Source organism: Heloderma suspectum, chromosome 2, assembly GCF_057233095.1.
Source record: "Heloderma suspectum isolate Gila_16-S chromosome 2, 16-S_ref, whole genome shotgun sequence".
In the NCBI taxonomy this organism is placed as follows: Eukaryota; Metazoa; Chordata; class Lepidosauria; order Squamata; family Helodermatidae; genus Heloderma; species Heloderma suspectum.
Window position 1 is genome coordinate 316477816 of NC_139459.1, and position 60948 is coordinate 316538763.

General features: G+C 42.1%; 1 protein-coding gene across 2 annotated transcripts; it reads left to right on the plus strand.

The window, feature by feature from the left end:
• The first annotated feature begins 9180 nt into the window (after positions 1 to 9180).
• CRBN (cereblon) lies at positions 9181 to 60646 on the plus strand. Of its 2 annotated transcripts, none has more exons than XM_084840324.1 (11): positions 9181 to 9271; positions 19801 to 19913; positions 22965 to 23167; positions 23867 to 24016; positions 37296 to 37458; positions 46846 to 46908; positions 50198 to 50282; positions 53966 to 54081; positions 55246 to 55310; positions 56530 to 56661; positions 57697 to 60646. In XM_084840324.1, exons 1-11 carry the CDS (start codon positions 9205 to 9207, stop codon positions 57875 to 57877), a joined length of 1338 nt encoding a protein of 445 aa, XP_084696450.1. In that variant the 5' UTR covers positions 9181 to 9204; the 3' UTR covers positions 57878 to 60646. The 2 variants fall into 2 exon arrangements, with proteins under 2 accessions (XP_084696450.1, XP_084696451.1); XM_084840325.1 differs by having other exon boundaries at positions 19804 to 19913; positions 57697 to 60642.
• Positions 60647 to 60948: the final 302 nt, after the last annotated feature.

The window sequence follows — 60948 nt, forward strand, 5'->3', positions numbered from 1 at the left end:
CCAGAAGTATGTTCCTTCCAAGCACTGTGTGACCCCCTAAAAACCAGATTTTAAAGGTATGGTACAATTGGCTTATCTTGCGTTGTGTGTCCCTGACGGAGCAAAGCCAATGGCATGAAAATCCGGGTAATACTCCAATGCACTTCTCATTCCGTTGTCATGAAGATCCCACCATAGTCATTTTTTCAGTGAACTTTCTACTATAGCCCAGGAAACCTTTCCTGTTGTCACAGCTCTTCAGTACCCTTTCATATGCTTTCTCCACATGTAACATCTGTGTGTCAGAGTGGAAAACTGAGCCCATAGAGCCCCAGAGCAGTTCTGATTCTGAGGGGGAACAGCTATCCGTGGGAGAGGAGCTCACTCATCTCTCACAAGCACAGCAGCTGGCAGAGATTCCTCCTGCCAGCATTCCTGGGATAGTGACCCTGGCAGTGAGAGAGCACTGGGGGGGGGGCTTGCTGGACGCTCGGCGCAGACGCAGGGAGCAGCGACAGATGGAGGGCGCCGAAAGGAGGCATACTGCTCATTTGGCGCTCAAGCAACGGTTGTGTCCCGAGGACTTAAGGGAAAGAGGGAGGGTCTCTCCATAGCCCATAAGTTCAGAGTCTTCCCATGGTTCCCCTTCAAACAGGGACCAACTGCCTTACCTGGAGCTTAGGCTACTGTGCTATCTTTCCCCAGTGCTGCTCCTTGCTTAGTCACTAGTGATTAGTATCTGAAAGAGTCATAAAGGAATAAAGGAATAAAGCCTCGGAAAGATTCCTCGTCGTCTGTGTCCTGAGTTGGCTATTGGAGGGGACTGCAAGATGCAGCTAGGGCGCTCCTGACACTGTGTTGGAAGACATATAGGGTTGTATTGGTTCTCCAATAGTTTGAAAGAGAACACAAGGTCCCCTGAAGGATCAGGTCTGTAGCTTGGGAGTGCTCCTTGATCCTATGCTGTCCCTGGATCGGCAGGTGGCGATGGTGCCAAGGACTTCATTTGCCCAGTTACACTTGGTGCACCAGCTGCAACCCTTCCTGGATTGATCTTACTTGGCAATGATTATACAGCCTTGGTTACATCATGTTTAGACTACTGCGATGCTTTCTATGTGGGGTTACCCATAAGAGTGTCTGGAAGCTGGTGCCAAATGTAGCAGCTAGGCTACTAATCGGCGCATGGTATCAGGATGACATTACACCTGTCCTAAAAGACCTGCGCTGGTTGCCACTTGCTTTCCAGGTTCAATTCAAAGTATTGGTCTTAATTTTAAAGCCCTAAACAGCTTAGGACCTGGCTATCTAAGCGACTACCTAGATGTCAGGGGTGCCTCTGAGCATAGGCAGTGGCAGAGTAGTTCAGATTCCGAAGAGGAACCGCAAAACATGGGGGAGGAACATTCCCAGACCCTTCCAGACAGGGAGAGACAGACTCCTCAGATTTCAATAGTCCAGCTGGACAGAGAGGGCTTCTCTTCACACACCCCTGTGAGAGACAGCGAACAGGGAGAGGTTGGGATTGGAGAGCCTGAATTCTTAGACGCCAGGCGCAGATGCAGAGCCAAGAGAGAGATGGCAGGGGCAGAGCTTAGGCGATCTGTCCGATGGGCCTGGTGGGAACAGCTACGTGTAGAGACCTCATGAGATAGAGGGAGATCCCCCCGCCCTTAAGTTAAGATAGTCTGCCTGCCTTTTCTCAAACAGTGGGCAACTTTCAACCTTGGTAGCTTCTTCTTGAACTCCCTGAAGGCTTTTCCTCTTGTAGACTGCAAGTTACTTACAATTTGCATCTGTATGACCCATTGAAGTAAAGAATTAAAGAGCTGTGGATAGAAGCCTCTTGTCTGTGTTTTGATTTGGCTTTTGAAGTTCAGCAGGGACAAAAGGGAATGCAGACACTACCAGAGGATTAAGATCTGCAGGAGAGGCCCTTTTGAGGGCACCATTACTCACAGAGGCCCGTTCAGGGATGGCCCTACTATTGCGTGTACTGATACCCCGCATCAGGTGATGGAGGGGGACAAGCAGCAAGTTGTGCTGTCCTCCCTCCCCACCCCACCAGGAGGGTCCGCCCAGCTGCTCTCCTGCTGTAGCATTTGCTGCAGCAAGAGTGGCTGATGGGGCTCTCTGGAGCAGCAACCACCCTCCCTCCCATCATGTGCTGCACCACACATCTCCCGCTTCCCCTTACAGGAGTCACGGGTGTCATGAGAGCTCAGCCGGACTCATGAGAGTTCGGGCAAGTTCTTGTGAGAGATCAGGTGAGCTCTCGTGAGAGTTTGGGCAAGCCCAACGAGACTCTGGATGAGCTCTCGCTAGAGCCCCACAACCAGGAAGGGGCACAAGGCCGCAGAGGGAGGTAGTGGCAGTGGCAGAAGAGATGGGGGGGCAGGCTGGGGCAGCATGTCCTTGTCCCCGGCGGAGAGGTACCTTGGGCCGCCAGGGCTAGGCTCATTTGTCTAGCATGCATGAAAAGGGCTTTCTCCCATGTTGCCCCAAACTATGGAATGTGCTCTGTCAAGAATTACGATTGGCCCATACTCTTTTGTCCTTTAGAAAGGGTGTAAAGACAATCTTTTCAATTTAGCCTTTTCAAAATGCATAATTTTTAATGTTTTAAGGCACAACCCTATACATTAAGCCCCAGCTAGCCATGCCAGTTGTAGGTCTTTTTTTTGTCTAAACATGCATAGGGTTATGCCTTTAATATTTCTACTCTTTTTATTTTCTTGTTTTTTCTTGTTTTATGATTTTCTTGTTTTAAATTGTTGTATACTGCCTTAGCGGGTTTTTAGCAGATAAGGTGGTATCTGTGTGTGTGTGTGTGTGTATATAAGAAGTTAATAATAAGGGTTCTTCCTGTTTTTTTACTGCTGTTTATACAGATCAGGCAACCAACTACTACTAATTTAATTCACAACATATTTATTTTGAAATGAATAATTCACAAATTTATTTTGGCAAAATGCCCATCACTGTGAAAGAAATAGATGCTAAAGCCTCTCTTTGGCAAACATTTTTTCAATGTTACTTTGATCTTTGTTACACACAAAAAATGCTCTGAAATTAATACCTCAGGAATCTGAAGGCCAAAGAAAGATCCAGGATTACAGCTGAAGCCCTGCCAAAACAGTAGAGTATCTGAACTAGATATCCATCCTTTATTTTTAATATTACTAGCAAATATAGTATAAGCAACTTGCAAATTATTCCAATTCTATATTGCCAAAAACTAATTTGATATCACTGCCAGATGCTGTGTTCAAAATATTTTAGTTTACGTTTCCCTGTAAACAAAAATGTTTGCATTGATTTTTTATTTTATTTTTATTTTTTGCCCTTTTAGAAACAGCTTGTCTTGGAATGCACATCTGGGGAGTGGTGGTGAAGGCAGGAATGTAGTAATTTTATGTATTATTTGTTGTCTATAAAGAATATGCCTTGCCTCTAGAAATGTGTTAAGAAGGGAGTAAGCAACATACAATATAGATACAATGCATACTTGAAAAGTAAAAACGTTTCAAAGAATTTTGGCCACCAGGAAACAAATGTGAATAGTCCTGATCAGATCAGGATGATGGTGTTCTACCTGAATAAAGAACTACTCTAGTCTGTCTGTGCAAGGGAGAATGACAGTGCCATATATATGGGAAACACATCATACAAGTTCCCACCCATACTGTAAAGGGACTGGCATGTTTAAGTACAGCAGTAATGGGTAGATAAGACTGTGATCCACTGGGGAATCCCTGGCTAATTTCTGTAAACCATATAGCACCTGGTTGCTGGAATTTTTGTAAAGGATGTTGGACGTGGTGAATGCTGGTCTGATACAACAAGTCAGTTACTGGGTGTGTATTTATTTATTTAGAATATTTATATCCAGCCTTTCTTTGATCATGGTACTAAAGGAGGTGTTTTTATGGCTCCCAAGCAGTCTCCCATCCAGGCACTGATCAGACCCAGACCTGCTTGGCTATAGCAAGGTGCATGGGCATTGCTTGCAAAGGCACACCAGGGCATGTGCCCAAATCTTCTGAGCTGTGCCCCAAATCTTTTGAGCTGCCCCAATGACATCATTTGCCTTAATACAACCCTGCCTTTTCTCTCTGAACATAGTAGATTTGCACTGGCTGGGAGATCTTTTGACTGGGAGCTCATTTTCTCTCTCTTTCCCTACCTTTCTACTCATACATGCCCACTGCTGGGACCTTGTTTGCAATGAACAGTTGAAGAGGTGGCAGGAAGAGCACCGTATGAAATACTGGTAGTTCACACACCAACTGATTTTACTGCCCCCAACTGGAACTTTTGACTTCTGTAGAAACTCAGTGGTTTCAGTACAGCAAATGTCTTTGTCCCCACTACCTTTAATTTCTCCCATATAGCTGGAGACAGCAGATTATACTAACAGGAGGGTTAGGACTTTGTGACATCATGTTCCGGGAAGTGCAAGGGAGGCTGTGAGCAGAGTGCCTCATGGTACTGCCAGCAGGCGTGGGGCTTTTAAATAAATTAAAACATCAAGAAAATGCCTTCAGCCACCTTACTTCATACAGTTAAAGTGTGTGCAACCCTCCCACCCACTCCATCACCCCCAAATCCTCCAAAGTGCTCCCCCACTGCAAGGAACCACCTGGTGTGGGGAGTTTTCACTCCCATCTCCATTTCCAAACTTCACTCTTCTTCTTCCCACCCCTTTCATATCCTGTTCTTTCTTTCTCTTCTTTAGAAAAATCTTGGAGGATTCTCAAGAGGGAAAGTGGTGAGTAAGAAAAGTTCTGAACTGTATTTTTTAACTTTATGCTAACAGAGAAGAGATTTTTTGTTCTACTTACCCAACTCTTTGGGGAAAGTATATTCACATGACATACTCCCAGGTTAGACTTTTATGGCACCATTGCCATGCATCATTCACAGACATTTATGTGAAGACAATTCATGCTACAGGACTTCCATTTGCGCAAGCAGGCCTGCTCCTAATGCTGCATACACCCTGCATGCCCCCAAATCTGGAGGGTCCCCCAACCCTCTGGAGCAGATTTGGGAGGCACCCAGGGGGCTGCAGGGGGGAGGCAACACCTGTTCTGCCAATGGTTTCCCTGCCACTGGTGGAACACCACCATTGGATCCAATCCCATGCCCTTAAGCAAAATTTACTCAGGATCACTTGATACAGATTAGCTATGTCTTAATTGTCTAGAAATCCTGAGTATGTACTCTTGCTTTGTAAATTTAAAACATATTGGTGAACCCATATGTTTCTAGGTAGCGCTTCTAGGAAATGAAAGTGTAGGCCATACAAGACTGAAGTCAGCCCAACCCTTATATTCAGTATCACACATCCCCAAATAACCATTGTCATAAAGAAAATGTTTCCTATGATCCAGGGGATGTTTTCTTTCCTTTTATCTCATTTTAACTTCATATTTTATTTACTTCTGCACTGTATAAATTATAGATTGAAGCAAGTTAAGGTACAGATCGCTCATGATAAGGGATTATGTATACGAGCCCTGAATCTTTCATAACATTGTCCCACATGTCTGTAAGTCTGTATGTGTAACTGCCTTCTCCTCCTCCAGTGTGAGTATGCAAAATATCATCTGAACCCATTGCCCCTTCTTTTTCCACTTTTCCAAGTGCCTAAGATATAAAGTTATATAATAAAAACAATTTAAGACAACCAAAACCAGAATAAAAACTCTGTTTAAAACCCCTAGCAGCACACTTAAATAGTGGACAGTTCAGAAGTAACAACCTCAGCATAAAGTATTATTTATCCTATTAAATCTGAACCAGGAAACTGTGGTTTAATCTTGGCTTATGTTCCAGAACATGAAACCAGGATTTGATCTGACCCATAATTTACCAAGCTGAGATCATTACATCTGAACCAGTCCATTTTTTTTTTCAGAAGCCTGACAGAACAGGCAAGCTTTTAACATTTTCCTAAAACTCAGTGAAAATGCATCAAGCTTTTCTAGGACGGATGTTGAAAGCTGATATGCCACAGCAGAAGAGGAACTACCTGAAGCTTTACAATACCAACCTCCCTAATCATAGAATTTATGACATAAGAAACCCCTTATGACCACATTCGCAAGAGATGCTGATGATACAGTCAGGGCCAGAAATATTGGAACTAGGATAACTGTTTTGGCAGTTGGCCTCTATACACCACCACATTGAAGGTGAAAGGAAATACACCCAGATAGGAGCAAAGTCAGGGCTTTCAGCTGTAATTCAAGGGATTTGACGAAAGTGGGGCACCAACCATTCAGGAAGTACAGCCAGTGGCATACACACACACCCCCCATCGTTGGTGGCTCATAAGTAATGGAACAAACCGACATCATTTCAAACTTAAGGATCGCCTTTAATACCTGGATGAAAATCCTTTGCAGTCAATGACTGCCTGAAGTCTAGAACCCATGGACGTGACCAAATGCTGAGTTTCCTGCCTCAAAATGCTTTGCCAGGCCTTTACTGCAGCTGCCTTCAGCTGCTGCTTGTTTGTGGGTCTTTCTGCCTTCAGTCTTGTCTTCAGTAAGTGAGAAGCATGCTCTATTGGGTTGAGATCAGGTGACTGACTTGGCCATTGAAGAACATCACTTCTTTGCCTTGAGAAACTCTGGGGTAGCTTTTGCTGTATGTTTTCGGTCATTATCCATCTGCAATATGAAGAGGCATCCTATCAGTTTGGCAGCATTCGGCTGAATCTGAGCAGAAAGTATAGCCCTATACACTTCAGAATTCTTCCTGCTGCTTTGATCAGCAGTCAGGTCATCAATAAACACCGGTGACCCGGCTCCATTGGCAGCCATACATGCCCATGCCATAACACTGCCTCCACCATGTTTGACAGATGATGTGGTATGCTTTGGATCATGAGCTGTTCCTTTCCTTCTCCATACTTTTCTCTTCCTGTCATTCCGGTACAAGTTAACCTTGGTTTCATCAGTCCAAAGAATCTTATTCCAGAACCGGGCAGGCTTTTTAAAGTGTTTGCTGGCAAAGGCGAATCTGGCCTTTCGGTTCTTGAGCGTTACCAGTGGTTTGCACCTTGTTGTGAAGCCTTTACATTCATAAAGCTGTTGCTTGACTGTAAATGTTGACAATGACATGCCTACCTCCACAAAAGCGTTCTTGACCTGGCTAGATGGTGTGAAAGGGTTCCTCTTCACCATGAGCAGAATTCTGCCATCATCCCCTTTAGTTGTCTTCTGTGGTCTGCCAGGCCTTTTGCTGTTGCTGAGCTTGCCAGTTAATTCCTTCTTTTTCAGGATGTTCCAAACTGTTGTGTTGGCCACTCCCAATGTTTTTGCTATCTCTCTGATGGGTTTGTTTCCTCAGCCTAATGATGGCCTCCTTCACTCACATGGACACTTATTTGGACCTCATGTTGGGAGTTTGAGTGACCAGCTACCAAATGCAAATGTAACACTCAGAACCACCTCCAGGCCTTTTATCTGCTTGATTGGTCATGGGGTACCCAGGAAACAGGCCACACTTGGCTATGCAGCTGCTTGTCAGCCATTCCTTCCATTACTTATGAGCCACCAACTATGGGTGTGTGTGTATGCCACTGGCTGTACTTCCTTAATAGTTAGTGCCCCACTTTTGTCAAACCCCTTGAATTACAGCTGGAAGTCCTGACTTTGCCCCCATCTGGGTGTGTTTCCCTTCAACTTCAATGGGGTGGTGTACAGAGGCCAACTGCCAAAACAGTTATCCTTCTACCAATATTTCTGGCCCTGACTGTATATTTTAGCTTATTAAACCTTCTATAATTTTACTTTTGGACCATGCAAGGTGATTTACAATAGTTGTCTGATTCATCCTCACTCCATACTCAAATCACCAGTCCCTGGAAATGTGGGTAAATGAATGTAAATAAATATGTAAATGTTTATTTATAAAATATAAATATGTAAATGTGTTACATATGTTCTGAACTATTTGAGTATACGTAGCTAGAATATTAGTACTGAGGAACACTCTATGACAGGTACAGATTTCCACTTCACTATCAGTAGTCTTTAATTTCCAGCGATGGAATTCCCAGTAAACAGACACCTGCTGAGTTATGAACTCCCTAAATAGTCTTGGGCAAGTCATTTGTCTTTCATTCAGCCTCAGTTCTGCATCTTTAAAATGTGAGTATTAGGGTACAGTCCTATGCAAGTTTAGACAGAAAAAAAGTCCTACAACTCCCAGCATTCCCCAGCCTTAAAGTGCAATCTTATTCATGCCTACTCAGAAATAAGTGCCATTTAGTTCAGACGGACTTACTCCATGGCAAGTGTGTGCAGGGTTGCAGCCTCAATGACTACCTAACGGACTTTTTGGAGTGAGGTTGAATACAATAACTATTGCAAATCACTTTGCTTGCTTCAAAGGTGCTATAGGAAGTACTGAAAGCTTATAACACTTAGGATTTCTCCCTTTTTTCCCTCATCAAGAAGGTTCTTGTGCCTTCTGCAATTTAATGACATCTAGTCGGGAGAAGCAGCAAGGAAACCCAGTTGGATTTGTGCCTGAAAATTAGTCCTTAACGGTGCAATCCTATGCATTTTTTTAGACAGAAAAGAAGTCCTACAAGTCCCAGCATTCCCCAGCCAGCATAGGCTGGCTGTGCTACCTGGGGAATGCTGGGAGTTGTAGGACTTTTTTTTTCTGTCGAAACACACACAGGATTGCGCCCTAAAGGTGCAAAAGTCACATGCGGTGCGTAATACAAATTTCTTTTACGAAACGCCGGAAAATGCTGTGCGTGTCTGTTATACAATAAGTATAAGCGTTCGTGGATTAAAACCCACCTCACCAGGTGCAAGATGCGTTACTCTCCGTTCTAGAGAGGTAGATGATATGATATCCAGAAATGCGTATGTGTACGACATGCGAGCCCAAGCAAGGGTGGAGAGAAAGAGAAATGGCAAGCCATGGGCTACAAAAGGCCCAGAAACGCAAGGCGACACCTCTGCGCCAAGCTCAGACGCATAACAGCGGTTTCTCACAACCAACAAGCCTGTCCCCGGAGAAAGCAATCCTGAGGGGAGCTGCAGGGCTCCCTCGGGCCGCTAGAAGCCGCTGCGGGGCAGCAGCGCCGCCGCAGCAGGAGCCGGATTAGACCTCCTCAAAGTGCCGCCTCCTTCCCTCCCTCCCTCCCTCCCTCGCCGGCGGCGCCTTCCCAGGCTCCTCTCCGGGTAAACAGCGATGGCCGCGGATGAAGGAGGCGGAGAACAGGAAAACAACATGGGGAACCACTTACAGCTCATTCCCGGTAATGGCCGCTCCCGCCGGGCGCCTCAGGCAGCGAGGCGTCTCCTCAGCGCAGTGGCGGAGCGAAGGGAAGCGGGTCGGGGTCGGGGGGCAGAAGCAGGAGGCCGGAGGGGTCTCCCTGGGATTCTGGGGGGCACTGGCCGGGCGCGCCTAGTCTGTGGCAGAGGAAGGGAAGCGGGGCGCCGGTGGTCCCAGGAAGGGCGGAGGAGCGAAGAAGGACCCTGGGGGACAAGCCATTGGGGGCGAAGGGCCCGAGGCGCTGGAGGGACTGGGGTGGGTTAGCCGGCGGGGGACGGGGCTTTGTGGGAAGGGAGCAGGAGCGGCAGGAGCCTGAAGGAAAGGCAGAGGGGGAGAGAGAAACTGGAACTGTGGCCACGGCATGGAAAAGAACAGGGCGGGGGATAATGGGGAGGTGGGTCGGGGAGAAAATAGGGGCGTGGTGTGCTGGAGTCCGGTGGAAGGAAGAGGTAGGTGTGAGACACGGAGAATATGTAACACGGGGGGGGGGTGATACTGAGGGGCAAAGCTGGGGTGTGTCTAGATTGTTACAGCTTTTGTGACAAGAGAAGGACAAATGCATTCAAAGGCAGAAACGGTGGGGTGAGGTGACACTAGTTCTTGAGGAATTATGTTTTATTTTTATGTCCCTTTTTTTTTTAAATAACACTGCAGACAGGTAGAAAATCAAATAAGGGTGCAATCCTGTTCATGTGCTGGCTGGGGAATGCTGGGAGTTGTAGGACTTTTTTTCTTTCAAAATATGCATGGGATTGCACCCTAAGTGATATTTTTATCCTTGAAGGGAGTTACAGTGAAGTATCTCTCTGTAGCTTCTCCAATTAAATTTCTGCCTGTCTTCTTGTTGTTCAGTCATGTCCGACTCTTTGTGACCCCATGGACCATAGCACGCCAGGCCTTCCTGTCCTGCACTCTCTCCCGGAGTGTGCTCAAGTCCATATTCATTGCATCAGTGATGCTATCTAGCCATCTCATCCTCTGCCATCCCTTTCTCCTTTTGCCTTCAGTCTTTCCAAGCATCAGGGTCTTTTCCAGGGAGTTTTCTCTTCACATTAGGTGGCCAAAATATTGGAGCTTCAGCTTCAGGATCTGTCCTTCCAATGAGCACTCAGGGTTGATTTCCTTTAGGATTGACTGTTAAAAGCATAAGTGCCCTGTCAGGAAGCCAAGCTCCTTGGTTTCATAGAATAGTTCATTATGGACACAGTCTGCTGTGCCCTGTGAGATGGGAGTGGTGGATGAATAGAAATGAAAGGGTAACTGTGTGGCAGAGGGACAAGGAACTGGGGTATTGAAAGGGAGGAGTAGGGATTTGTGGCATTGGGAGTGGGTGGAAGTCTGGGATATAGAGCCTGGAGTTAAGAAAATAGAGGGCTGAACCACTAGGAAAGAGAAAAGATTTTATGTTACTGAGTAAGAATGGTACTGGAGCTTGGGATAACAGGATCAAGTGGGGAATATGCTCTTTGGGGGCAGGGAGCAAGAACTGAAGTGCTGAAGTCAGGGAGAAAGGGATTGGCATTTGGGACATCTGGGAGATGCATTGAGCAGGGGGTTGTACTCGATGGTCTTGTAGGACCCTTCCAAACCTACTATTCTATGATTCTATGAGATGGAACATTGGAGACTAGAGGGAGAAGGAGGTATATTACTAAGGCCAGAAAGGGGAAAAATTGGGTGTTGTACTAGAGACAAGCACAAGCTGGCAGGGGTGCCTAGGGTAAAAACTAAAATGGGAGTCGGAAGCACAGGCCATTGGCTGACAAGGAACTGAGACAAGAAGAAATGTATTTGTGAGGTAGACTTGTGAGGTAGCAACATTAGAGCTTCCTTTTCAGGATCAGGCCAAAGGCACCTTCAGACCTCTGTCAAACAATGGACAGTCAAATGTCTCTTATGAGTGGGCATAGCACATCGGATGTTAGCATAAGAAAGCAAGAGGGGTTGGAACATTGGGGGGCACAATGGGAAGGAACTTAAAGTCTGGACTAGACAAGCATCCTGTTGCACCATGGCCAGTTCTGTGAAGTCCACAAACAGGTTGTGAAATAGCTTTCCCTCGATGCCCTTTGATCCCCACCAGTTGGTATTCAGAAGTACACTGCCTCTGAACATGGATGATCCACTTAGCTAACATAGACCAAATGTGTAAATAAGCCCAAGCTAATTTACTTGCAAAAAACAGTTGTAACCCATTTTTCCACGCTGGCTGTGGAGGAAGGGAGCCACCCTCCTCTGTGGCCAGCATGGGACCGCAGGCTACTGGCTTCTTAACATGCTACCAAAAGAATTGCCTTCTCCCAGGTGGCTTAGGGTGCAATCTTATGGGTTGTGCTCTGGGTACTCGTAAGTCCCTGAACTTGGACGCTTACGAGTATCCTATGCAAAGAGGGAGGCACCTTGTGCCTCCTGCGCTGTATTTTAACTAGACAGCTGATTTTGCCTGTCTAGTGGAGGCTTTAGGGAAGGGGAGGGAAGGAGGCTGGGGTGGTGATAGGAAAGGTAATAGGAATACCGCCCCAGTCTCTCCCCTCCCCCAGGAACACCCCCTTCTCCCCATATCTGTGTTCTGTTTACCGAGCGTGGAGAGGCAGCCAGTGTGGTTTTCTCCATTCAGGCTACAAGGGGGAGGGGAATGCAGTTTCCTAGCTCTGAGCTTGGAGCCCTGTCTTTGAGTGAACTTCGAGTTCAGTATCCAGGAACCAAGATACTGAAAAATCTTATGTCCCGCAGACACTGTCCAGGGTTGCTGTCTTAGTTTCTGTGTTGGCCACATCCTCTGCAGCCAGCAGTTATTCTACAATGGGAGTATAACATTGCAAAAGAACAGCAAAGGGTTCTGAAAGAAAGAAAGAAAGAAAGAAAGAAAGAAAGAAAGAGAGAGAACCTTGGCTGTCAGTAGCATGTACATGCTCTTTGATATCTTTCTGAATACCGACTACTGTGTTAGCCTTTTTTCCCTGCCTCAGCACATAGTGGTTTTTTTCAGTGAGCTTTCTACTATGGCCCAAGTTGTATTTTCTGTTGTCATGGCAGTTCATCTAAGCCAGAAGCCATAGTATTTTATGATAGAGATGTATATAAACTAATCGTGTGTTGCATGAGAAAGTGATGAATCTAATGCCAATCTGTTTCATTAGGTGACTCTGGAAGGACATTTTCTCTCTCCACTTTCTTCGCACCATGCATTTTATAAATCTTTATCACAGCCTTCCCCAACCTGGCTCCCTCCAAATGTGTTGGACTGCAATTATCATAATTCTCAGCCAGTACTGGCTGGGAATTATGACAGTTGCTATTCAACATATCTGGAAGAGACGAAGTTGGGGAAAACTGCTATATCATGTCCCCTTAGCCATTTTTTTTCTAAAGGAAAACATCCTGAATGCTTTTTACTTTCAATATAGGAAAGGTACTTTATTTTGTTTGCTTTATTTGGCACCTTTTTAGCCTCTAGAATACTATCTTTGAGAGAAGACAGCTCTCAACTGTATACATATACTAAACATTGCCTCACAATTGATTTCTTTAAAAGCATCACAATACCGGGCATCTTATTTTCAATTGCTTTCTCAATAATTCCCTTTTCACCAGTACCACACACTGGCCTGGTTTGGACAGTCATTCTAGGCTTCATGGTTTATGAAGGTAGGAATGAGCATTGGGGTCAAATGCTCCTCCCTCACTTCTTCTACTATTGTGTGCCGGCTTGTAGTAAGCCAGAGTTCCCTGTTCACACCCAAACCAAAAAAAACTCTGGTTTAATGGTGGTTAATAAGCTAGAAAAATAACCCAGAATCACTTTGTGCTTTATGAAGCTTGAAATGATTGTCTGAATCTTCTCTTCAAGTTGTTTTCATTGAGCTATCCAGTGTGACACCAAGATCTTTCCTGCCTACTCACCACAAATTCAAACCTCATTCATTGTATATATGAGGGGTGGGAATGTGTGGCCCTCCAGATATTGGTCAACTGCAACTCTCATCAGCCTGAGCCAGCCAATAATGCAAAGCATTTGAAATGGCACAGATATGTAGGAAAAGTGTTACAATGTGCCTTGCTAAAGTGTCCCAGCTACTCCCAAGAAGTATTTATGACACTAGAGGAAGTGCCATCCCCACAGAAAACACCCATGACAGTTAGGGTTGCTAAGGAACAAATTAGCATTTTGGGTTACTTATTTATTACATTTATATTGTACTTTTCCCTCCCTGGAGTTCTCGGTGGCATGCATAGGGTTCCCAGGTGGCACTGATCAGGCCCAGGCCTGCTTACCTTTAGCATAATTACTGGGTGATGCGTCTGCCTTAGTTGGTTAGTTTGAGCACTGGTAAACTGTTTTTTTCCTCACCACAATAGATGTGCTTGCTAGGGGTCTGTCATTTGACAGTGAATTGATAACAGTGCTGTTCCCATGGTTAAGGTTTCTACTTGTCAAGACCCTTAGGGGAGCCAAAGATTTATGAGGAACAGAAGTTGCGGATATGTTTTATGGCTCAGGAGTTACAGAAGGATAGCAGAATCGCTTGTCTGATGGGATAAATAAGGGGAGCTCAGGAATTTAGCATCAGGAAGAAAAACATTCCGTATAGGAAGTTTGATGGTATGCTAAGATTGTTAAGTGAAGAATATAGTTTTTTAATAACTTATAAAGTGCCTAAAAATTTCTAGGTGCTGTACAGAGATTAAAACATAAGGGTCCTGGATTGGTTCCAGATTTAGTCATACTTAAACACACCCATTGGCTTCAGTCGGACTTAAACTGGTCATGAGTAACTTAAATTCCATTTATTTCAGTGTGTAAGTATGACTAAATCTGGTTCCAGTCCCCTGTCTGCAGGCTCACAATCTAATAAAATATGGTAACAAATGAAAAAAGAAATGGGGAGGGACGGAGGTAAATAGCTGATGTGGTGCAGTGGTTAGAGTGTTGGACTATGACTGGGGAGACCCAGGTTCAAATCCCCACTCAGCTATAATGCTCACTAGGTGACCTGAGTCAGGTACTCTTCGTAACCTAACCAACCTCACATGGTTATGAGGGGGAAATGGGTGGGGTGGATCATTTATGCCATCTTGAGTTCCTTGGAGGAATGGTAGGATATAAATGCATGATGATGAATAATTAAAAACAAGAAAATTCCAGTACTATTTTTTAAGTTACATAATTTTTCTTCTAGTGATCAGCTGGAATGGCTACTGTGGAAATTGTTTTAGAGGAAATGAAATGCCATAGGTTTGGCTATGATGAATTTGTGGATTCTGCTGTCGTCATTTAATATAAACTTTGATTCTGTTTTTTTAAAAAAAGCCAAACATGTTTAAAACATGTCTGTTGGGGTGTTAAGTAGCAGACCATGTGTTGTTGGAATGGGTTGCTTTGGGCTTGGAAGTGCTGAAGTGTCAAGAGAGGCCACCTTAGGGTAATAAATGCTAGTTTGCTTTGGTTAAAAAAAAAAAATGCTGCTGTGTGCATTAACTTTTATTTTCATCTGGTTAATCCTTTAATGTTTGTAGTCATAGAACTGTTTGTTATTTCACCTGGGGCAATGGAAACATGGTGTCTAAGAAAGAATGTGCACACAAATAACTGGACACTCAAGTGACACACAAATTCCTCTCCATGTTCAATGAACATTCAGAGAGGGACACATAAGATAGCTCTGCACTCCTCCTCTTCCCTCCCCTAATGAATATCCAGTGGGTGTTCATCAGAAGAGTCAGCATGCGGTTCTAGCAGTGGTCAGGGGTAGGTAGGCCTTGTGGGCCCCACCTCTTTTCTTTCAGTTTGTGGAAGAAGCCATGTGTACCCCTCTTTAGTGAGCCTTCTTTAGAAGTAGGGATGAGCTAAAATGTTGAATTATTCAAAATGAGAAATGTGGAGAGGGACAGGCATTTGTACACCTATAACTGGAAAAGTAGTTAGGCCTTGCTCAAAAGAAGTGGCATTCATGTCCTGTGCTGGTGGAGGTGCAAACAAAACAGTTTTATATAAGAAATATAAGATAATTTGTGCAACTTAAGATAATTCATGTATCAATAAATGCCCTTGATCTTTTTTTTTCCTCCCACCCTCTTAGGGCACAATCCTATGCATTTTTAGACAGAAAAAAGTCCTTCATCTCCCAGCATTCACCAGCTATACTTTTTTCTGTCTAAACATACATAGGATTGCATCCTTAGTGGCATAAGTGGCAACCTGCACCTTGACGCAATCAGAGAATATCATATGCAATAGGGTGAGGTTTGCTACTGACTTTGGGCAGGGTTCTGTCCTCAGGTTTTGGTCCTGCTGGCTCAGTAAAAAGCTCCAGCCCTGTTTAATGTAGTTGTAGCATGTCATAGTTGGCAGTGGAGGTATAACGGAGCCACTCTGCTAATGCATCTGCTCACTCCTTCAAACTTTATTTTTATTTAAGAGATGTATACCCCACCCTTCAACAAGTTCCAGGACAGCTTAGATTCCCAGAGAGGCTTTCCAATTTGCAATTGCAAAACAAACAATACAACTGCTAATCGTTAGCAGTAAAGTGTGGATTTCCAGTTTTATTCAGAAAAACAATTGTTACAGTCTTCCCCTAAGCAGACCATAAATATGTTAAAGTTCCTCCTTGTGAAATTAGTTATGAAATGTTGAACATAATGTGGTGATCAATTCAGATCAATTCAGCCAGTTCACCCAGCATAAGGGTGGTTTAGTAAGCCATGGTCGCTTGTTAACCACCCAGTGCGTGCTAGCTGGATTGACATAATTACCGCTCGCCAGCATGTCTTATTATGACATCTAAACCTGGTGCGAGTGGTTGGTTAGTGTGGTCAACAAACCACCCAGCAACCCTAAAACAGACTATGGGTTCTGGGTTGTTTGTTAACCACCTACCCTTTCCCATTTCAGACATCACAACAAGCTTCACCAGTAAGAGGTAATTATGTAAATCCGGCCGGCATGCAACCAACATAAGCATGGGGCTTATTAACCACCCTTGTGTTGTGCAAACCAGGTCAATAAAAGCAAGAACAAAATGTTCATCAGTGGGCTTCATATTAGAAATCAAACTGACCCCGGCTTGAGTTGGAACAGAATAATCCCTTATCAAATGTTAAATGTAGTTAGCAGTAGTAGTATTCAGTTGAAATGTTTTACTTGGAATATACTTAAAGGAAGTAAATGAATAAAGTGAGGAGGTAGCCAGATTGGGATGGCTGGAAGCATTGTGACTTGAAAATGCTTTGTCCTGTGTTTGTTGACAGTAAAGTGGAGAAGTAATGAGGAAGGATGAGGGAAGGAAAAAGCATACTGCAGTTAGTCATGAGGAATAGAGTGGTTTACATGGATATTGTTGCAGACATGGCCATTAAATAATGAAACTGAAAGTGAGAAGATTGTGACTACAAGTTGTTTTTCAAATGTTTTCCTGTAATACGTTTTTTGCAAGTTAATCAGTAGGATGTATGTTCTTACAAGTCTCCTTAGTATTAGTCTAGTGTTCTTGAAGGAATGCTCAATCCAAATACAGTTGCATATCTTTAAGAAGAAGGTGGATTCATTTAATAAAAAATGTAGGACTTGGTGGGGCTAAGGACAACTTGGTTTGGTCTGCAGTTTGTAGCTTGACTTTATGCTCTGAATCGTTTGTTTTGATCTATTAAATTATTTTTTGCTACTGGCATCCCTAACATGGTGCACGTTGTTTTGTCTTTCCTATCTGCTGGTAGTGCAACATAATTTGAATAATATGAGTTATTGAGGGAGCAATCCTATGGCCACTAGACAGTGGCTGCATGTCCGTAGGATATGTTGTTTTCCAGGAACCGACTTCCCCCCACTTCCATGCTGCCTTGGAGGCAGCGCAGAACAGCCCTGTCCTCTGCGCTCGCAAGAGGAATGCAGAGCGGCTGGAAAGGGGCGTGGCTGGGGGCGTTCTGGGGTGGGGAGAGTGTAACTGTCTGTACGACACATCCTGTGTGTCATACAGCAGTCTCCTTCCCACTCCCTCCTCCCGCGGCTAGACAGCCTCAATCAGCTGTCTAGCCAAAAAAGCAGGGCAGGAGAAGCATGGAGGGAACGATCCCCTCCGTGCTTCTCCTGCCCTGCTTTGGATAGGCGATCGCCTCCGTGTTTGGAGGCAGCCGCCTATCTAGATAGGATTGCTGCCTGAGTTGGTAAGTGGGAGATTCAGCCTTGGGGAAAATAACTGAACTAGAAGAGTAGTCTCAATTTTCTGACTTAGGCTCACTTTTAAGTCCAACCTGAAACATGAGGCCATTCTAGTTTTTCTAAATATCTGTTCTTCTCTAAACACACACACACCCAAGCAATGAAGAGGATGATATTTCTGGTGCTGCCCTCCTGAGGTTGGTATAAACCCACTCATTGGTCATGAAGCCAACTTGAAGTTTCACGAACAAGCATGTTCTGGTGATTTCTGCATCCACTGGAGTCTGTCCTGAATCTGTAGGTTTACAATCCAATCCACATCTCTGTCAGAGCCTTCATAATTGGCCTTGGCTATAAACTGTGGCTGTCAGAGCTGGCCAATTAAAAATATTACCATCCCCCAGATGTAAAAGGACACCTTTGTTCTTGTAGCACTTGAGTATCACAAGATTTGTGTTATATCACAAAGATGAATAAACATTTAGATGTTTGCCATGCATTTGAGATATTTCAAATGTGTGTGAAATCTTAAGATGATACAGAGCAAGCAAGGTTTGTGTGGTTTAATCCACCTGTATGTAAGAAGACCGAAGTGATGGTCTTTTGGTTTTTTTCCATTATGCCACTGCAGTAAAATGAGTCATCTCTCTTCACAGGCTTAAGGCTCCCTCGGCCAACATGCAGCACAGTTAGGTTGCTGCTTTCTTTTCTCATAAAAATAAGGGAAAGTGAGGAAACAAAACAGTTACTGTAAGGCAGACTTAAGGATGAAACATGTCAAAATTAAATGGCAACATATTTTACAAGGTTGCATCCACTAATAGATCAAGCATGGAGAGAGAAGGGTAAAGTTTAAAACAGATGTAGATAAGATTGCCTCCCCCAAATGGACACTATGCATGAAAATATAATGAAAGCTGACACTGCTTGATAAAGTATTTATGAAAAAGTGAAAACATGATAATGATGAGCCACGCTATGTTCGAACAGTATCAAAACGATTACTGCAGTGTTTTCAGAATCCAAAATTCAATCTTAAGTATTGTTGCAGCTGTAGTGGTGTAGTGAAAAAATACCATTTTGACTGCCTTGCAATTTAAACACCATTTTTACATTGGGTTGGATCTAGATTGGCCACTCCATGGACAGAAGGGCTCCTTTCTCTTTGTGGAATGCACAAGGATCCAGCAGAGGCTCCCTGCTAGAGAAAGGAGGAGGCGATCTTCACAGATTTCCCCTTCAGTCCCTTGCATTGATTGTCGTGTAGTTCTGCAGGGTCCCCAGTCCTCCAGAGCAGCTTTGCAGAAGGCTTTTAATTGGTTGCATACTGTTCATTTATTTTACTGTATTTTTAATTGTGTTTTTAATTTATTTGTATTATGACTGTATTAATATTTGCCTTATTGTTAGCTGCCTTGAGTGCCATTTTTTGGTGGAAAGGCAGGAAACAAATCAAATAAATAAATGAATCACAATTAAATCCTTTGGATAACAATACTGACTAAAGGAGAAGAGATTTTATTCTAAGATCCTGCTCCTGGCCTCCCCATCATCTGCAGTATTGTGCATGGACCCTGCGTATGGAGCTTTTCCTCTTGTGGCACCAATACATTGGAATGCCATGCCAAAGGAAGTGCGCCAGACCCCATAGCTGCTTGCCTTTTGATGAGCAGCCAAGATGTATCTGTTTCAGTGGTCATTGTTGGGCATGGACCAAGAGGAATCAGAATCCCAGTTAATCCAGTATTGACTTGTATATTTTATTCTGATAATTTTAGATATGTTTTAATTTTTGTGTAGGAGTTGGCTTCTTTGAATATTTATACAGAAAGGCGAGATAAAGATGCTGAAAATGAATAATCTCCAAATGGTCTGGGATCTTGGTGAACTGCATGTTTCCATACAGAATAATTAATGAATGAATAAAGTAAATAAAATCCTGTGTAATGAAACCAAATCACTCTTAACCAAAGCCTGGCTAGTAAGAGCAGGCCCAACTAGGAAGATCTTGAATTCCTTCCACAAATGAGAAATTTTAGGTTCCAGAATGCTGCATGTCTCAGAAATGTGACAAACTACACAGAGTGGGCAGTTCTGCACAGAGGTCCTTACTAAGAATACATCCTGAGTCATATGAGGGTAGATCAAAATGTTTTGTTGAAATGATAATTCCTCCTAAAACACATTTTATTAGCATATGGGCAATCATAACCTTTCGCTGCAAAGTACAAGTAAAAAAGTTACTATTGTCTTTTTTTCAAAAAGCTTTTCATAACATTGACTATTTCTGGCAGTGTAACACTTGTGGTTTTATTTTGGTTTTTTTACTTTAAAAAATGTTTTGGACTTGTTAGCAGAGAGTGAGGAAGAGGATGACGTTGAAATGGAAGTTGAAGATCAAGACAGCAAGGAGGCTGAAAAGCCAAACACCATTAATTTTGATACTAGTCTGCCAACATCACATGTGGTATGTATTTCATAGTGATGTTCTTTCCTTGCCATCTTTGTTCCTTTGTTGTCCCATTTTTCTTCTGTGTTGTAAAACTCATGGTGCCAAGTATTTAATAAAATCTCTAAGTGGTTTACATATAAATATTAAAAATCACATTTAAAATACACTATTAAAAACTATGTCAGCTTCAAAATGGTAAAAGCAAGACAAGCAATACAGTAAAATGGAGCAGCATATGATTAATTGCAATAAATTACAAGCCAGACAGAGCCTGGGTGAACAAGTGCGTTTTCAGGAGGCGTTTAAAACAGATCACATTTTTTGTCTCCCAGACTGTGTGTGGCATTTCAGAGAGTGGGCACCGTCACCAAGAAGGCCTACCTTCAAAATATTTCATGGTGACATGCTGTTGGTTGTGGACAGCTTCTCCTGACTCAACTCTTACAGCGAAATAGAGCTGGGTGTCATCAGCATACTGATGACACCTTGCCCCAAATTTCCTAATGATGTCATATAGATATTGAACAAGGGGGGGGGGGAGATTGTCCCCTATAGCACCCCACAATTCATCTGCCAAGGAGCTTGGGCACAGTCACCCAGTGCTATTCTCAGGAACTTTCCCTATAAGTAAGAACTGAATCACCATAAAATGGTGCCCCAGTTCCATTCACCACTCCCCTGATTCAACTGGTCAGTCGCCCACAGCTAGCTCGAAGAAGCCATGATAAAGAAGGGTTGAGAGAGCATGTGGTGGGCTGAATAGTTGCAAGCGTCTTGTCTACATCCTGAAGCTCCAAAAACTGAAACTGATCCCACAAAACAGAACAAGACAATACACTAGACACCGCAACAGACATTGTATCAATAGCAGTGCTCAAGTCAGCATGAAGATGGGCAATTTTGTCCTTGGAAGTGTCTTGCGAACTCTTCACAGCAAGCCTCCAAGAGTTCCTGTACTGGATTCACTGGGGTAGATGAAAGCAGTCCCTGAACAAATTGGAAAAGCTATCTGGACAGCTACTCAAGGATGCAAGTAGCCATCCAGCTGAGCTTTTCCAAGTGGTTCGGAGGGTTTTAATAGCATGTTCAAATAGTTTAGGCTCCCTATATTTAGGGTATAATTTAACCCACTCTATCCATTGATAACAGTAAGAGTACTGTTTTTCTGCCAGTACTCTTATATATTATGACTGGATTTGAATATGCAAGCAGGTAAGAAATATAATCAGTATTTTGTATTTCTCTGCGCTCCACCCTACCCTCATTCAATTTCAACTACTTAGACCCATGTGAGGCCTTTCCTTGCCTTCTCCTGCACATAAGGTGAATGTACCACCACCTTCCCATCTGCCTACACATAGCCTTCCAGGATACCTGGTAGAATGGGCTACTTTCAAAACTCAAATCATGCAAGAGGCATGTGACATACACTGAAAATCTGCATCTGACACTCTTTACACAGAGAGAGACTAGAAAGGCTGGAATCTGGTAGGCTCAAAGCACTGCATATTAAAATAATTTTTTTAAACCCTGCTATATCTGTGCCTAACTGGTCTGGTATTTCTTCATTAAATATTCTGAGTTATAATGAAATAATCACAGATGGTTAGAATTCAAGATTTGAAGGTATCCAGAAAGGGTGTGATTTACCATTTATGTTTGAGCTCTGATTTTTTTTTTACTTCAGGCTAGAAACACGGAACTAAGTCCAGTTATAACAATGAAGAATCTTGTAGCACTTTAAAGGCTAACAAATTTATTCTCGCATAAACTTTCATGTTTACTTCATCAGATTCATGAAGTGTTAACCTCACATTGGTGGATTTGTATACACCTTGTTTTACCCTTAAAGGCAGCCTAGAATTAATTTTAAATAAATAAAAAATAATGTCTTCTGACCACATGGTTTACATTCTCTCCCCCAACCCAACCTGGCATACGTATACAAATCTGCCAATTTGAGCTGAACAGTTCATGCATCTGATGAAGTGGTCAGTGTCCATGAAAACTTATGCCAGATAAATATGTTAGACTGCTGCAGCAAAAACACTTTAAAGACTAACACAGCTACCCCTCTGGAAATTAATTAGTTATGTTCATGTATTTGTGCAATCTTGTGCAGAATCATGAGAACTGTTATAGTATGTATCTATTAAAGCAGGTGTTCTCAAACTTTCTACTCCCAGGGCCCACCTGAGAGAGCTGAAAATGATTGAGGCCCACCAGTCACAAAATGGTAGTGCAGGGTCAGAGAAGCCACAAAATTGTGGTAGTTGGAGGAGGAGTTTGGCATAATCAGCTGACAGTTATGGATAGAATTTGATATTGATACCTAATCCCTTTTTTAGAAATGGCTAAATTATTTTCCGGAGATAGTAGGGAGTTCCATATCTTTCCTCAAATGAACTACAGACATTGGCTCTGGAGGTATCATTACTCAGTCTCTCTGCTTCACACAGAATTTGCTGATCCAGAGTCTCTAAGTAGAAAATACTTTTTTATTTTATATTGTTTTCCTCTCCCACCCAATGAGTTTCAAAGTATTCTCACTCCTCTGCTGTCATTTCTTCTTCCTTTCCCCTTTCACATAACTTGTACCCTATATGCAACTGCCAGTTTCTTTCATCTCTCCTTCTTGCTGCATTTACATTCATTTCCTCCTTATTTTCATCCTCTTTATTCCCTGTTTTAAAAAATAATAATTATTAAAAAGAATAGCCTTGCTCTCTAACCAACTTCCACTGCCACACCTATCTATGCAGTGTGCATGGTGTGGCCATGGTGCAGCGTGGTCCAGCAAAGAGGCACTGGGCAGCCTGAAGCCCCACCTGAAAGTGGATTGAGACCCACTGATGGGTCCTGTCCCACAGTTTGAGAAACTGTGCAAACTCTTCTATTGGCACTACTGCAAAGATGGAAACTACTAGTGGTTATATTTATTTCTTGGTTCTTTGGGTCCAACCCATTCATTCCAGGGCTATTGTCTTAATTTTTGCATTTATAAATTGCGAACGAATTTGAAGCTCTCCCACTGAATTGTGACTTTTGTTTTAAACTTTTGGAAAGTATTTAGGATCAGATATGGAAGAATTTCATGGAAGGACTGTCCATGATGATGACAGTTGTCAAACAATTCCGGTCTTACCCCATGTGATGGTAATGTTGATTCCTGGGCAAACATTGCCTCTTCAGCTCTTTCACCCCCAAGAGGTTAGCATGGTGCGGAACTTAATACAGAAAGACAGAACATTCGCTGTTCTCGCATACAGGTGAATATGTAAATGGTCTTGCAATTCTGTAGAACTGATGTTATATCTGTAGAAACAGTAAATAGAATACTATGGACTATGGCATTGCAGTTTCATATTCATATTGCAAGACTCATTGGCTGCAGTCCAGAGCTTCTTGGAGTGCTATAGCACGCATTCTAAGCCCCACCTGAGTAGAGGTTGCCCCATTAACTTTAGTATCAGAAAGTGATTTAAACAGCAAGTGGGGTTGAATGCATAAATCATTACCAAACACAAGTGAAAGAGGCAATCCCTACTTTTGCAGAGCACTGCCTGAGCAGCTGAACTCATTGCCACATATTTCTATACGAAAAAAGTTGCTGGCTGTACTCACAACATTTTAACATCACCTTTCAAAGCAATAGAAAATCATGGTAAATATAGGTAACATTCTACCCTTTAGTGTGTTTTGATAGCATATTTTAAAGCTGCTCATATTTTCACAATATTGGACTTAGATTGTCATCGTATGAACATTTTTATATTTCTGTTAAAACAGGATATTGAATACTGCTGTACCACAATTACATTTTTCGGATGGTAAAGAGAAAAGGAAATTTGGGGCTGGGGAAAAAATGGAGGAGGATTATGGAGGATTTTTAATGATAGTAGGTACTCCTAAAATGAATGTTAAGGCAGGTAACACAATATTTTCTAATGTGTTTGATTTTTTGTTAGCAATATACTTGAAAGAGAAGCACATTTTGGAACAACAGCTGAAATTTATGCCTACCGAGAAGAACAGGAGTATGGAATTGAAACCGTCAAAGTAAAAGCAGTGGGAAGACAAAGGTTTAAAGTGCTTGAAATAAGAACCCAAGCAGACGGGTAAGAAAATGGGGAGCAATATGTTGTTGAACAGGGGAACCTGCTAATAGATTTTTATAATCATATAAGTATGAAACTCTCAACTTCTGTCTTGCTTAATTTCTCCTTACAAGCTGATGTTACAATAGTATGGTCTTAAGGTCAGTGATTCTGTGTAATTGTTTTGTTCACTGCAACAGCTAACACACACAAGCACCATATTAGTGTTTGGTAGTAATCAGCATAAAAATGCTAACATTTTTTTAAATATAGCTTTTCTCTGCAGCTGATTGTCCCTATCCACTTGGCTTGTGAGCAAGGCAAGATGTGTGTGTTGAAGTAGGGGAGGGGAGAAAGTAGGTTAGTAATTTGAAGCAGATTAGCAAGGGTTTCTGACTCCCAATTGTTTAACACAGCACCAGGCTTGCAGGATCTACTTTGTTTTTGACTAGAGCGCTGAGATCTACCAACCAGAGCCAAGTGCAAAATAGTGGTTCAGGGGGCAGGCATACCCTCTGAATTAAAGAACAGGAGTTTGTTTTCAGTATCAGAACTGAGCTCACAGTCCCTTCAAACAAAAATCCACCCCCAGTTTTCCCTCAAGCCATCTTAACTTTCAGCAACATAATTTTTGTAATGCATCTTGTAATTGTTGCCATTGTTAAACTAGTGGGAGTCAGACACTGTTGCTGATCTACTGCAAATCACCCAAAGATCTGAAGTCTGCCCACCCTTGTGTTAGAGGCTAGACTACATGACTGTTTTTACAGCATGATTTCCTTTATCTGGACTGACATAGGTAATTGATATACTTAAACATTATCCTTAGGTGTATAATACCTTGTCATGTCAGAATCATTCTATAAATTTGTCGATTTCTAAAGATCTTCTCCTGGAAATGTCTTGAGAGATATCAAAAAATACTGTTTTATTTTAATGGTAATTCAGTTAAGCTTTGGTGCCCACACACACAGATGCCTAATAGCTTAGGGAAATAATTTGGCCACACTTCCAAGCTCTCCTACTGATGAGTGGGCACAAGCAGCGAAACTTAAGTGGGGGAATCCTGATGGTAATACTGTAAGGGCCATTGGCATAGGTCAGAAAAGATGGGTGGGCGTTATTTGCTACCTGTCTCATTCCCAAATATCTCTTTCGTATGGCAGAGAAGCAGGTTCAAGCCCCATCCCATGACATAATGTGTACATATGCCCACTTCATTCTATTTTACCCTCTCCAAACCAGAGGTAGATGGGGAAGAGCCAGCGCTTGTGCTACATGTTACCTTGCTTGTGGAAACTTACATGGTATGTTGCCCACTTCTCTGCCATGTGAGGAGGATCTTGGGCTATGTAAACCAGCCCAGTGTATGCTTTGATAAGCTAAATAAAAGCGGACGTCTAGAATTCTATAATACCTTTTGATGAAGCAGTGCATTTATTATTTTTTGCAGCGGTTCTAAAAACCACATTGCCACTTCTACAGTATTACTGATAAGTTTTGCATTACAGATTTTGTTAACAAATTTATTTATGGGAATGTTAGAAAATATTTAGTCTACCTTTGTCTCTCAGCACCACAGAACTAGAAGAGGATGAGTAGTAATAAAATATTTATGTTGAATAGATAATATATGATTCATGTGCTGGGAAAAATATCATTAATAGCCAGCAACAGAATATTGAGTTAATATAGATGTATGGTTAAAAACGGTCTCTAGACTTAATGCAACTCAAGAAAGTATATGCAGTTCTAAGATTAATGACCATCTGTGACCCTTGGCTCTGCTAGCACATACAATAAAGTGGGATATGATAGGGATAGTGGGAGCTGCTTTATTTTTCACTTTGGGGCTGGTTTTTTTTTTTTTTACAATCGCAATGCTGGAAAGAAACAATCAAATTCCTGCCATTAACCAGGATCTTCCTGGTATCAAACCATGCTTGTTGCACAGATCCTTCTAATCTAGTCTGGTCAATGTACCACAGTCGTTAAGAAGGCTGCATAAGGTGCCCTATGCCAAAGGTACCAGCTCAGTTGAAGGAATAGTTCAGTAACCAATCATAAGTTCATGTTGCAAACCAGAGTTAAGGAGATTTCACTGAGGGTGTAATATGCTGCTTGGGGTTTATTGCTCTGCCCCATGGCAACTGTGTTATGGAGCTCTGTCAGGAGTGCTTCTGAGTGCTGGGAGTGGGAGAGTAGTTCAGATTCTGAAGAAGAACCACCAGACATGGGGGAGGTATGTTCCCAGGCAGTTGCAGACATGGCTAGGCAGGCTCCTCAGGTTTCAAAGGTCCAGCTGCAGGAGGAGGTTCCCTCTTCAGTGGACAGGGAGAGGGGGGGTTTGAGGAATCTGAATTAATAGATGCAAGGCGCAGATGCAGAGCCAAGAGGGAGATGGCCGGGGCGGAACTTAAAAAGTCTACCCGATTGGCTCTGTGTGAACAGCAGTTCTTAGCAGCCTCACGAGAGAGAGAGAGAGAGAGAGAGAGAGAGAGAGACCTCCCTCCACCCCTTAAGTTAGACTAGTGAAACCAACTTTCTTTCAAACGTGGGCAACTTTCGTAGCTATCTTTTGAACCCCCTGAAGGCATTTCCTTGTAGACTGAGAGTCACAGAAAATTTGCATCTGTATGACCCTTTGAGGTCATAGAATCATAGAATAGTAGGGTTGGAACGGGCCTACAAGTCCATCGAGTCCAACCCCCTGCTCAGTGCAGGAATCCAAGTCAGAGCATCCCTGACAGATGGCTGTCCAGCCTCGTCTTGAATGCCTCCAGTGTGGAGAGCCCACTACCTCCTTAGGTCTTTGGTTCCATTGTCATATTGCTCTAACAGTCAGGAGGTTTTTCCTGATGTTCAGCCGGAAACTGGCTTCCTGTAACTTGAGCCCATTATTCCGTGTCCTGCACTCTGGGATGATCGAGAAGAGGTCCTAGCCTTCCTCTCTGTGACAACCTTTCAAGGACTTGAAGAGCGCTATCATATCTCCCCTCAGTCTTCTCTTCTCAAGGCTAAACATGCCCAGTTCTTTCCGTCTCTCTTCATAGGGCTTTGTTTCCAGTCCCCTGATCATCTTTGCTGCCCTCCTCTGAACCCTCTCCAGTTTATCTGCATCCTTCTTTAAATGTGGTGCCCAGAACTGGACACAGTACTCCAGATGAGGCCTAACCATTGCTGAGTAGAGGGGAACTAGTACTTCCCAGGATTTGGAAGCTATGCTTCTATTAATGCATCCCAAAAGAGCATTGGCCTTTTTTGCAGCCACATCACATTGTTGGCTCATATTCAGCTTGTGATCAACAACAATTCCAAGATCCTTCTCGCTTGTACTGTTGTTGAGCCACATATCCCCCATCTTGTAACTGTGCATTTGGTTTCTTTTTCCTAGGTACAGAACTTGACATTTATCCCTATTAAATTTCATCCTGTTGTATCAAGATCACTTTGAATTTTGTTTCTGTCTTCCAAAGTATTAGCTGTCCTGCCCAATTTTGTGTCATCTGCAGATTTGATCAGCATTCCTTGCACCTCCTCATTAATAAAATTGTTGAAGAGCACTGGGCCCAGGACTGAGCCCTGCAGTACCCCGCTTGTTACCCCTCCCCAGTTTGAGAAGGTCCCATTGATAAGCACTCTTTGAGTCCGATTCTGTAGCCAACTGTGGATCCACCGGATCGTTGTTTCATCTAGGCCACTTCTAGCTAGTTTGCTCATTAGGATATCATGGGGCATTTTGTTGAAAGCTTTGCCGAAGTCAAGGTATATTATGTCTACAGCATTCCCACAGTCCACAAGGGAGGTTACTTGATCAAAAAATGAGATCAGATTTGTCTGGCAGGAATTGTTCTTGACAAATCCATATTGGCTTCATGTAGTCACTGCATTGTTTTCAAGGTGGTTACAGATGGATTGCTTTATCATCTGCTCCCGAATTTTCCCAGGGATTGATGTCAGACTGACTGGTGTGTAGTTCCCAGGTTCCTCCTTTTTACCCTTTTTGAAGATAGGGACAACATTAGCCCTCCTCCAGTCATCTGGCACTTCACCCGTCCTCCATGATTGCTCAAAGATAATAGACAGTGGTTCTGAGAGTTCATCTGCCAGTTCCTTTATTACTCTAGGATACAGCTCATCTGGCCCTGGAGATTTGAACTCATTCCAAGTAATTACATATTCCTTGACCGTATGCCTATCACTCTCAAGCTGCAATCCTACCCAGTCAGCCTGTACTTCGCCTTTGCCAGGGGAGTCATAGACCCTCTTTTGGGAGAAGACTGAGCCAAAGTAGGAATTGAGCACCTCTGCCTTTTCTTTGTCATCTGTCATCATTTTGCCATCCTTATGTAATAGCTGAACCACCATTTCTTTCCTCTGTCTTTTACTATGCACGTAGCTGAAGAAAGCCTTTTTGTTGCTTTTAGCATCCCTCACTAACCTCAGCTCGTTCTCAGCTTTAGCCTGATGCCGTCCCTGCAATTCTATGCTACATGCCTGCACTCTTCCTTTGTAGCTTGGCCTACTTTCCACTACTTTCCTACTTCCTATATGTGTCCTTTTTTGTTTTCAGGTCATCTCTAAGCTTTTTGTGAAGCCACATTGGCTTCTACTGTTGTCTTCCACCTTTTCTCCTTATTGGGATTGTTTGTAATTGTGCCTTGAGAATTTCCCTTTTTAAAAGCTCCCACCCATCTTGGACTCCTTTTCTCGTTAGAGTCGCTTGCCATGGGACCTCACTTATCATTGTTATGAGTTTATTAAAATCAGCTTTCGTAAAATCCAGGGTACGCATTTGACTACACTCGGATTTTGCTTCTCTTAGAACCAAGAACTCAAGTATAACATGGTCGCTTTCCCCCAGAGTTCCTGTAACTGCTACTTTATCCACTAAGTCATCTCTGTTGGTTAGGATCAAGTCAAGGATAGCCAATCCTCTAGATCTTTCCTCTACTTTCTGTAGGAGGAAGTTATCCGCCACACAAGTCCAGAATTTCCTGGGGGGGGGGGGCATGTTTTGCAGAATTTGTCTCCCATCAAATATCAGGGAAATTGAAGTCCCCCATTACTACTACATCATGCTTCCTTGAAACATTGGCTCTTTGCTTTTCAAAAGTTTCATCCTCGTCTTCTCCTTGATTGGGTGGCTGATAGTAGACTTCGACCACCAGGTTCCTTTTATTCTTTGCTCCATTTATTTTAACCCAGATGCTCTCGATGGGGCTACCAAGCTCATCCTCCTGTATGTATTTTTAACATATAGTGCAACCCCACCTCCCTTTCTATTCCTCCTATTCTTTTTGAACAAGTTACATCCTTCAATTGCTGTATTCCAGTCATGAGAGTCATCCCACCAAGTCTCAGTTACACCTATCAAGTCATAGTAATGGATTAAAAGCCTCTTGTCTGTGTTTTGATTTAGCATTTGAAGTTCAGTGGGGGCAAAAGGAATCCTGACAAGCTCCTTGGGGCTCTATTTTATCCCCCATCCTTTTCAACATCTACATGAAACCACTGGGAGAGGTTATCCAGGGATGTGGGCTGAGGTGTTACCAATATGCATATGACAACCAGCTTTACCTCTCCTTTTAATCTAAAACAGGCAGTTGATGTTTTGAACTAGTGTTTCGGCAGAAAACTGGATACAGCTAATAAGATAAGACTCAATCCAGACATGATGGAGATACTTGTTGTGGGTGGTTTGTTTGTACAGTTAAGTGGTGGTCAGCCTGTTCTGGAGGGGGTTGCACTCCCCTTAAAGTAGCAGGTTCATTATTTGTGGGTGCTCTTAGACCCTCTTTGTCACTAGAAAATACTGAGGTGGTCCCAGTAGCTCAGAGCATGTTTTATCAGATTAGGCTGATATACCCGTTACAACTGCAACCCTACCTGGACACAGATAGTCTTGTGACAGTTATTCGCACTCTGGTAATCTCCTGTTTGGATTGTTGCAATGCAATATATGTGGAGCTGCCTTTGAAAATATCCCAGAACGTTCAGTTAGTCCATAATAGGGCAGCTAGAAGAACTGGCTGATGTGATTATATTATATCAATTCTTTGCCATCTACACTGGCTGCCAGGCTGTTTCCAGGCCAATTCAGAGTGCTTTAGAACCCTAAACAGCTTGGAGCCAGCTTACCTGAAGGAAAATCTCCTCCCATATCTAGCTAGCTATGGTCATCAACTGAAACCCTCTTCCAGGTGCCCCTGCCAAATGAGGTGAGGTGGGTGCCTATAAGAGAGGGCCTTCTCAGCGGTGGCACCCTGTATGTGGAATACCTTCTTCAAAGAGGTTTGCCTGGTGCCTACATTATGGTGTTTTGGGTGCCAGGTGAAGACCTTTTTATTCTCCCAGGCATTTTAAGAATTCTTTAGTGCTTTTAGATCTCAGCACTTCTTTATTTTGCTGCTGGTTTAACCTTGGTTTTGTGTAGTGTTCTTATTCTTTGCTGCTAGTTTTACCATGGTTTTATGTGCCCTACCTATTCAACCTGTATGCAGAACAGATCATGCAACGTGTTGGGCTTGATGAAGCCAAGGCTGCAGTTAAAATCGCTGGAAGAAACATTAACAATCTCAGATATGCAGATGATACCACTTTGATGGCTGAAAGCAAGGAGGAGCTGAGGAACCTTATGACGAAGGTGAAAGAAGAAAGTGCAAAAGCCGGGTTGCAGTTAAACCTCAAAAAAACCCAAGAGTATGGCAACCAGCTTGATTAATAACTGGCAAATAGAGGGAGAAAACGTGGAGGCAGTGAGAGACTTTGTATTTCTAGATGCAAAGATTACTGCAAACGCTGACTGCAGTCAGGAAATCAGGAGACGTTTACTTCTTGGGACGACAGCAATGACAGATCTTGATAAAATAGTGAAGATCAGAGACATCACACTGACAACAAAGGTCCGCATAGTTAAAGCAATGGTATTCCCCGTAGTAACCTATGGCTGCGAGAGCTGGACCATAAGGAAGGCTGAGCGAAGAAAGAGAGATGCTTTTGAACTGTGGTGCTGGAGGAAAATTCTGAGAGTGCCTTGGACTGCAAGAAGATCAAACCAGTCCATACTCCAGGAAATAAAGCCAGACTGCACACTTGAGGGAATGATATTAAAGGCAAAACTGAAGTACTTTGGCCACATAATGACCAGGATACCCTGGAGAAGATGGTGATGCTAGGGACAGTGGAAGGCAAAAGGAAGAGGGGCAGACCAAGGGCAAGATGGATGGATGATATTCTGGAGGTGACGGACTCGACCTTGGGGGAGCTGGGGGTGGCGACGGCTGACAGGAAGCTCTGGTGTGGGCTGGTCCATGAAGTCACAAAGAGTTGGAAGTGACTGACCAAATAAACAACAGCAAAAGTGTTTTCATTCTTTGTTGCTGGTTTCATCCTTATTTTGTTATCTGCTGTTTTTATTCATTATTTGTATTTTATGTTTTTAATGTATTGTACGCTGCCCAGAGAATATGGGTTATCTGATGGTTTAAAAGTGCAATAAAGAAATAAGAAAATAATCACTGCATTGTTTTCAAGGTGCTTACAGATTGATTGCTTTATAATCTGCTCCAGAATTTTCCCAGGGATTGATGTCAGACTGATATATAGATATATATAGAGAGCTTCGGCTATTGGGCGGTATAGAAATTAAATAAATAAATAAATAAATCGCAGTACATTTATCTGAAGATAACACAAATTGCTATATAGAAGTGACTTTGAGTAGAAATTTTGTCAGGTGTGACTGTTTCAAGATATGACTGCCTTGTTGTGGCGAAGGGGCTTGCGTAACTCAGTGAAGCCATAAGCTATGCCGTGCAGGGCCACCCAAGACGGACAGGTCATGGTGGAGAGTTCTGACAAAATGTGGTCCACTGGAGAAGGAAATGGCAACCCACTCCAGGATTCTTGCCAAGAAAACCCCATGGAACATATCACAAGGCTAAAAGAAATGACGCCGGAAGATGAGCCCCTCAGGTCGGAAGGTGTCCAATATACTACTGGGGAAGAGCAGAGGGTATTTCCAAGTAGCGCCAGAAAGAGTGAAGCGGCTGGGCCAAAGCCGAAAAGACACTCAGCTGTGGATGTGTCTGGTGGTGAAAAGAAAGCCCGATGCTGTAAAGAACAATATTGTTTAGGAACCTGGAATGTAAGATCAGTGAATCCAGGTAAGCTGGAGGTGGTCAAACATGAGATGGCAAGATTGAACATCGACATTTTGGGAATCAGAGAACTCAAATGGACAAGCATGGGCGAATTCAATTCAGGTGACCATCATATCTACTACTGTGGGCAAGAATCCCTTAGAAGAAATGGAATAGCACTCATTATCAACAAAAGGGTGGGAAAAGCAGTACTGGGGTACAATCTCAGAAACTATAGAATGATCTCAGTACGAATCCAAGGCAACCCATTCAACATCACAGTAATTCAAGTCTATGCCACAAACACTGAGGCCAAAGAAGCTGAGGTTGATCAGTTCTATGAAGACCTACAACACCTTCTAGAACTAACACCAAAAAAAGATGTCCTCTTCATCATAGGGGATTGGAATGCTAAAGTAGGAAGTCAAGAAATCACTGGGATAACAGGCAGGCATGGCCTTGGTGTACAAAATGAAGCAGGACAAAGGCTAATAGAGTTTTGCCAAGAGAACACGCTGATCACAGCAAACACTCTTTTCCAACAGCACAAGAGGCGACTCTACACGTGGACATCACCAGATGGTCAATATCGAAATCAGATTGATTATGTCCTTTGCAGCCAAAGATGGAGAAGCTCTATACAGTCAGTAAAAACAAGACCTGGAGCTGACTATGGCTCAGATAATGAGCTGCTTCTTGAAAAATTTCAGCTTAAATTGAAGAATGTAGGGAAAACCACTAAACCATTCAGGTATGACCTCAATCATATCCCTGATGAATATACAGTGGAGGTGAGGAATAGATTTCAGGGATTAGACCTGATAGACAGAGTGCCTGAGGAACTATGGATGGAGGTCCGTAACATTGTTCAGGAGGCAGCAACTCAATCCATCCCAAAGAAAAAGAAATGCAAGGAAGCAAAGTGGCTGTCTGATGAGGTTTTACAAGTAGCTGAGGAATGAAGGGAAGCGAAGAACAAGGGAGAAAGGGGAAGATATATCCAGCTGAATGCAGACTTCCAGAGAATAGCAAGGAGAGACAAGAAGGCCTTCTTAAATGAACAATGCAAAGAAATGGAGGAAAACAATAGAATGGGAAAGACTAGAGATCTTTTCAAGAAAATCATATCTCAAGGGAACGTTTTGTGCAAAGACGGGCATGATAAAGGACAAAGAAGGCAGGGACCTAACAGAAGCAGAGGAGATTAAGAAGAGGTGGAAAGAATACACAGAAGAACTATACAGGAAAGATCTTAATGTCCCTGATGGCCATGATAGTGCGGTCACGGAACTTGAGTCGGACATCCTCGAGAGTGAAGTCAAGTGGGCCTTAGGAAGCATTGCTAACAACAAAGCTAGCGGAGAGGACAGTATTCCAGCTGAGCTATTTAAAATCCTAAAAGATGATGCTGTTAAAGTGCTGCACTCAATATGCCAACAAATTTGAAACACTCAGCAGTGGCCACAAGACTGGAAAAGGTCAGTTTACATTCCAATTCCAAAGAAGGGCAATGCCAAAGAGTGTTCAAACTACTATACAATTGTGCTCATTTCAGATGCCAGCAAGGTGATGCTCAAAATCTTACAAGCTAGGCTTCAGCAGCATGTGAACCGAGAACTACCGGAAGTACAAGCTGGGTTTCGAAGAGGCAGAGGAACTAGAGATCAAATTGCCAACTTTTGCTGGATCATGGAGAAAGCAGGAGAATTCCAGAAAAACGTCTATTTCTGCTTCATTGACTACGTTAAAGCCTTTGATTGTGTGGATTACAACAAACTGTGGCAAATTCTTAAAGAGAGGGGAGTACCAGACCACCTTACCTGTCTCGTGAGAAACCTGTATGAGGGTCAAGAAGCAACAGTCAGAACCAGACATGGAACAACCGAGTGGTTCAAAATTGGGAAAGGAGTATGACAAGGCTTTATATTGTCGCCCTGCTTATTTAATTAATATGCAGAATGCATCATGAGAAACGCCGGGTTGGATGAATCACAGGTCGGAATTAAGATTGCCAGGAGAATTATCAACAACCTCAGATACGCAGATGATACCACCCTAATGGCAGAAAGCGAAGAGCATCTAAAGAGCCTCTTGTTGAGGGTGGAAGTGGAGAGTGCAAAAGCTGGTTTGAAACTCAACATTAAAAAACTAAGATCACGGCATCTGGCCCTATCACTTCCTGGCATATAGAAGGGGAAGAAATGGAAGCAGTGACAGATTTTACTTTCTTGGGCTCCAAGATCACCGCAGACGGTGACTCTAGCCATGAAATTAAAAGACACTTGCTCCTTGGGAGGAAAGCTATTGCAAACCTAGACAGCATAGTAAGAAGCAGAGACATCACCTTGCTGACAACGGTTCATATAATCAAAGCTATGGTTTTCCCAGTAGCAACGTATGGTTGTGAGAGCTGGACTGTAAGGAAGGCTGAGCGCTAAAGAATTGATGCTTTTGAACTGTGGTGCTGGAGAAGACTCTTACGAGTCCCCTGGACTGCAAGGAGGTCAAATCAGTCCATCCTAAAGGAAATCAACCCTGAGTGCTCACTGGAAGGACAGATACTGAAGCTGAAGCTCAAATATTTTGGCCACCTAATGCAAAGAGAAAACTGGCCACCTAATGCAAAGAGAAAGACCCTGATGCTGGGAAAGATTGAAGGCAAAAGAAGGGGACGGCAGAGGATGAGATGGCTAGATAGCATCACCGATGCAATGAATATGAACTTGAGCACACTCCTGGAGAGAGCGCAGGACAGGAAGGCCTGGCATGCTATGGTCCATGGGGTCATAAAGAGTCGGACACAACTTAACGACTGAACAACAACAAAGCTCCCTGGAAGCACTAGGCTGATAGGACAAAAACAGCTTGCTCCAGGTCTCCTAGAATCGGCACTTGCATTTTGGTCTGTTTGCACTGATAACAGAAACAGCTATGAATCTTGGTGGGATCATTGCTAGATTAGGGGCTCCCTGTGTCATTTTCAGGTTTCTTTAGGGGTTTCGGGGTTTCTCTGGAAGTTCATTGTCTGCTTGTACACTTCTATAAAGTGCTACTTTTTTCAGGCTGCATCAAGCATGGTCATCTGATAAAGCACTACTTAACTTTCTTCTAAGTGCTGTTTCACAGCACACCTGGACCTGCCATAGAGACAGCCAGTCAGAGCTCACTGATTAGCGTACTCAGTCACATTCATGCTTTTCTTTACATGCACACTTGCATATCTTGCATGTTTAAAAAATAACCCCACACTTGATTTGTGAAGAATTCCTATGACCATGATTTGGATAGATGTATGTACATATACTTTAGAGCATTTAATGTTTGTTTTCCTAGAAGGTTTTTCCTTTTAAAATGTGCCATCCCTAGACACCTCAGCAACTTTTAAACTAATTTGGATTTTGTTATCGAAAAGTCTTGAGTATTTGGTGCAGACATTTGTGCTGTTTTTTTTCACCAGTCTGCAAACTGCTTGTTGAACTGGTGACATTTTTTGTCAGGGGCCGGGGCTGATAGGAAAACGTCTGAGGAGGAAGCTCTGGGGCAGAATGTGCTATGTGGACCTCTGTACCTTTGCCAAATGTGGTATGAATGTAATGGAAATAGCTTAAATATGCTTTGACATCTTTGAATAATAAAATCAAATGCTACACTAGGAATACAGCTGTTTGAACACAAGATGGCAGCACACATTAATGTCATCAGCATTGCATGTGATAAAATATTTTGAAATAGTAGAACAGTTTATTCTCTTCTATAACTATTCCATGACATTTGTTGTCAGTCCGCATTGGGATAGAACAAATTCAGCCAGAAAAAGTGTGGATTATCGAGACTTAATTTTGTATTGTCTTGGTTTTCTTTGAAATAGAATTGCAGATTTGAAAACCTTTACAGTATACACTTTGGTTGACCCACTCAGTTATGGAAAGGCAGTGACTCATTTTAGAAATAGAAGTGCAGTTAAGTTCTTGGAGTTGTTCATATGACTCTTTAATAAGAACTTTAAAATAATCATTTGTATTATTTTTTTCTAAAGATCAAACTTTAAATTATACATTAAAAACACATTTCTATAGTTCAAACAGTATAGCTTTCAGTACCACCAATCAATATTTAAATCCCTTTTTATTACTTTTTTTTTTTTAATAATATGGGGAAAATGCCTTCACTTTGAGAGGCAGCATGGTCCAATGTTGGGCTTGGACCTGGTTCAATTTTAGAACAGTTGTAGGGATTTTGGGTTTACATAGGGGTTTCAGGCAAGTCACCATCACTGGGCCTCAGTTCCTGGTCACACTTATCTCCTACAGTAAAATGACTTAATGAGGGAAATGTGAACCCCAGATTAGGCAGGCTGTACTCTAAATACACTGCAGGATAAACCTCTACTAAAATGCTAAGATGATAACATACAAAAACTGTTAGAAATCTAAATCTGGAATCTCCTTTTGCTGAAATTCAGCAGTATATACAAATATTCTTGAGTTCACAACTTCATTTCCATGTGTAGCCATTATGCATGATGCTGATAGTAGAGCATATGTATACAAAACTACTTCCTTAAAGTTGCTAGCACTTTTTAGCACGTGAAGCTTTATTGAAATTAGCTCTGTGTGTCTTATCTTCCCTCAAGATTGTGGGCTGTAATCTGTTTCTGTTGATTTTAAGCTAAGACTAATAATATTACACTTTGTTGCTTGCTTATCCTGCTGTTCAGCCAAAAAATGTATTTTCTTATGGCTGGATGTTATCTGTTGATACCAAAAATAACTGGATGAAGCAAGTGCAGTCCTTTGATGGCAAAAAAAAAAATTCTTAAGACTCTAAACCTATTATTTGGCTTTACTGTCTTTCCCATTTTAAAAGAACAGCCTAGCATCCAAATTTGAGGGAATTAAAGCATATCCATGAAACCTTTGGACTTAACTGGTGGGGTAGGGTGGAGTGAACCAACAGAGAGGATATTTATAGGGTGAAAAATAAAATTCAGAATAGAGATTCTAAAATCTATTGAAATAACGTAAAATGTTTTATGTAGTGCTTCTTTCAGATACCTCATTTATGTAGCTAAAGGGACTAATAAATAGCCATATACATGTGGTCGATAGAAGCCAGGCGGATGCAATTTTCATACTTACATGAAATCTTTTTATCAGAATACAGCAGGCAAAAGTACAAATCCTTCCTGAGCGAGTGCTGCCTTCAACGATGTCAGCAGTGCAGCTGGAGTCTCACAGCAGATGCCACATATTTCCTTCTTCCAAGCCTGCAGCATGGCAGGATCAACATATACATCAATGGTGGCAGAAATATCAAAAGGTCAGAAGCTAATTGTATTTTTTTTGTATGACATTTCAAAAATCAATATAAATTCCATCTGCGTGTCTCTTTTTAAAGAGAGATGTGTGAAATGGGAGGGTGTCTGTCAAATCCCTGCTGTTGCTGCAGATTGTTTGGGTGGCTTATCAGTTCAGCGCAGTGGGCAGTTACACATTTTATATTAGATAAGACATATTTGTTTCTAATTACCTTTTGACTATTTTTTCCAAGGAAAGGAAGGTGAGAGAGTCTAAACTGAGAGGCCTAAGTCTAAAAGTGTGTGAAGGTTTACGCTCTCAAGTTCCCTGCCTTCATGACACCATGAAGATGTATGTAATCAATGGAGTAATGCATGATCAGTCTTGAGAGTCTGTTCTATCCTATATATACTAATGGTGAACCCATTGTCCTAGTTTGGGTCCTTTTGTAGCCAAAACGGCACCAACCACACACAAGAGGGAGATATCAGCAGGCTTGGGAAAATCCTAAGATTTGTGGAGGTACAAAAAATATTTAGAAACAAAAGGTGTGGGGGACACAAAAGCAGCCTAATGAGGACTGTGGTCATGTAATATGGATGGACTGGCAGGGGGGAATTGAAAAGTGGGGGTGAGGGGGAATTGAATGGATTATCCTGAAAAAAGGAATGGCTGACTGTGTTGGAACCATAAACGGGAGCACACCACGGTTTGTTGCAGGTCCCAATTGTGTAACTGTATTGGTGACCTTGGGGGAAGTTTATACTAGGTCAGATCAGTTAGTGGCTGGAGTGTTTTGCCTTAACACAGGCCTTGCTAGCTTGAGGAGTCACCTAGAGTCTACAAGCATCTTTTTCCTGATCCTTCACTGTACTATGGTTTCATATGGATTGCCTGCGGGAAGGGTGATAGTTGGATAATGCTTATTTTTAATCTCCAGATTTATTCCTGTTTTGTCCTCTGAGTATATTGCTTGTGAATTGGCACAGTTAGTCCATTGTATTGAAGTTTCAGTAGAGTACGTTCAATTAAAGTCAACACTGTGTTTAATCAGTGCAAGTCTAGATCCAGAACTGAATCCGGTACATTCTAGGTGAACATTCTAGGTTTTGTACTAGATTCTCTGCCACAGACTTACAGAACTTTTCAGAAGTGTTTTAGTCCTGATTGTTGCTGATTTTTCATTTCATTTATTTCATATAAAGCGAAGTTTTCTGGGTAGTTCACAAAAATTACAAAATAAAAACATAAAATAAAAAACTTCTAACAGAAAATTTAAAAACAATTTATAACAGTTAAACAGTTCATTTCATTTGTTTTACTGGCCGAAAGCAAAGCTATTTTCCAGTAATTCATAATGTTTTGGATTGTTTGCAGATGCTCTTGGTCCCTACTGTGGGGACCATCTGAATTCTCTGAATCCTTTGATCATATTTCAAGGGTGCAGTCGGTGATACAGCACACTTCTTACCAAGCCCCTCCCGTATTCATGAATTTCTACTCCCTTTTCTTTTTTGAGTCATTGGAAAAGAGAAGGAACTGACTAAGAAATAGTGATGTGGGGCAGACATTTTTTCCAGTGCTTTATTTTCCACAGAAAAAAATCTATTTCATAAGTTCATTAGTAATAATGAATGTGTGTCATCTGCAGATTCAATATTAGATAAGCTTGGCAGTTTCAAGGCTGTAATTAATGGTTTCAGGGGATTATCCCTAGCAAGTATGTGAAAAAATACATATGTGTTATTGAAATACATATATGTCTCAGTATGAAATAGAACCAATAGGTAATACAGCAAAACTGAAGGTACCCCAACAACCTCAGTGGAAGGAAGTTGAAATAGATGAGTGGTGGTCACCATATCATGCACAATTCTTTGGGTTGCTAAAATTAATTAGTATGTCAACAGTTTTCAGTACCTTTGGGAGGGGTTTCCCCTTAAATTTAAACAATGTAAGGAAAGTACATGCTCTTGTCTTTACATTTTTACAGGTATTCCAAATACATTTAAATCACTTCCCCCTCAAATATTTCAGGTCAAATACTTGTGGTGTATTGGGACAAAACTTATCATGGGGTACTTTTTTTAGCTTTGTCTACAACTAAAATGAACATGCTAAATTAGATCTCTCTAGGCCATCAGAACATTTTCCAATGCAAACTAAAAAATGTCCTATGCAGATTACCATATGCAAATTAATGTAATTTGCATTGGGGAAAAAATCCAATTCAAAGTTTTCTAGAAAATCCACACCACTGAGTGAGTGTTTTAATAATTGCTTAAGAAGAAAGAGGCGGGTGGTTGGAACCAATGTCGCTCTGGTAGCTTCCCACGGGCTCTCCATGGGAGCTTTCTCAAACAGCTTTTTAAAAGGTTGAAAAACCTTTTCATTCCCCCTTGGAATTAAAAGGGGGGGCAAGGCAACATCTGGAAAACATCTTGGAGAAAAGTACCCCCCTCAAGATAGTGGGGGGGCTGGATTCCAGGATTATCTCCCCAGAGCTTTACCAACACAAAAAGCTGTAGTGAGACTCCTATTTCATAGGAGAAAACAGGGCTGACGTGTTCCATAATAACATATGCTTTAAGAAATAACAACTCCTGAGGGATGATTTAAGAAATATTAACAATATTTGAGAATATCTGAGGACCTGCAAAATCTGTTTGAGAGAAACATGACTGCACCAAGGAGAAGAAAGGAGCTGGCATCAACTCCCCCCACCCCCCTTCCCATGTCACAAGTTTCGAAAACAGAAGATATAGGGGAATTAATTACTTTGATAAAGACTTTATCTTCGCAATTTACAGAGCAAGCCAAAAGGTTGGATTTAATCCAAAATTCCATCACCGCCTTGCAAGGAGCTGTGGATTTAATTAAAAAATGGAGATGAAAATTAATGAACTAGAAGACCAAGTGGCAGGAAATGATACTGCGACACAGATTTGTTTTAAAAATGCCTCTGATAGAATTTCTCAACTGGAGGCCTTCACGAGAAGATCCATTATTGGGATTAAAAATCTGTCTAATGATGTAAAATTGCCTATTTTTGTGGATAAACTTTTGCATGAGATACTCCCTATCCCATCTGATTATTTACTTGATATTGAGCAGGCATTTCATGTGCCAAATGCTAAACGGACTGACTATACCATCATAGTCCAATTTGCAAAAGTCTCCACAAAGAATTATATCTTGTGTTTGGCAAGAGAGGGTGGAAGCCTTTCCTGGAAACAAGATAAAGTTATGTTATTTCCAGACTATATCAAAGAGGTGGTGAATAAAAGCAGGCAATTTATTAAAGGAAAAAATATGGCAAAACAAATGAACTTACAATATTACTTAAAATATCCTGCTACACTTTGTGTTGTGTCTGAAGGTCAGATGAAGAAGTTTCTAAATCATGAAATGGCGGAGGCATGGCTGAATGTAAAAAAGCGTGAGATTTCTGTTACAACCCCATGAACTGGAATCTTTAAACAAGCTTTGTTAACTGTTTGTGTTTAGTCTACATGATCCAGGCTAGGTCAGAAGATAAATGATTATACATATATTCGTTTATTCTCTTTCATGTTTCGTTTTTTTCTTGCTTTTCTTTATATTTTTTATTTCAAAATAGATATGGTATTATGCTGTATTTAAATTTATTGTTTGAGAGTATATTGTGTACTTACATATCTAGTATGAAATATATTACTAACTGTTGAAGGTTTATTTTAAGTTTTATTATATAACACTATATTTTTGTTAATAATAACAATAATAATAATATTAATATAGGCTTCTAGGAATGAATTGTAGACCTGTTTCTTTTGTATAAGATTGATGATATGATATTGAAATGTAAGGTTGTTTATTAAACTGTAAGATTGTTAAGGTTATAGATAGAGTTTTTAAAATAGAATGGCATCAGAGACTGGGGGGTGTTGGAGTTTAAACTTAATTCTTTAAAGGAGAGGGAGAGGGGGAGGGAAGGGGAAATAATTTTCTTCTTTTTTCTTCACTTCCTTTCCTCCTCCCTTTTGCTTTTTTTTCCCCCTTCTCTTTTTGTTACTGTGGTGTCCTCATCAGAATATTGTATTGTTGGGAAATTGTAGTATTGATCAGGTTGTTGGTATTTTTGGTATTGTTTATTTCATTTATAAAGATAAAATAAATAAAAATATATTTAGAAAAAAAGAAGGAAGAAGAGGTGTAACAAATATCTGGAAAAGAGTTCTACCCATAAATAGCTGAGAGAAAGCACACAGATAAAAAGCACAAGGAGTCTTGAGTTTTTAATGAGTAACCGATTTTTAAAACTTTGCTGTGTTATAGTAAAGAGATTAACGTTTCACTTTGCTAGTAGGTTAAGTTTAAAATTCTTCTTTTCAAGCTGTCACCAACCTGATGGAAAAAGAGAGAGGGTAGAGCTAGCATCTATTTCAGTACAGTATAATGGTGCCTTCAGTCTCTCTGAGAAGTTCAGGAAACCTGCTGGCACCTGAAAAACACTAGCTAAATAGAAGGAACAGAAGCAAGTGGCCTCATCCTGTTGTAGTAATTAGTGAATTAGTCAAATCTTCGAATACCAGCACTTTGCTCATCATTGGCCTAATAAACAGAATGCATAGATATGTTCCTATCCTGGAGATTTTGTGCTGCATTTGCATTTATTCTGCATTTAAAAATGGCAGTGTCGTACTGTAACTGAATTAGTTCTCAGTTCTCAGACTAACATCTTAATGTCTCCTGAATTTGATGCTAAAGCATGTTCAAGCCTTGGCAAGTTCCTGACTGTACGTAAAGCAGGACAAAGCAATGACTTGAAAATGTTTTTACTGCTCTTAAAGGCAAAGTACATTCTGGGTAAGATTTTAAATTATTTTACCTTGGCTTAAATTCAGACTGTTAAGCACAGATTTATCTGAAGGACAAAAAGAGTATAAAACTGATATGAAGTTGTGAAACTAATTGATGTTTGGTCAGAAGAAGGTTGATTCTCTCATTGCTAGGCCCATTATAGACTTGAATTCATTGTGGAGTGTGCCATTACTTGGCATTTTGTCACTACGTAGTTCTTGTATGCATGACTGATATATGCATTTAAACTCTCAATTATTTGGATTGATCTCTTTATACCTGTTACGGACACACTGACTGTTCCCTAGTTATTTGCCTAACTGAGCTGTTTTGAATCTTCCTGGAGGTCTCTTTTCTGTTCTTATCTATTGCTAGCCAGGCTGTTCCCAAATGTGCTTCACCTTCAGTATAAAGCAATCACCTACTTCTTATTAAATACATGTTTTTATATTAATCTTCACTTGTTTGGGAACCTGCTGTGAAAGCCTCTTTTGATTCAGAGAACAGTACTCTTTATTATAAATGCAATTATTCCCACAAGTACTAACGTAACCAAAAATAAAGATTGGAATAATCTCCTAACACCAGATTCCTCCAATCTTTAGCTTATTAGACAATCTGTAGTAGGCCAGTCATATTATTTCCTCTGAACAACAGGTTTCTTCCTCTGTGTGGGGCCATCACCAAAAGACTTTCCATGTTCTCATCTTTGGGGTTCCACATTCAACAGTGCATGGAGTCATTTCTTGGAATCGCCATTCAGAAAACAAATGGGTGGCTGTTGCTGTCACACGCTGCTTGTTGACTTCCCAGGATCATCTGGTTGGTTGTTTTTGGAAATGGGGTGCTTAGCAAAAAGGCAGGACAAAAGTCCAAATAAAAAATGGATGTTTTTCAGAAAAGCAAAATGGTGATGGCTTCACTTTACAGTAAGTCTGGTAACTCTCAAAAGGCCTTTATGCAGGTGTTTAGAAGATATATAATTGTGCCTAATTTACAGACTAATTTAAAACAGCTATTAAGTTTTCAAGGAATCTTGTTAATTTTCCTTCTCTTTTTGTGACCTGTAGAAGTTCTTTTTGGGGCATAGTCAGCTGCTTGATAAACAGCAGTTTCATATACCAAGCTGGTTGCGTTAACTGGTTTCAGCTATGGCATTTTGAAGCACACAATGCAAACACCACCCAAAAATGGTTTAAATGAGAGCAGCTTTGCATAAGCTGTTTACCACTCTTCAAAAGGCACCAAATTGCTTCAAGGCTCTGAATGTAAAGCTTATGTTGGATCTGCATCATATCGATAATGGTGTGCTGCAAGAAATGAGCAGAAAATGTTTTTTGTTGTTTTTTATATGGGATTGTATCCATGAAAAGCTGTTCCTGAGGGTTGGAAGAATAGTATTTTTATTTATTTTATTTATTGCATTTATATCCCGCCTTTTTCCCTCTTGCAAGGAACCCAAGGTGGCTTACATCCTCCTCCTCTCCAATTTATCCTCACAACAACAACCCTGTGAGGTAGGTTGGGCTGAGAGCCTGTGACTGGCCCAAAGTCACCCAGTGAGCTTCCGTGGCAGAGTGGGGACTAGAACCCGGATCTCCCGGCTCCCAGTCCAGCACTCTCACCGCTACACCACACTTGCTCTCATAGTATGGGTTATTATTTTATTTATTGTATTTATAATATTTATATACCGCTCCACATCAAAAGATTTTGGGGTGGTGAACAGCAAAGATAAAAAATAAAACACCATGTTAAAACAGTTAAAACATTTTTTAAAAGACAGGTTCTAATAAGGCCAAATTTAATAAACCATGGCTGGTTGCTCAAGGAAGGCCTCCCGAAATAATGTCTTCAGGAGGTGCTAAAAGGAACACAATATTGGCACCTGACTGGTCTCTAAAGGCAGGGAGTTCCACCGGAAGGAGGCCACCACACTGAAGGCTCTTTTCCTGGTGGACTCCAACCGGGCCATGGGTCTATGTGGACCCACCAGCAACATGCCCTTTGATGACCTCAGTGACTGGGCAGGTTGGTAAGGAAGGAGATGCTCTCTCAGGTTTCCTGGCCCCAAGTTGTTTAGGGCTTTGTACATTAGTGTTGTTGTTCAGTCGTTAAGTCGTGTCCGGCTCTTCGTGACCCCACGGACCATAGCACGCCAGGCCTTCCTGTCCTTCGCTCTCTCCCGGAGTGTGCTCAAGTTCATTCATTTGTACATTAGTACTAATACCTTAAACCTGGCTCGGTAGCAAATAGGCAGCCAGTGCAGTTTCCTCAGCAGAGGAGTTGCACGCTGAAAAGGGGCAGCTCCTGACAACAGCCAAGCTGCTGCATTCTGCACTAGCTCCAGCCTCAAGGGCAGCCCCACATAGAGCACATTGCAGTAATACAGTCTTGAGGTTACTAGCACCTGTACTACCGTGGCCAAGCTATCCCTGTCCAGGAGAGGCTGTAGCTGTCAAACCAGCTAAAGCTGGTAAAAGGCACTCTGAGCCACCATGGCCGTTTGGGCCTCCAGCGGCAATGATGGATCTAGGAGTATCCCCAAACTATCTGGACCTGATCTTTCAGAGGGAGTGCAACCCCATCCAGAACAGGCAATGAGCCTATCTCCTGGACCCAGGAACCACTCACCCAGAGGGCTTCTGTCTTGCTAGGATTCAGCTTCAGTTTATTGGCCCTCATCCAGCCCATTACTGAGTCTAGGCACTGATCCAGGACTTGCACAGCCTCTTGTGATTCAGATGTCACAGGGAGACAGAGATACATGTCATCAACATACTGATGGCATTTAGCTCCAAATCCCCTAATGACCGCTTCCAGTGGCTTCATATAGATGTTAAATAACACTGGGGACAAGATGGTACCCTGCAGTTCCCTATAGCTCAGTTGCCAAGGGCTGACGAATAGTCACCCAATGTTACTTTCTGAAATCTGCTGCATAGGTAGGACCAGAACCACTGCAGCACATTGCCTCCAATACCCATCCCACTGTGGATCCAGGAGGATACCATGGTTGATGGTATAAAAAGCCGATGAGAGATTGAGCAGAATTAACAGGGTTGCACTCCCCTGTCCCTCTCTTGATAAAGGTTATCCATCAGGACGACCAAGGCTGATTCAGTCTTGTAACCAGATCGAAACCCAGACTGGAATGGGTCCCCAAGAGGATTCAGAAATCCATTGGATTCCATCAGTCCCCTGCAGTGGAATATCCAAATAGGTCCCCACCCCCGCAGGAGGAGAGTGATGCTGTAAGTTTGAATCTCACCAGGAAATGGTCTGACCATGACAATGGGATTACATGGACCCCTCCAATCTTCAGACTACCCATCTCACCACTTGGAGCAAAAACCAAATCAAGGGTGTGCCCCGCTTCATGTGTGGGGCTGCTGACATACTGAGACAGCCCCATGGTTGTCATGGAGGCCATGAAGTCCTGAGCTGAAACTCCAGAGAGAGCCTCAGCATGGAAGTTGAAGTCACCCAGAACCACCGTCCTGGGTTCCTCCAACACCACACTCACGACCACCTCCGCCAGCTCAGTCAGGGAGGATGCTGGGCAGCAAGGTGGGCAGTACACCAGCAGCATCCCTAATCTGTCTCTATGGCCCAACGCCAGGTGCAGCCCCTCAAGGGCTGCTCCAAGGTGGAGGGATTTCCTGGTGAGAGAGGTGGAAGCTCTATCAACGACGGACTCCCCCCCCCCCCCCCAGCCATCCAACCTATGTTGGTGCTACACCAAGTATCCAGGTGGGCAGAGCTGAGTCAGGTTAATCCCACCCAGCTCACCCACCCAAGTAGCTAAGTATGGGATGTGGCATAGAGGGCTGCAGCAGATAGGGAGCATTGGTGAAAATTGGATTCCCCACCTTACATAAATGTAAGTGCTTTCTACTAGTGCAGTGGTGGGCAGCCTGTGACCCCCCATTGTCTAGGCTGGATAGGGCTGATGGGAGTTGTAGGCCAAAATATCTGGGGGGGCCACACATAACCCACCCCTGCACTAGGGCGAAGGCCATTGGATAAAACCCATAGAATTTAGTTAATTTGTAGTTTAGGAGGTGAAATAGTACACATTACTTTCAGAACCATCTCACGCCTACAATGATATCAGTGGGACTTTATTCCTTTGTATTGCTGAGTAGACACAGAGCACAATCCAGAAACCAGTAGAGGTGGACTACTTGGATTGAAACAAATATTACATTGATGAAATCAGTGTGATAAAATCAACTTAAACTACAGTATTTGGATTTATCAGAATGTAAAGTTCAACCTGATAGTGTCTAAAAACAGCATCTGTTGTAAGTTTTTAATTCAGCGATGTGCATGTTTGATATATGTGTTCATCATTAGTAAAGCACACTCTCTACTTGTATCAGGATAATTTGAGGTTCAAAAGGTGTGTTTTGATCCTGGATCATAACATAACTGAAACAAATAGTAATGCTTAAGAAGAACAGATTTGGAGGTGGAGAGTTACTTGATGAAACATTTTTTAAACAGAGCAGGTTTTTTAGAGGAGTTACTCTTTATTAATAAAGAAAATCTGTTTGTGTTGCAGCGTAAGTTTCACTGTGCTAGCCTGACTTCGTGGCCGTCTTGGCTGTATTCATTATATGATGCTGTAAGTATTAATATAGTCTTGGTCTTGATATTTGGTACATTCATTCTTGGATGTCTTGTATGTTCTTTTGGTTTGTAAGATAAGAAATTGTGTGTGTGCGTGCACACACCATGTGTGTATTCCTATGATTTGGAACATAGTTAACTTTGCTTACTTCCTGCTTTATTCCCCAAAGAGGTTATGTATCTGTCATACACCTTTACCATTAGTGCATGTGTATTATGACCTGTATCATATTGACCATGGATTTCAAGAAGATTTCTTGCTTGCTCTAGCCAGCTACTTACCGTACATGCAACCAGTAATCCTCTCTCTTTGATGAAAAGTATCTAGTATGAATTCACATTTGTTAACTCCCAATGAAACTTCAGTTATTAGGTATGGAGGGAGCAATCCTACCTTGATCGACGGTTGCCTCTGAGCCCAGGGGTGACCGCCTATCCAATGCAGGGTGGGAGGAATGGTGAGGAGCAGATCTCCTCCTTGCTCCCCCTGTCCAGCTTTTGTGGCTAGACAGCTGATTTTGGCTGTCTAGCCATGGGACATTGGTATGTGGGAAGTGGCAGACGGACAACACGTAGGATGTGTCATACTGGATTTCCCACTTCCCTGCCCCGGCCTGCCCACCGGGAACACCGTGTTTTCGCTGCTCTGTGCTCCTCTTCCAAGCAGCATGTGTGGGGGTCGGTTCTCCAGGAACTGACCTCAGAGCATGGGCTCCCGGGAACCAACCTATCCTATTGCCGTCTAGCCACTGACTAGCAGCCATAGGATTGCACCCTTAGAGATATAAAAGACAGTGTTCTGTGATGACTGATAACTGTTTCACATATTTAGCTAACAACGGATGATCATTAAATGACAGTGGGTTGTACCTAAAGGTCTTCCTGGTTTCGTGGAAGGACTCCTTCAGTGAATGGAAGCTCATAACGTTCACAGAGCAAAATGTTGTGCACATCTTACATTAAGTTGCCACAACTCACTCTCTTTAGCCATAAGGATGGTCACGTGACCCTCCACACATTGAAAGAATGCTAGAGGGGCTTGTAGGGCTATCTATGTAAGCTAGCCCTTCTCATACACCCACCAGTGGCATCTTGTGGCCAATCTGACTGGTAGGGAAGCAGAGGTGGAGCCAAGGCCATGTAGCATAGCAGTTTCTTGATACATCGTAGTGTATGTGATGCAGAAGAGCTTAGAAAGGCATGAAAGTTGGAAAGGGCATTTTTTTCCACTTTCTCTCAGCAGCAAGCCATGCAACTCTCTCACTCCAACAATCCTTTAAAAATATATTTGCAACTCTCTCTTCAGCAAGCCTTTAAAAAGTGTTTGCAACTCTCTTACACCAGCAAGCCTTTTTTTAAATAGTGTTTGCAATCCTCTCTCATCAGCAAGCCTTTAAAAAAAAGTGTTCGCTACTCTCTCGCCATCAAGCATTTTTAAAGAAGTGTTTGCAACTCTCTCTCACTACCAAGCATTAAAACAGAAATCAAAAATCCACAATTGATTACCACTCACCAGTCTATTTTAAAAATGCACAACCCCCCCCCCCACACACACACACACTTCCTGCAAAAGCCAAATATTTTAGAACAAGAAATAAATGGAGTGGGCAGGACACACAGCAGAGGAAGGCAAAGCAAGCACAGTATCCCATGCAGCAACATACCACCACTCTCCTCCATTGGAAATGGATAGAATCACACAAGCAGCTGCAAAAAGGGCAGCAAGGAGGCAGCAAATAACAACAAGAAAAAGGGGAACTAGATAGGGATGTACGAAAGTCACTTACCTTTTCGCAGGGGTGCTTCGCGGTGGGGGGGAGGCGCTTCGCTTCTCCCCCCGAAGTTCAGGCGAGGGGGGGGAGCCATCCTGCCTCGCCCGGCCGAAATTCAGGCCGGGGGGGAGGCTTCCCGCCTCTCCCGGCCGAAATTCAGGCTGGGGAGAAGCGCCCCGTCTCCTTGGCTGCGAAACAAAGTCTAAAAAAAACCCCAACACCCCGTGATAGGCTACGTAACGATTTACGTAGCCTATCATGGCTAGATTTCCAAAGTCAGCCGTGATAGGCTACGTAACGATTTACGACTTTGGAAAAAAAAAAAGCACGTACGCAAATGGCGGCGGCCTATTGGCGCCGCCATTTGCGTTCCTTATTTGGTCCCGGTAGTCTACGTAAAGATTTACGTAGACTACGGCGTAGTCGTAGTCTTTACTACGTAAATCTTTACGTAGACTACCAGGACCAAATAAGGAACGCAAATGGCGGCACCCATAGGCCGCCGCCATTTGCGTACGCGCTTTTTTTTTTCCCCCCGAAGTCACCCGTGATAGGCTACGTAACGATTTACGTAGCCTATCACGGCTGACTTTGGAAATCTAGCCGTGATAGGCTACGTAAATCGTTACGTAGCCTATCATGGGTTTTTTTTTTTTTACACTTTGTAATGGCGGCAGCGGCAGCCAGGGGCAGGGGGCGGAGAATTTCACCGCCGATTTCGGGGGGCTGAATGCGTTGGCGCTCAGCCCCCCGAATATTCGGGGAGAAATTCTCCGCCATCCCTAGAACTAGAGAGAGTTGTTGGGAGAGGAACTGCAAGCTGACACAGACTAGTTAGGATCAAACAGATGAACGGTCTCTCACTCACTCAAATCAAAAGAGAAACTAAGAGAGCAGAAGGATCAACTATCACTGCACTGGGATTGCTCTGCCATGCCCACGCACATTTCTATTCGCTTAGACAGGCCAGATTTGTTCATGTGGTCCTCACCATCACCCATTCTCCTCCCCCATGCCAGGTTTGACTCCATTGGCTGTTGCTGCTGGTAATGGGGGTTTACCTCTTTTATTTTAGTCTTCCAGCTCTTTCAACCGGTCACCAGACTGGTCGCCCTTGCAAACACTTCCCCATCGCTTCACATGGGGAAAGGTTAGTTCCATGCATGCATGCTGTGCATGCATCCACAATACACTTAATGAAGCCATGGGCACCCACGCTAGTTATTACCAGAAGAGAGCTAGCAGGAAACAATAATGCGGGGGAAAGAATGGATGTGCTGCCTGCCAGTGACTGACACATGGAAGGAGTCTGATCTCTTTATTTCCAGCTTGCCTATGCATAAAGTAGACCAGTTCATTAGTGCACTGTGTAATACCTGCGCCAGTATTCATAATGAAATTTGACGGTAAAGGATATGGCTAGATATCCTCTTCCTGTACTTTATTCCTCATTCTTCTTATAAAGAAAAATAAGTTTTTATATTTAAACTATATTTTTTCTTCTCACATAAGGAAACCTTGATGGAACGAGTCAAGCAGCAACTTCACGAGTGGGATGAAAATCTTAAAGATGAATCGCTACCATCAAATCCAATAGGTACTCTGATAAGTATCTGTTACTTGATAGCTGTCCAGTTTGTACATTTCTCTCTGCCCTCTGTTTCTTAACCAGTGCTGGTACATAATTTGGAAATGGTTCTAGGAAAAAAGTTGCGTAATACAACAGGCTCTGGCCCATGAAAAATCATAACTGCATTCAGACAGGACATGGAGATGAATTGTGTGTATGCACATGCGCCCTTTCCCCTCTACACTTGGCTTAAAATAATACTTACTGGTCAAACCACTGTTTGCTGTGACATCTGAACCAAACCTACAAACTCTAGTTTGAGCAATCTGTCTAGACCAGGATTGCAAACCAAGATCAAACTGTTGTTATGGATTGAGAATGAACGAATCAACTTGAACTCTTAATATGGGAGGAAAATTATGACTTGATAGATGTAACTGAAACTTGGTGCAATGACTCCCATGACTGGAATACAGCAATTGAAGGATATAACTTGTTCAAAAAGAACAGAAGGAACAGAAAGGGAGGTGGGGTTGCACTATATGTTAAGAATACATATCTCTGCACAGAAATACAGGAGGATGAGCTTGGTAGCCCCAACGAAAGCATCTGGGTTAAAAATAAATGGAACAAAGAATAAAAAGGAACATGGTGGTCAGAGTCTACTACTGGCCACCGAATCAAGGAGAAGATGAGGATGAAACTTTTGAAAAGCAAATTGCCAGTGTTTCAAGGAAGCATGATGTAGTAGTAATGGGGGACTTCAATTTCCCCGATATTTGTTGGGAGACAAATTCTGCAAAACGTGGCCCCTCCAAGAAATTCCTGACTTGTGTTGAACTTCCTGACATGTACAGAAAGTGGAGGAAGGAACTAGAGGATCGGCTATCCTTGACTTGAACCTAACCAACAGAGATGACTTAGTGGATAAAGTAGCAGTTACAGGAACTCTGGGGGAAAGTGACCATGTTATAACTGAGCTCTTAGTTCTAAAGGAAGCAAAAGCCAAGTGTAGCCAAACATGTACCCTGGAGTTTAGGAAAGACAATTTTAATAAACTCTGAACAATGATCAGTAAGGTCCCATGGCAAGCGACTCTAATGAGAAAAGGAGTCCAAGATGGGTGGGAGTTTTTAAAAAAAAAAGAAATTCTAAAGTCAAAATTACAAACAATTCCAACAAGAAAAGAAGGCAGAGGGGACAACAGAACAAGCCAATGTGGCTTGACAAAAAGCTTAGAGGTGACCTGAAAACAAAAAAGGACACATATAGGAAGTGGAAGGAAGGCCGAGCTACAAAGGAAGAGTACAGGCAGGTAGCACAGAATTGCTGAGATGGTGTCAAGAAGGCTAAAGCTGACAACGAGCTAAGGTTAGCGTGGAATGGTAAAAAGGCAAATATGTGCACAGTAAAAGACAGAGCAAAGAAATGGTGGTTCAGTTATTAAATAGGGATGGAAAAGGATAACAGATGACAAAGAAAGGGCAGAAGTGCTCAATTCCTTCTTCGGCTCAGTCTTCTCCCGAAAGAGGGTCTATGAGGCCACTGGCAAAGGCGAAGCACAGGCTGAAGGGGTAGGATTGCAGCCTGAGATTGACAGGCATATGGTCAAGGAACACCTGATTCCTTTGAATGAGTTCCAACCTCCAGGGCCAGATGAAGTGCATCCTAGAGTAATAAAGGAAGTGGCAGAAGAGCTCTCAGAACCACTATTATCTTTGAGAAATCATGGAGGATGGGTGAAGTACCAGATGACTGGAGGAGGGCTAATGTTGTCTCTATCTTCAAAAAGGGCAAAAAGGAGGAACCTGGGAACTACAGACCAGTCTGTTGGACATCAATCCCTGGGAAAATTCTGGAGCAGATCATAAAGCAATCAGCCTGTAAGCACCTTGAAAACAATGCAGTGCTTACTCGAAGCAATTGGACTCAAAGAGAATCAGACTCAGAGAGTGCTTATCAATGGGATCTTCTCAAACTGGGGAGAGGTAACAAGCGGGGTACCTCAGGGCTCAGTTCTGGGCCCAGTGCTCTTCAACATTTTTATTAATGACTTGGATGAGGAGGTGCAGGGAATGCTTATCGAATTTGCAGATGACACAAAATTGGGCAGGATAGCTAATACCCTGGAAGACAGAAACAAAATTCAAAGTGATCTTGACAGACTGGAGCGCTGGGCAGAAAACAACAGAATGACATTTAATAGGGATAAATGCCAAGTTCTGCACCTAAGAAAAAGAAACCAAATGCACAGTTACAAGATGGGGGATACTTGGCTCAACAAGACTACAAGCGAGAAGGATCTTGGAATTGTTGTCGATCACAAGCTGAATATGAGCCAATAATGTGATGTGGCTGCAAGAAAGGCAAATGTTATTTTGGGCTGCATTAATAGAAGTATAGCTTTCAAATCCCATGAAGTAGTAGTTTCCCTCTACTCAGCACTAATTAGGCCTTGTCTTGAGTACTGTGTCCAGTTCTAGGCACCACGCTTGAAGAAGGATGCAGGCAAACTGCAGAGAGTTCAGAGAAGGGCAATGACAATGATTAGGGGACTGGAAACAAAGCCCTGTGAGGAGAGACTGAAAGAACTGGGCATGTTTAGCCTTGAAAAGAGAAGACTAAGAGGAGCTGGGATAGCACTCTTCAAGTACTTGAAAGCCTGTCACAGAGAGGAAGGCCAGGATCTCTTCTCGATCATCCCAGAATGCAGGACACGGAATAATGGGCTGAAGTTACAGGAAGCCAGATTCCAGCTGAACATCAGAAGAAACCTCCTGATTGTTAGAGCAATATGGCAATGGAACCAATGACCTAGGGAGGTGGTGGGCTCTCCCACACTGGAGGCATCAAGACGAGGCTGGACAGCCATCTGTCAGGGATGCTCTGACCTGGATTCCTGCATTGAGCAGGGGTTGGACTCGATGGTCTTATAGGCCCCTTCCAACCCTACTATTCTATGTTTCTATGAAAAACCTGTGCTGCAGTATATTTGTTAGTCTTTAAAGTGCCACCAGTTTCTGTTGTTTTCCTTTAAAGTTGTACTCTTGTTTTAAACAGCACTTGAAGTGGCTTTACCTGTTACAACCTTTATGTGGAAACAATTTGAAATGGTTTGTGTCAGCTGCTCTATACAGCTTTAAAGTATGAAGTAAGATACAATGTTGATTGCCACCATCATGTGCAGTCTCCACACCACAGTAGACATCCAGCAGAAGTTTTCTATGACTGTGCAGATGAGCAAACATGCAGAGAGAAGGAAAGATTTGTTGCAGAGGGGGATTTGGTATCTCTTTGCCTAACATGGTCCGCCTTGCTGCTCATCCTAGTTTGCTGTTTGTGTAATGCAATGCAACCCAAGATAGTTGTGTCAAAATAGCAGTATTGTCCTGTTGAAATCAGTTGCAAGCTTTCTCTAATGTTGTATAGGTATATCATTCACCATGCCACTAGTGCAGTTATAGGACAAAAACTCCAGTGAAACTAAAGCTAACTTTATAAGAGCATAGTTCATATGTATCTGCTAAAAATCATGTGGAAGAATTAATCACCCCATTTATTTCAGTTAAATTAATACAAGAAAAGTTCCTGGTAGATTGTGACTGTTTATTCCTTTTGATTAGTAATGCACTGATAATTTGAAATTAAAGTAATATGTGTCTGGTTCAGCCTTTTGCCTCTTTTAAATATGTAAAATAAAATTCTTCCAGATTTTTCGTACAGAGTTGCAGCTTGTCTGCCCATTGATGACATATTGCGAATTCAGCTACTTAAAATTGGTAGTGCTGTTCAGCGACTGCGATGTGAACTAGATATTATGAACAAAGTAAGTATGCTGAAATTCTTAACTGAGACTTGCAATCCAATCACACTTAACTGGGAATATGTGTCATTGAACTTAATGGGGCTTACTTCTGAGAAGACATGCATATGACTGCACTATAAATTAAACCTGATCCTTCTATATACTAATAGTGAACTCTCCTTAAACATGTTCTTGGTTTTTAGTGCTCAAGAATCAGTTTGTTGAGAGAAGATTATGTACACTAATATTGTTTGGCTACCCTAGTATTTCTTGACATGATAACTCATGTCAAGCAGCTGTCTCCAGAGTTAACTATTTAAAATATCCAACCAGTACTGTAGCAGCCGGTATTATTTCTTGACATTGAGTCTTACAGCATCATGGAATTACATTGTTGAGCCATGATTACACAGAGAGTTTCTGTTTTGCTGTAGTCCGTGTTATAGTGACCACAAAACAGAGAGATTATGCAGCATCCACATGCACAACTTGATTTTTTTTCTCAAAAATTTGCTTAGAAAGTACCCAATCAGGACGCAGATCTTCAGAAAGCAGCTCTGGAACTTGACTTGAAAACGTTTTAAAGGGGAAAATTATGGACTACCAACACAGCTTCCGTTTAAAGCAAAAAGCAAAACACTTGTATCAAATCTTCAGGCTTGCCTTTTAAACTCAAACATTTAAAGAGCAGTTCAGGAGTTCTATAGGCACACTTCCAAAGAAGCAAGCTTTAAGAACAATTCAGATACTAGTGTGTACCTCTGAATCACTAGCAGTATAATTAGTAGTTTTTAAATTAAGAAAAATGAGTAAACATTCTAGTAACAATGGATGAGACACTAAATTTTGATCTGTCACCTTATTCTAATCATTCAAGGCATGTATCCTGTTTTTAAAAGTTTTTTTTTTAATCAAGTCTTGTAAAATAAGCAAGGATTTAATATGAAATGAGGCAAAAGAGAGAAGTATACTTCCACAGTAAAGCCAAAGTTAAATCCTTCTGAGAACCTAAAATATATGACTCTGTTCACATGATTAACAGTCCATGGGTAAATCTTCTCAAGTATTGGGTCCTAATTATAATTTGAAGTCATTTAAGAGTAAAGACTTGAGTGAATTTGCCATTATGCAAGTGGAAAGTGAGTTTCTTTTCCTCATTGACATTTGCTTTATTATTATTTGTAGTGTACATCACTCTGTTGTAAGCATTGTCAAGACACAGAAATAACTACTAAAAATGAAATATTCAGGTGAGTTTTTAATGAACTACATTGTAACCTACCTCACCGAGTTATTGTGAAGATAAAAATTGGCTGGGCTAGAGATGGGACCACATATGCCACCTTGTTCTTTGGGGGAGAAGTGGGATATAAATGTAAAAATGTGTATTCTCTTAACTTCCAAACTGCATTCTAACAATTGTACGCTTCTTAAAGCCAGAGAATGGGCCCAATATGAACACATGTATTTAATACATATTATTGCAGGCCTGCAGATGTTTGGCCCTAGATAGATAATCTTTATACATATGAAAACTGGCCTTACATTTTCTTATAGAATAATGTTATTCTACTTCTAGAAATCTTCACAGAAGCTTGTTAATAATGGAAGGTAACTTGCCAAGGATGTGTTGGTTGGCCAGTGAGATTTAAGGTAGTGGATAGAAAATGCTTTTTGGGAGAGCTTACCTGTCAAGGGCTCTTTGGAGGCCTCTCTCAGTCTAATCCAGTAGCCAAGTCCAGACACAGACAAAGGGATTCTTTTCAAAGCTTTATTCCTCTTTTACAACTTAACAACTCTACCGTTAGCAACTAGATATGAGCAGCAGAATACCTATGCCCTAAGTTGGAACCGTTGGTCCCCGTTTGAAAGGGAATTACTGGCAGACCCCTGAACTTAAGGACTAGGGAGAGTCCCTCCCCTTTTCCCTTGGATCCTCTGGGCGCAGCCGTTGTTTGCACGCCAACAGGGCACTATGCCTCCTTTCTGCGCCCTCCACTTGGCGCCGCTCTCTGCGTCGGCGTCGCGCATCCATCAAGTCTGCTTCCCGCACTCTGTCACTCCCTGGACTGCTATCTAAGCTAGGAATGCTGGTGGGAGGAATCTCCGTCAGCTGTTGGCCCTGGGAAAGAGGAGTGCGCTCCTCTCCCAGGAGCGACTGCTCTTCCTCAGAATCAGAACTACTCTGGGATTCTATGGGCTCAGTGTCCACCCTGACATCACCCTCTGATAGTTTTGTCGAGTCTCCCTCTCTCACTGCTGAGGACACACCTGCAACAGCCATTATATTTCTGAGGTTTTTTCCTGTGCCTGTTATGGACTGAAGTGCATTTAAGTGAAAATATTCAGTGTCAAATTTCTTGCTCAGTGATGTCATAGATGTGTGAAATATACACAGTGTCTAGTTTTTATGCCTCAGTCTAGGGCCCTTCATCTTTTTCATAATTGTCTTTTTGTGACTGTTTGTAGTTTATCCCTGTGTGGACCTATGGCTGCATACGTGAATCCTCATGGATACGTGCATGAGACCCTTACTGTGTACAAAGCCTGCAACCTGAATCTGAGTGGCAGATCTTCCACAGAACACAGCTGGTTTCCTGGGTAATAATATGCATCTTGTTAACACTTGTAGGTTCAGATATTAACATTCCATTTTGAGTGGTTTATTTTTACTAAAGCAGGAGTTGCACTTGGTATGCACAGCCCGTAAGAGGCCAGAAATATAAGTAGAAGTAACTAGAAGGTACAAAAAGTGAACATTAATCAAGCCCCCAGAGTACTGGGAGTTGAGCCAAAGGGAGGCACAAACTGCCAAGGCACTTTATCCAAATGTTCAAGACATTGGGGATGTTCAGGTAATTGTGTTAGTAGAAGAAGCTATCATAGCTTCTCCCCCCTGTACATGCTATGCGCGTGACTACCATTTGCATAATTCCCCGCGATGCAGTGCAGGTTGGTGTGTCATCTGAACCCAGTGCACAGCGGACGTGGGTTTGTACCCACCCTAAAACCCCTACTGCAAGTCATGGGTTGTAGGGTGGGCACAAAGCTACCCCCCACACACACACGACATGCACCGGGTTCAGGCAACATGCCAACCCACCCTGCATCACAGGGAATTATGCAAATGTCAGTCACTTCTTTTACTGACGCAATTGTCCAAACTCAGTCAGCTATTCCTTATCTATTGCAAAGTTCCTTGCAACTCAATAATTTCTTTAATTTTTATACACTGTTCTTGGTTTCCAAAGCTGATTCAGACATTTGAGACATGTAGTCCTTCATGTAAATGTTCTGCCTCCAAATACACACTGGAATATTACTTATTTGGAAGCATTCCTGTGTGAGGCTCTCTTGGCACATGGAAGCTTCTATGTGTCAGGACAGGTTTCTAGCATAGTCATTCAGATAACTTCTAAGTGCCACTATAATTTTAGTTCAGTATAACTCATACTTTTAGTATGAATTTGTGATATTCTGTGAGGGTAAATTAAAATAAACCCTCTTATTGAAATACTATAGTGGTTTGGCTACTCTGTACTCTAGTGACCTTAAGGGCTGTTGTAAGATTTTCTTTTTTATTGAGTTATTATGATTGAGGGAGACAAAGGCTAATGTAATGCTGTCAACTTCTAGGTATGCATGGACTATAGCCCAGTGTAGGATCTGTGGAAGCCACATGGGTTGGAAATTTACTTCAACAAAGAAGGATATGTCACCTCAAAAATTCTGGGGATTGACCCGTTCTGCCCTGCTGCCAAGGATTCCAGAAAAAGAGAATGAATCTGGTCAAAGATCACTATTGCTTTGCCTGTGACCTGATAATCTTACTTTGGATGAACTAGAAGCAGTTGGTGTCTCTTAAAAGAAATGTTAAGTGCTGCATCTGGTGTCTGATTATATTAAAAGATCAGTATATTTGAGCTTCGTGCAAAGAAGTGGTACTGTTTCCAAAGGCCCTGAGAAGTTTAAGATTTTGAATTTGGACTTTTGGAGGAAGAAGTACCAAGTGTGAAATGGCGACTGGGAAAAGCAGGTGGTTTTCTTATTACCTAGCACACACTGAACCGGACAGCTCAAACTTACAGTGGCCTGTAATAATGTAAGAAGACACATGCTATTGTTGAGGAAATGCAACTATTGAGTAGGAATGAAGACTGTAACTCTTCTTGTGTACAATGATAGACATAACATATTGCCCACCATTTTTAAGGTATTTGCTGTAGAATGTTGTGAATTTATAAGAGTCAGTTTTCTAACTGTATAAAATAGCTTACAGGTATTAGTGTTTGCTTGAATAAGCCTTAAAAGAGAATGAGGCCTAAACCTCCTGTAGAGGTATGATGAGGATAAAATCCCAATCATAGGGTTCTTGCTGCAAGAAGCAAGCACTGAAGCCTGCTGCTAAAAGAACAATTATATGCAATTCCTTTGTAAAGAATCCCTATAGAACTGTTCTGTGCTTGTTTTATCCTTTTTACTGGATTTCACTCCTTGGCATATTCTGACTGATTTTTTTTAATAGAAACATAACTTATTCATCTAAGTCCTACAGCACCGTGATAAAGTATTTTATTTTCTTCATTAATACCTTTAGTTCATTTCAGTCAATCATATTTGCAGTTGATCTTTTAAATCTTCTGAAACATTCTGTACTTTTTTACATGCCTAAGATTCTGTGGAGTCTTCGGCGGTTCATTTATTCATAATCTATGTACTTGGCACTGGAAAGTAGCAGCCATCTTACCAGCCAGTATAATTTCCTGTCATACGTTTATAGGCTGTGGTGCAGTTACCGCTTTCTCTTTAGAACAAGAACTAATACTTCCTGATGGAGCAGGTTGCTTTTTAGGAGACATTATGTATGTTATAGAAATGGGTGCCCAAAAAAAGGCATCAAGTTTTTTTCTCTTTTCCCAAAATGCACTTTCGTAAGCAGATGGCAGGCTTATTTTACTTTTTTTTTTCTGAAACCATTTCTCTCCCCATTTGTTCAGAGTACATCTTAGAGAATTTGTTAAATGTGACTAGTTATCTTGTTGAAGTAAAAACATTGCTAAAATGTTTTAGTGATTCTGTAAATACCAATGAGAGGCGGCTTTAAAATAATGAGCACCCAACTTTAGTAAGGTGGCCATCACTTCTATTACTTCACAGCTGAATGCTTTTTATGGGCAATAAGTGGTATTAGACACAAAGAGGATGTTAGGAACTCTTGATATGCTAGATAGCGAGGAACAAGTGACTCTGTGATTCAGGGTTAGCTCCTTGAAATTTTCTACCTCTATGGTACTATTTTTTATTTCTCATCCCAGTCACAATTGAACTTTAACTTTATTTTTTGTTGCAACACTGTCTCGCCACTGAGCTGTGAAAAGCAATACTGGCTGAAACCTCATTTTGAACCAACAGAGTGAGATGTGGGTCATTTTGTTAGAGAACATTTTAGATTTTTGCTTGTCTTCTCTAAAAGAAGTTTGGAATATATAGCACTATTGTGAAAGCACAGGATTGTGGCAATTAGCCTGTATTAAACTGATTCAGGAAACTAGAAAGCTTTTTCCCTGATTGAATAAAACATTGCGGCCTCAATTTTTGAAGTGGCTGGACTTCTGAAGTTTTCATTGCCATCCATGTTGAACTGCAATGGGACATTACTGCAAGAGAACAAGGTACATGGCTAAGGGGATTAATTTTAGCTGTGATGTAATGCTAATGTAACTTAACCCATACATGTTAAAATTGTATTCTTCAACCGCTTATGTGATTAATGTTCTATGTAGGTAGTGCCCAATCATGGGCCTGTCTCCTTGTCTATAAGCATGATGAGATCAGGAAGAGGTCTAAGGCTCTTTCCCTCTCCTCAACATGTACAAGGTAATGATTGCATTGGAAATACCACCTTAAAAATGTATCTCTTCCCTACATCTGCCTCACCATCAAATCTTTCTATCTGGGACAGTGTCACAGGATTGGGAGGTCCTACATTTTAAGCAAACCTTTGCTTAGTTATCTTCTATGTGTACAGTGTATGGCATGCACGCCAAGACCTATTCTTGAATTTATTGTGCGTAGAGGTAGCCGGTGGGGGCGGGGTGGGAATAGACACATTCTGTATTAATATCAGCTCTGGTTTTGTGCAGGCTCCTTTCCAACAAATGGAGGTTGATGACTTGTCCCCAACATATTTGGCTAGGTCTATTTTGCACTTGTCTCAAATGAAAACAGAATAATTTAGATGTCATGATAGCAAGCTTGAAAACTGCCTCTTTTTGATAGGGTGTAAATGTGTGTAAAAGAATTGGAAAAAAACAATATAATCAAGTGAGGTCAGCAAGGAGTAAATGTTGCACCAATTTCATTTAATGTTGACTATTGTTTCCACTTCTGCCCCAGTCTGTGTCATGGGTTTGAGGTCACCAAGCTCATAACACTTTCTAACTTTAAACTAGTGTGATTTCAAATAATTGCAAAGACAATATATCCTGCTGTTGTGCCACTGGCTGTTGTGCCCTCAATTAAGAATTCTTTATGTAGAGGATATGCTTTATAGTTCCTGTATAAAAAACATTAATGCTTCTCTGTGTTGGCTCAGTTTTTCTTTGCTTCTATACTATGGGGTTTACTTCCAACAACTGGAGAAGACGGAAACACTCCAGGTGAATAATTCAGTGTTTAAACCGATAATAAAATGCTGAAATTGGTGTTTTCCCAGGACTCACGGAGGGCATTCAATATTCTTATCCTTTGGGTTAGCCTCTCCTCTTCTGTAAGCAGGCAGGGCCAATGTCTTGCTAGTCTCCTCTAGGGGAGGGATATCCTGGTCTCCCAGACCGGTCCTGCCTACTAGCAGCACAACAGGGCCTCGAGTGAGCTCAGAGCTCACGA

Coding starts and splice junctions, on each gene's coding strand:
- CRBN (XM_084840324.1), top strand. CDS start 9,205: ATGGCCGCGGATGAAGGAGGCGGAGAACAGGAAAACAACATGGGGAAC. Junction 19,914..22,964: donor GTCTGCCAACATCACATGTG/GTATGTATTTCA, acceptor ACTTTTGGAAAG/TATTTAGGATCAGATATGGA. Junction 46,909..50,197: donor TGTATTCATTATATGATGCT/GTAAGTATTAAT, acceptor TTCTCACATAAG/GAAACCTTGATGGAACGAGT.